Here is a 63,749-nt window from a genome sequence, read left to right as displayed (position 1 = left end):
ATAAGATCATATCATCTGCAAACAATGACAGTTTTACTTCTTTTCCAATTTGGATGCCTTTTATTTCTTTGTCTTGCCGGATTGCCCTGGCTAGCACTTCCAGCACAATGTTGAATAACAGTGGTGACAGCAGGCATCCTTGTCTTGTTCCTGATCTTAGAGGGAAGGTTTTCAGTCTCTCACCATTGAGTACTATGCTGGCTGTGGGTTTTTCATATATGCTCTTTATGATGTTGAGGAAGTTTCCTTCAATTCCTACCTTTTGAAATGTTTCTATCAAAAAGGGATGTTGGATTTTGTCAAATGCTTTTTCAGCATCTATTGAGATGATCAATTGATTTTTCCCTTTTGACTTGTTAATGTGTTGTAATACATTGATTGATTTTCTTATGTTGAACCATCTTTGCATGCCCGGAATGAACCCCACTTGGTCATGGTGTATGATTTTTTTAATGTGTCTTTGGATTCGATTTGCAAGTATTTTGTTGAGGATTTTTGCATCTATATTCATTAGGGAGATTGGCCGGTAGTTTTCCTTTTTTGTAACATCTTTGCCTGGTTTTGGTATTAGATTGATGTTAGCTTCATAAAATGAGTTAGGTAGTGTTCCATTTTCTTCAATGTTTTGAAAGAGTTTGAGTAAGGTTGGTGTCAGTTCTTTCTGGAAAGTTTGGTAGAATTCCCCGTGAAGCCATCTGGTCCTGGGCATTTATTTGTGGGAAGATTTTTGATGACTGATTGGATCTCTTTGCTTGTGATGGGTTGGTTGAGGTCTTCTATTTCTTCTCTGGTCAGTCTAGGTTGTTCATATGTTTCCAGGAAATTGTCCATTTCCTCTACATTATCCAGTTTGTTGCCATACAGTTGTTCATAGTATCCTCTTATAATTTTTTTAATTTCTTCAGGATCTGCAGTTATGTCACCTTTTTCATTCATTATTTTGTTTATATGGGTCTTCTCTCTTTTTGATTTTGTCAGTCTAGCTAGGGGCTTGTCAATCTTGTTGATCTTCTCAAGGAACCAACTTTTGGTGATATTTATCCTGTCTATTGTTTTTTTGTTCTCTATGTCATTTATTTCTGCTTTAATCCTTGTTATTTCTTTTCTTGTACTTGGTTTAGGATTGGTTTGCTGTTCATTTTCTAGCTTCTTCAGTTGATCCATTAGTTCTTTGATTTTGTCTCTTTCTTCCTTTTTAATATATGTGTTTAGTGCTATAAATTTCCCCCTTAACACTGCTTTTGCTGCATCCCATAGGTTTTGGTATGTTGTGTTCTCATTTTCATTCGTCTCTATATATTTAGCAATTTCTCTTGCTATTTCTTCTTTAACCCACTGATTGTTTAGGAGTGTGTTGTTTAACCTCCAGGTATTTGTGAATTTTCTAAGTCTCTGATGGTTATTGACTTCTAATTGTATTCCATTGTGGTCAGAGAATGTGCTTTGAATAATTTCAATCTTTTTAAATTTATTGAGGCTTGTTTTATGTCCCAGCATATGATCTATTCTGGAGAAAGTTCCATGAGCACTAGAAAAATATGTGTATCCTGGTGATTTGGGATGTAATGTCCTGTAGATGTCTGTTAAATCTAATTCATTTATCAGATTGTTTAGGTTTTCAATTTCCTTATTGGTCTTCCGTCTGGTTGATCTATCTATAGGAGAGAGTGATGTGTTGAAGTCTCCCACAATTATTGTGGAAACATGAATTGCTTCCTTTAGTTTTGCCAGTGTTTCTCTCATGTATTTTGTGGCACCTTGGTTGGGTGCATAGATATTTATGATTGTTATTTCTTCTTGCTGAATTGCCCCTTTTATTAGTATGTAGTGGCCTTCTTTGTCTCTCAAAACATCCCTGCATTTGAAGTCTATTTTATCTGAGATTAATATTGCTACACCTGCTTTCTTTTGGCTGTAGCTTGCATGAAATATTTTTTTCCATCCTTTCACTTTCAGTTTCTTTGTGTCCCTGTGTCTAAGATGAGTCTCTTGTATGCAACATATTGATGGTTCATTTTTTTTGATCCATTCTGCGAATCTATATCTTTTAATTGGGGAGTTTAATCCATTTACATTCAACGTTATAACCGTGAAGGCATTTCTTGAATCAGCCATCTTATCCTTTGGTTTATGTTTGTCATATTTTTCCCCTCTTTCTATTAATATCCTTTATTGTACCCAAACCGAATCTCTTTAGTACTGAACCTTTCTCCAAGTCTCTCTGTCCTTTCTTTGTTTCTCTGTCTGTAGGGCTCCCTTTAGTATCTCCAGTAGGGCAGGTCTCTTGTTAGCAAATTCTCTCAGCATTTCTTTGTCTGTGAAAAATTTAAGCTCTCCCTCAAATTTGAAGGAGAGCTTTGCTGGATAAAGTATTCTTGGCTGGAAATTTTTCTCACTCAGAATTTTAAATATGTCGTGCCACTGCCTTCTTGCCTCCATGGTGGCTGCTGAGTAGTCACTACTTAGTCTTATGCTGTTTCCTTTGTATGTGGTGAATTGCTTTTCTCTTGCTGCTTTCAGAACTTGCTCCTTCTCTTCTGTGTTTGATAGTGTGATCAGTATATGTCTCAGAGTGGGTTTTTTTGGATTTATTCTATTTGGAGTTCGCTGAGCATTTATGATTTGTGTATTTATGTTGTTTAGAAGATTTGGGAAGTTTTCCCCAACAATTTCTTTGAATACTCTTCCTAGACCTTTACCCTTTTCTTCCCCTTCTGGGACACCAATGAGTCTTATATTTGGACATTTCATATTATCTATCATATCCCTGAGTTCCATTTCGATTTTTTTCAATTTTTTTCCCCATTCTTTCTTTTATGTTTTCATTTTCCTTTCTGTCATCTTCGAGGTCACTGATTCGTTGTTCAACTTCCTCTGGTCTTGTACTATGAGTGTCCAGAATCTTTTTAATTTGGTCAACAGTTTCTTTAATTTCCATAAGATCATCCATTTTTTTATTTAGTCTTGCAATGTCTTCTTTATGCTCTTCTAGGGTCTTCTTGATTTCCTTTATCTCCCGTACTATGGTCTCATTGTTCATCTTTAGTTCTTTGTGTAGCTGCTCTAGGTGCTGTGTCTCTTCTGTCTTTTGATTTGGGTGCTTGGGCTTGGGTTATCCATATCGTCTGGTTTTTTAATATGCTTTATAATTTTCTGTTGTTTTTGGCCTCGTGGCATTTGCTGAACTTGATAGGGTTCTTTTAGGATTTGTAGACCAGTTGAAGTCCTTATCTCTAATTTCTCAGATCTACAGCTTCGTGGAGTACACTTTCTCTAACTAACCAGCAGGTGGCGTCCACGAGCCACCTGTTCTCCACAAGCCATTTCTCCCCTGCTTAGCCTTTTTGGTGAGTGGGGGAGTGAGTCTTGTGGGGTCCAGTTGGTGTACCAAGCTTGCGTGTGTAGTTGGTGTTGCCTGCCCTGTATATGGGGCGTGTTTCTGGGCAGTCAGGGAGGGGAGGTGGCCCTAACAATCAAATCTCCCTGGTGATCCTAGAGTTTTAAAGCTGCTGCAATAGTCTAATCCTTCAGTTCAGTCCTGCCACAGTTTGTCTCTGCCACTGACCCACAAGTCCTTGGTATTGGCATATGGCTCCTGAGACTTGCAAGTGGGCCCCTCTTCCAGGCCGTGCACCCCGGGTCCTCTGTTGAGGGATGACTGTGCTATGTCACAGGTGAGTGCCGTCCCCCCTGGGCAGTTCTGGGCTGCTGGGCTGTGTAGGGAGGCTCCCAGTCTGCTGAAATGATGGCTGAATGGGGCTTTGTTAATTCACACTGCTCTACCTTCCCAACTCTGGGACAATCAGCTGAGGTTGCAGGGAAGGCTAATGTCCCTGCCCAGTTTTGTGGTGTGTGCCTGTTATTTGAAGCACTTCCGTCACACTGGGTTGTCTGGGGCAGTTCTGGGCTATGGGGCTGGCGATGGGCAGGAGTGTTTCCTGTCCACCAGGATGATGGCTGTGAGCGGATGCCCCCGTTTTCTAGGGAAGTTGTGGTGTTTAGTGTATTTTCTCAGCCACTGGATTATTGAGTTTTGTCTCAGAGCTCTCCTAGTTCTGCTCTTGACTTGACCTGCCCAAATAGTAAGTCTTTGAAGCTTTCTGTATTGGGCTTCTTAGAGTAATTGTTTTAGAAAAAGAAAAAAGGATTAAAAAAAAAAAAAAAAAGGGGGCCCTCCTCAGAGATCTAATGGGTTATTGAAATGCTAAGAGACAAAGCAACAAGGGCCATTAAGGAAAGGTCCACAGGGCAGAGAGATCAGCTTTTCTTCGGGATTTGCATATGCGCCTCAGGGCCCTTCCCCTTTCTATGTTCACCAGAACTCCAAAAATCCTCCGCTTTTATTTTGGAGTTTTTTGTGTTTTTTTTTTTTCTATGCCTGTCTCCTCTCTGCTGGGCTGGCTGCTCTCAGATTCTCTGGTGTCTGGTCTCAGTCTATCTATGGTTGGAGTTTGAATCAGTAGAATGAGTTTCTGATAAGGGCTGCCACTGCAGTTCTCCCTTCTCCTTCCCGGAGCTGACAGCCCCTGCTCCCCCGGGACTGAGCCTGGGAGGGAGGGGCGCGGCTCCCCTGGCCGCAAAAACTTACAGATTTCGCTGATCTCAGCAGTTCCACGTGTTCATGAGTGTTGTATGAAGTATGCCCAAAGTCAGATTGCTCTGTGGTGTCCAGTCCACGCAGTTCCTGGCTTTCTACCTACTTTCCTGGAGGAGTAACTAAAACATACAGCTCACCAGTCTGCCATCTTGCCCCGCCTCCTCTAGTCTTATTAAAAACAAGTTTTCAAAGATAAATTACAGACAAATTATGCATGCTTATGGTTTCAGGTTTCTATTGACACATTTTAGAGACCGATACTAATGTAAGATTAATTTCTTATGTATCAAACTTAGTCTCAAACCAGGAGGGGAAAATTTTCTCATAGTGTATTTTGAAATCTGAAAACACATTTTCCCCAAATGTACACTGGCAATGAGAGAGTGATTATCCAGCCTCAAAGGAGCTGGATGTTCTAAGCATAGTCCAAGGAATTCTGAGTGACTTTTTGAAACTCATATATTCCCATTACATAACTCTCTCTACACTTGGAAGTTTGGAGATGAAATTGTCTTGGAGATAACCTAGTTCTATCTTCTAGAATTGATTATACAGCTAGTAGGCAGAAAAATGTTATCCATTTCCACTAGTTCTTTCCTACCTTAATTATTAAGAAGAAAATGAAACATGATGGTTAGCCTGGTCTATTCCACTTGCATTATGAAATCCTGAGAAGTTAGTTTGTGGAGATTTTTTGGGTATTTCCTATATTTTGAAAAATGAAGACTGTCAAATCCTATCATTCATTAGGTATTGGAAAGAGAGAATTAAGAGGGAATTTGGGTATTTTCAGAAAATACTCCTTTTTCAAAGACAAGACTGATGCAGTAACTTTATCTAGCCTGATATTAAACCTCATGCTTTCTTCTCTCTCCCTCCCTTTCTCTCTCCTTCCCTCTCTCTTTCTCTCACTCTCTCGACAACACCCCTCTCTTCCCTGCCAACCTGTTCTGTCTCAGCCACTGTACATACATCATCACTTGTAATCTTTCCAGTGTCCATGAAATGTAGTAAGTAATATCATCATTTCATATTTTAGGAAATAAGTTGAAAGAAGTTAAGAAACTTCTTAAATAATTCCATTACAAAATGGGGAAGTTGAGATGTGAACCTAATATTTCCAGTTTCAGAGCCTCAGTGCTCTGTTCTGATCTAACTTTCATTGTTTGTCTAAAGTGTCTCCCAGTCCACTGTAGGAGTAATTACTATAAGTAAACAACTTATTAGTTGTATAAACTTGGGCAGTTCTCTGTCTTGCAATCACTCTTATCATTTCTGTGTCTCAGTTTTCACATCTGTAAAATGGCTATGTGAGTAGTTAGTGCTACCTTGATGGGTAATTGTGAGAATTAGGTGAGTTAATGCATGGGATGCATTTAGGAGAGTGCCTGGTATATAAAAAACAGCATAAAATTATTATTACTGCTATTATTATTATATAAAGCATATTTTCTAACATTTTGCTATGATAGAAGTATGCACCAGATGTGTGATTCATTTAAGTGGCAAATGCCATTACAAAATAAAAGTGAACTTCTGCTCTAGATTCTTTCTTACTGTGACTCTACTGGTTTCTATTGGTGCTGTTATCATCCACTGATGTATTTGCATGCTCTGCTACAAGAATAATGCTTTGTTCACTAGCCTCAGAGGTCTCCAAGTTTCCTCCCCTACAATATTTCCCCATTAAATTACCATAACATTTAGCAGATTTTATACAGTGGATTGGTTCTAGGGAGAAGTCCCTGACAGTGTCAGATTTTATCTTTTTAAATTAAAAATTATAGCTCTTCAGGTCCTGTTTTTTTGATCTTCAAAGTGAACACATCCTTCTTCTCCATTGTTTGCTTGCCTCCTCCTTCCCCTTGCTCATGTGAACACATGACAGCCTTGACTCAGATCTTCACAATAAGGTGAGTATCCCATGTTTGAAGCTACTTGAGTAAATTATGTTTCTGAATTCATCTTACACTAGAAATCATAACTCAAACACAAAGATGGTAACCTCTGAAAGGGTAAGATTTAGCACTTCAACAACCAGATTAAAATTACATAACAAAAGCTTCAAAACAGTTTGATCTCTTTTATCTTGCTAATATTTATTGCATTATTATATTAATGTATCACTCATTTTATAGTTGCCTATTTCTGATTTTATATTATTGCTTTTTAATATGTGTATCTTATCTTTATAATTATAATCAGAGCCATAGCCAATCCTCTTTGTTTCATACTTCTTCCACTTCACATTTCAGTTTTAGGTGCTAAATATTAGTCAACTGCTTATTTATCTAAATTTCATTAAATTGACTCAGTTGAAAGTTTATCATATGTCTTTTGTAACCTAGATATATTATACTGCCAGTAATTTTGATATTTCCCTATTTTACTTTTATTTAGGTGACTGTAGATTGCCTACATGGCTCGTACAAATGAATCAGTGGTACGTGAGTTTGTGTTGCTGGGCCTCACTAGTTCTTATGAACTGCAGCTTTTCTTCTTTGTGATCTTCTCTATCATGTATGTGGCATCTGTGCTGGGCAACATCATGATTATTGCTATCATTTCCTCTGACTCCCATTTGAACTCTCCCATGAACTTCCTGCTCAGAAACCTTTCCTTCATCGACATCTGCCAGTCCAACTTTGCCACCCCCAAGATGCTTGTGGACTTCTTTGTTGAGCACAAAACAATCTCCTTTGAGGGGTGCATAACCCAGATATTCCTTCTTCACAGTTTTGTTGGGAGTGAGATGATGTTGCTTGTAGCTATGGCATATGACAGATTTATAGCCATACGTAAGCCCCTGCACTATAGCACCATTATGAATCAGAGACTCTGTATGATTTTTGTGTTTATTTCCTGGGCTGTGGGTATTCTTCATTCTGTGAGTCACTTGGCTTTTATTGTGGCTCTGCCATTCTGTGGCCCCAATGAGGTAGACAGCTTCTTTTGTGACCTTCCGCTGGTCATAGAGCTGACTTGCATAGATAGGTATGAAATGGAAATCATGACACTAATTAACAGTGGCCTGATTTCACTGAGCTGTTTTCTGGCTTTAATTATATCTTATACCATCATTTTGATCACTGTTCGGCACCGGTCCTCCAGTGGCTCATCCAAGGCACTTCTCACATTAACTGCCCACATCACAGTGGTGATTCTTTTCTTTGGGCCTTGCATTTACTTCTATATATGGCCTTTTAGTAGATTTTCTGTGGATAAGTTCCTTTCTGTGTTCTACATTGTGTGTACACCCTTGTTGAACCCCATCATCTATTCCCTGAGGAATGAAGATGTTAAGTCAGCTATGAGAAAATTAAGAAAACATTATGTGAACTCCTGGAAAAACTAGGGAACTGCCATGAGGGAGCATGATCCTACATGGAAATGAAAACTTTCAGTGAATCACAGCATTATGCTAATGATTTCTACTATCGACAGGGGTTATTTAGTTATAAAGTTATTATTTTGCTCTAAATGCAAGGGACTTGCTCCTGGTTTATTATTTAAAAGAATTTTAACTAACAGTTCATTCTTTATACTTCTAAATTACAAAATCTTGAAATTATTTAGTCATACTTTTAAATACTTTATACAGAACATAGATTCTAGAGTGCATAAAATGTTATTAGTATTACTAAAATTGTGGTTCCCTTCAATTTAGCACATAGAATCTTTACATGTTGCAATCAACATGTACAGGCAAATTAAGATTCTGATGCCTTTGTTCCACTTATTCATAGCAGTATTCCATATATTGACATAGTAGAAAAATCATATTTTACCACATCAATTTCACCTCATTGATGTACACTTATTAGCTTATCTTTTCATTGTGTATTGAATATTTTGGTTGTTTATAATTTTCCTTACATACCATGAATAACACACAAATATTCCTGTAAAATTTCTGTGTTTTTTTTTGGATTATTTGGTATCCATTTCTACTCATTACAAGACTTTTTCTAGATAAATGGTGCCATCAGTAATACATTATAAAAATAGGATAATTTGGTTACAATGAATTCCATAACATTCCCAGAAAATTACAAATGTCTTCAAAATTATTTGCAAACCTGGTGGGTGTTGAATATTTTAATACAAATCAAAATAATTCCACATGTATCTAAAAATGAGAACTTCACAGTGGCAAAAATTATTGGTGATTGAGGACCAAATTTGTAATATATTCTTTCATAATTTTTGAAAACAGAAGAAAGAAGGTAAAATTCATGTACATCTAATATAAAAATTGAGTCCATTAAATATTGTTTCATTTCCTATCCATAATTTTCATGTGTACTTTCCAGCTCTCATTGATTTATGAAAAAGTTCTTGTAACTGAAAGATTAAATGTATTCAAAAAATTGAAAGAAATATTGCTTGACACAAAATAGAATGTCTGCAATTGTCATCAGTCTGGATTCAGTATTTTAATTGTACAATAAGACAAATCAGTGGCTTTGTGCATATATTTTAACTCTGTAGCTGCATCCTAGTTTAAGCTAAATTTTAGATATAAACACACAGTATTATTGAACCATCATATTTTTTAGCTAATATTTCTAAGAACTTCAGATTTTTACACAGTGTCATTTGTACAATGTCAAACATGAATAATAATCTTTTAACTTGGAATATCTTTTATATATTTTTATACAGTGCCAAAAAACATTGCCGATGTACAATAAACAGATCACTCATGACATTGTTGGTGGTGTTGTTTTTCCTTTTGACTCTGCCCTGATTGTGAAAATGGAAAGGCTTGAATCATACCCTTGAAAAAGCAGGTCATTTGACTGCTCTGATCCTCAGTATTCTAATACATAAAATGGGATTGTTAATAATAGCCATTTCACAGGAAAGATGTGAGTCAAGAGAATATAATGGAAATAAAAACATTTTATGAATACTTAAACATTAAAGAAATAGCATTATTGTTATTACTTTTGAACAGATACTTTTGTAGGCACCAAGGTAGGGGAATGAAGTTCAGGGAATAAGTAATAGTAGACTGGATTTCAAAAACTGAGTGCATATAAATTAGTAGTGGGACATTGGACTCAAAATGACAAGAGACATAAGATTACAGGGAGTTTTAAAGAGATAAACACAAACTAAAATCTGTTTGGCATGATAGCTATTGTAGTGCTAACTTTTGCAAATAAAATAATCACCCAACATGGATTTTATCTTCATTAATGAAGAAGAAGAAGAAGAGGAATTGAAAGAAGAGGAAGAAGGAGAAGAAGAAGAAATAGCAGCAGTCAGTGGAAGATGAGCAGAAGGAGGAGAAGAGCCTTGCCAAAGCCACTGTCAAACAGGTTGACTGTGGCCATACCAAAGACTTGTCCACCCCAGGAAGAGCAACATCAGAGACTTAGCAATGCTGGTGGGGAAAGAAGAGAGCCTGAGCATAATAGACTCCAGTAAAATAATCTAACCACTCACTAAACCAATAAGCAAATAATAGTAACAAGCCCTGAAGGAGACAAGAGATGGGGGTGGGGGAACCAGTACACAGTGTTGTTACAATATATTATCTAAAATATTCAATTTCCAACAAAAAGTTATAAGACATGAAAAGAAACAGAAAAGTATGACTCATACACTAGGGAAAAAAGCAGACAACAAAAACTGCCTCTGTTGTTACCAGATGTCAGATTTAATAAAGCCTTCAAAGTAGAAAGTGTAAATTTGTTCAAAGAACAGAACAAATCATGATTAAAGAAGTAACAAAAAGTATGATAACATCAGATCAAATAGAGAATATCATAAAGAGAGAAAAATTATTTATAAGTACCAAAATAAAATTATGGAGTTGAAAATTACAATTGATGAAATGAAAAATTCACCAGACAGACTCATCAGTAGGTTTGAGCTGGTAGAAGAAAGAATTAGTGAACTTGAAGACAGATTGATAGAGATGAGGCAGTCCTAAGAACAGAGAACAAAGAATGGGTAAAATGAACAAAGCATTAGAGATATCAAAGATACAAAGGGCACTAATAAGCCCACTAACATGTATGTGACAATGTGATAGGAGTGCCAGAAGGAGAAGAGAAAGAGAGAAAGGAGCAGAAGAGCTATTCAAAGAAGTAAAGGATGAAAACTTGAATTTTCTTACATTAGACTTTAGTTTACATACAGCTTTTCAGGAGCACATGCATAAAAATAAAATGATTGGAAATGGAGCAAAGAGAAAAAATAGAGCAAAAGATGTGGAGGGGGTGAGGAGGTGAGGACAGTGATGCAATTATCTCTTTTAAGAAGTTTGGGTATAAATGAGGAGGAATTTAGTTTATAGTTGGAGAAGAAAAGTTAAGAACTCAGTGTTCTTAAAATGAAGAAAGTGTATGAACCCAGTTTGGGTAGTGTGATTGATACCATTTCTATGACATTCTCAAAAGACAAATTATTTTGACAAATGAAAAAGTAATCACCTCACAGCCACTTATTCATGCATTCACTGAACCAATATATTATTGGAGCACCTACCATTTAGTAGTTTCTTTACCAAGAAACATGGATTCAATAGTGATCCAGAAAGACTGTTTTTTCCCATGTGAAGTTCACAGTCTTGAGGTGAAAAGGGGGGAGGAAGGAACAAACACAAGTAAACAAACAAATATAAAAACAAATGAAAATTGTGATGATCGTTGTGAAGGAAAAAATGTCTTGATATAAAAAAAAATAGGAGCAAATGGAGAGGGAAATGTGCTCAGGAAAACTTCTCTGTCCAATGACCCTTCAGCTAATCCTGAAAGATAAGGACATATCCATGTGAAGAACCAGAAGAAGAAATATTCAGGTAGAGGAAAAAGAAAGTGAAAATCCTTGATGGGAAAAAGTGTGGTCTATTCCAGGAACTGAAAGCAGGAGCTTAGTGAGTGAGCCAAAGGATGACAAGAGATGAATTTGCAGGGTAAAATGTGAAATTGGAAATTATAAGGACTTGGTAGGGCAATTAAATTTTATTCCAAGGGCAGTGTGAAGATACTTGCCATATAAAAGGTGAGTGACATGTTCTTAATTCTCTAAGGTCTATCTGATCACTCTTGGAGGAATTGATTGGAGAAAGTCAATGGGAGAGGTAGGAGACCATTAGAAGGATTTGACATATTTAAGGAAAAAGATAAGGAATGTTTGGACAGGGTGGATGCATTTTGGAGATAGGTACAGCTGGACTTGCTGATGGATTGGATATGAGGTGAAGGGTAAGAGAAAGAAAATAACAAAGTTTCTGGCTGAAACCAGTGGGTCAAGGAAAATGCCATTACCTGGGATGAGGCAGACTAAAGGAGGAATAGATTTGGAAACAGAAGAATCAAAATGTCAGTGAAACATTAAAGAGAAGATGTTGAGATGGAATTTGGTCTATCAGTTAGCAGCTCAGAGAAGCCTTGGCTCCTCTATTAGGCTCATTAAATTTCCTGGGTACTCTTTCTGTGTGTCAACATAACCATTTTTTCTGTCATCCTCTCTTCTTTATAGACCTTCTCAGCCCTGCTGTAGTCTCATGGGATATCTTTCCACAATAGCCAAAAGCAAGATATGTGAAGTCTAAGCAACTTCACCTACTTATGCTCAACCAAGCTTTCTTTCTGATTCTGTTGTATGGTCAAGTATTAAGCAGTGAAAATTAAAATGTGATATGATTTTTTTTTAGAATATTATCTAGGGTGGAATTTTACACACTTCTTTATCATAAATATCACTATGAAAAGGAAGAAGTAAAGAAGAGTTCCAATTTTGTTAGGTCTACTGCTAGGTTTATATTTCTTCTAATCTGATTTCCTTCAGGCTAATGCTTACTGGCATGGTTTAGACAAATGGAAAAAGGAACATGGAGAGAGACAGATTACTAAATGAGAGTAAATATAGATGTTGCAAGACTCCGAGTCACTACTTTTCCTCTTGTGACATTTGTCATCACTTGCAGTTGCAGACCAACAATTTAAAAGTCCTCAACATCATGATTTTGGGAAAGGTGACCAAAATTGCATTAACAACTCCCACAGCAAGATGACTGCACTTCATAAAGGAAATTCTTTATTTGGTTCTTGCAATTCATAGGATTGGTTTTCTGGGATTTTGAGGGGTGTGATTTATTTAAATATTTGTTTTGTGAGTAGTTGGACTCAATTTTTTTTGTTTTCTTGTTTGTTTTTGTTTTTGAATTGGGTTTTGGAGGATTCTCTTTTCCAAGCTGTTCTCTCCTGGGATTTTTCATAAATGCCATGTGGATTTTACTCACATCAAGCAAAATATTTAAAATGGATGTTATCTTCAGTGTTAAAGGAATTCTGGACTAAAATTATTACCAGAGTTAACATGACCTTGGTGCTTAAACTTGGAAATTGTGTGTGAGTTTCTAAAAACTGCAACAAAATGTCAAGCTGTCTCTAGTTATTGTCCCCGCCAGCACGAGGGATTGATTGAGCCACCAAGAAAAAGGTGAGCCTGTTGATATTTTAGTCCAGAAATAGGTACGATGATGTTAGAAAATACATGGGACACAAAATTGTCAATTTAATGAGTAGGTGGATTTTCTCAGTTAAGAGATACGTTCTCAGTTATTAAGTCTTTCTTAATTAAAAGACTATAGTGAAGTATGTGTTTACACATACAAACTTCCACACTAGCAGTGTGGCCTTGTGAAGGTGACTTTACAACTAAGACTTAGATTCTTTTACTGTAAAGTTAAGATAATAATACTTCCTTTGTAACATTTTAAAGATAAATGAGATAATACATGAAGTGTTTAGCACAGGCTTTGCTTAATATTGACTAAGAAAATACTGGCCATTATAATTACAAGTAACAGAACCTTTTCCTTCCAGCATTTTGCAAATATTGAATGATGTAATTTCACCTTTTTTACCCTTGAGGACTTTCATAGCTTTTATTCTTTTACATTCTTTTGCATCAGAGTGATATATATATATGTATATATGTATATATATATATATATATATATATATATATATATGCAATGATTAATCACACATGAATGTAAGGCAACTAAAGTCCTTCATATCCAAAAGCCTTTACCCGGATTGATTAATTATGCAGAGAAAAAGAGTGAATTTCCTCATATAAATATAGTTACCTTCATTGCCAAATCTTCCTTCTTTTCCATATCTTTTATTGATTCTTTTCTTGTCTCACATCTCCGTCACCAGCAGGAAGAACTTTGCATTATTGTTTGTTGATCTATTTTGAACAACCTAGAGTTTGACCCAAAGAAAATCTGCTACAACTTACCCTCCCGATTTGTTAATTTCACTTCTCTCTTTTGCTTGCCTGGAATGCATTCTACAGTGCTCCTAGTTGAAACTCCTAACTGAGTCAAATGAATTTCCAAGTCTGGAAACTACTACATACGAATACCACTTTATTCTTTAACTGAAAGACTGGTTCGTGTTCAGTGTTATCTTTGGCTTAGGTAGAGACATGAAGTTATTTTCCAAATGTGTCCAACTCAGGTCACTAACTATCCATTTACCTCTGTATTTGAAATCTGACGTGGATTTCATTATGAAACATCAAAGAACGCTCTCCTCTCTCACACATTGAAAACTTCTAGGGCCAAAATTCTGGCTCTGGTTTAATCTCACTTTCCTTCTTTTACAGATAAGAGTGAAAGAACTCTCAAGACTGAAGTAATTACAGGTGAGCACAGAGTGAATTGTAAGCAATCCTATTACTCAGCTTCTCTTTAGACTCTTACTTCATTTTTGTCTGATTTCTACCTCATTATTCCAACAAATTATAAGTTTATTATAGAAAAAAATGATTTCATTTAGTATTATTTCTTTTTAATATTATTTTTGGTCTTTTAAGATCTCCCAGATTATGAATCTAAATTAGAAGCATATATTTTTCCAATTTGATTGACTTTAGCTGGGTGGTGGTCAAACTTTATTACGTTATTTTCATTTTAAATAGTATGCTAACACAACAAAAATTTATATAGCCCTTTATTGTTTTCAAAGCTTGTTCAACTATATGCTAACACAGATAAGGAGTCAAAAGATCAGAAAGTCATGATGAATTTCACAAGGACATAAATACCATCAAGTTTGGTCACTGTTATATCCCCAGGCCTGCAAAGTGCTTGGCAGAAAGTCATAATAGGTGCTCAGAAAGTTGAATGAATGAATGAATGATTGAATGAATGAAAAACAGTATCATAAAAAGTAGTGAAGCCAAGAATTAAACGCAGCTCTTCTGATCTCAAATTACATACTGTACATCATAGCATGCTGTGAAAATTTTCAATTATTGTCTTTTTGTGAGACTGGCAAATCACACAACTTTGAATAAGGATGATGATTTGTCCTTAATAAGGAAAATATACCTTTGAATTGTTTTAGAGAAATTCTGCCTGTAGTTGTCCAGCTGAACAAAGTCAATTCAATGGAGAATAATTAGAGACAAAGTAGAATAGCTTAGAATAGAAAACTTGGGGTTTAACTACAAAGTTATAACTACAGTATAGAAAAGCATAAGATTCTATGAGGACTTACCATAAAAAGTAATGAACAATTTTTTTGTTTTTTAGTATCTTCAATATTTAAAAATTATGACATGAATAAATAATACATCTCAACTAATTGTCATGAAATGTCATTACAAACACATAGAGGGATCCTCTCAGCTTGGGAGAGCTGGCCGTAGAACTTCATTTTAAAGGGCTCTTCATGGAAATTGTAGATCATTAAACTTTATTTTAAATTATCAAAGTAAAACCATGCATTTTTATGGAAATACAGAATGTTCACAGCAATTGTATATGCATATTTCATTCCAGAAAATAAAATGGTTAGTTCTCTCTGAGTCCTTATTTAAAGACTAAGTTTATAGTTTCCTAACATTATAAACACATTTAAGCCCACGACGCAGAATAATGTTCAGAATAGCCAATTATGCATCTATCAAGGCTGTAATAAAAATTAAAGCTAGATTTCTATTCATTTAATCTCTGATAACCTCCAAATTTTCCAGATATTTTCCAAGAGAACATTTATTTCACATAAATAAGCTACAGGGCTACTGCACTTGCTTGATATTCCCTTTGTCTGCAACAGATTTCCTCATGCTTGCTCTTCATTTTCCTCAGTTTTTGTTAAAATATACCTGCTTAGTGAAGCTTTTAATGACCACCCAGGTATAGTCTGTACCCTTTTGCTCTGCGTTATTTTTTCCATCTTACTACTAACAAAATATGTATATTTACTTATTTATATGTTAATTCCCTCCAACAGCCCACTTGTCTTCCTTAGGCTGTAAGCTACATGAGAGTGGGGAAGTTTTCCACTTTTGTTTATTGATTTGTCTCTAGAGTCTATAATAGTGCTGGGTACAGCATAGGTGTTCCATTATCTGTAGGATGAATTAGTTACATCAGAGATCATTTTCAATAGGCTTTGGAAAACACTTTTGCTATTATGACTCTATTAACAAAGAGGTTATAAAAACCTCAGCAAAGATAAATAGTTCAAATATAAATTCAATTAGAAAATATATGACGTTAATTAAAATTGCATACAGTTTCATCTTTGAAGACTAGGTAGCTGGACAGATCGAACAGTATTATATACAACTGCTGTTAAAGGGAAATCATATTGAGAAAGGTAGAAAGTGCAACTGTGAAACTATAAGAACCATTTTTTTTTAATTAAAAAGAATGTATATTTCCAAGGTTCTAGGAAGCTATTTCTTTCACTGATATCCTTCCTAACTCTTTAATGTAAAATCTATATTGTTTTAATAAAGAAAAAATGAGAGCAATCTCTTGCTCATGCTAGCTTAACTTGTTTCAAATTAATTTCTTTCTATTATTATCACTGCAGGTATATTAAATATATTGTGTGATGGTTAGGTTCATGTGTCAACTTGGCCAGGTGATAGTACCCAGCTGTCTGGTCAAGCAAGCACTGGCCTAACAATTGCTGTGAGGACATTTGTGGCTGGTTAAGAAACCAACAGGCTGGTTTATTAAATCATCAGTCAATTGACTGCAGCTGTGACTGATGACTCACCAAAAGGCATGTCATCCACAATGAGACAATGCAATTGGATGAATTTAATCCAGTTAATCAGTTGAAGACTTATAAGCGAGACAGACAGAGGACCTTCACTTCTTCTTCGGCTGCCCAGCAAAGCATTTCCTGAGGAGTTCATCGAATTTGCCAGTTCATTTCCTGAGGAGTTCATCGGACACCTTCCTTGGAGTTGACAGTTTGCTGACTGCTCTACAGAATTTGGACTTGTGCATACCCACAGTTGCATGAGTCACTTTTATAAATTTTATAGTCATAGATACCTCTCATTGATTCTGTTTCCCTAGAGAACCCTAACTAGTACATATGGCCACATCCCCACTCCTTCATCATATCTTTTACTAAAGTAACTATGCTGATTTCCATGGCTTTTCACTTGGCCTACATTTCCTCTCCCTCCAAGATTTTGTAGAAGTCTCTAGAATCATTTTCTACTATTCACAATATGAATGTATAAGTACAGAATGTGTGACTTTCAAAATACTATGGAGAATTTGCACAATTCTGCAAAAAATTTTTAGAATATGATGGCAAATATTACTTTCTCTCAAGTTCTTTCCTCTTTCTAGGTTGTCTTATTTTTTAAATAGATAAACGTATTCTCTCTCATATATTTTTTCTATTATCTATCTATCTATCTATCTATCTATCTATCTATCATCTATCCATCTATCTATCATCTATCCAGTTTGAGAAGACATAAACCCCAAAGTAAAGAATAATTCATCCTGGGAAAGGGGAATATTTGTTAAAAAAAAAAAAAATCAGGGGACACAGCAGGGCAGGGGGACTTGCTTTTAACCTATTGCATCAATCCATGTTGATGGTGGCAGCAAGGGAGGAAATAAAGGAAGAGACCAACAGTGAGAGATAAATGAGACGGAATCCACAAGGCTTGGTGACTGTGTGGCTGTGAAAGAAAAGAATCTAGAATGAACTCTCAGCTTTCTGGTTTGTGTAACAGAATGCATGTAATATTCTTCAAACAGGTAATAGAGGAAAGGATGCCGTGTTAAAGAAAAAAAGAATAACTCATAATTATTCAAATAATCACAGAGAAATATCTATTTCTTAACAATAATGTGAATAAACACCACCTTACAACCTCACAATAATATTTTTATAGTTTTTGTAATTGTAGCATCTGTTTCATTTGCATGAAAGATGAAGGGCTTATCCTTATCCATTTCAATTATTTTTCTTCCCTCTAGATAACTTCAGCAGTCCAGATTCAGTTAATGGATGGAGAAATAAGTCAGTAGTTACTGAATTCATTTTGTTGGGATTGTCTAGCTCTCAGGAGCTCCAGCTGTTCCTTCTCTTTATCTTGCCTTTGTTTTGTGGAGCTGCTGTGCCGAGAAACATCCTTATCATCCTCACAGTAATTACTGACTCTCACTTGCTTTCCCCAGTGTACTTTCTCCTTAGTAATCTCTCCTTCATTGATGTGTGCCAGGCTACATTTGAGACTCCCCAGATCATTTCAGACTTCCTCAATGAACACAAGACCATCACCTTCCAGGGATGCATGTCACAAATCTTCTTCTTGCATGTCTTTGGTGATACTGAGATGGTGCTTCTTGTTGTCAACGCCTATGACAGATACATTGCTATTTGCAAACCTCTGCACTATACGACCATCATGAGTCTAAGGGTGTGCACCATTCTGGTGGGGGTGTCCTGGGCCATTGGCCTTGTACACTCAGGCAGCCACCTGGCATTCACAGTTGATCTGCCTTTTTGTGGACCCAACAAAGCAGACAATTTTTTTGTGACCTCCCTCAAGTGATCAAGCTTGCCTGCTTAGACACCTATGTTTTGGAGATCCTGGTGCTCACCAACAGTGGCCTGCTCTCACTTATCTGTTTCCTTCTTCTGCTCATTTCTTACACTATCATCCTTGCTACTGTCCATCGCCAAGCCTCTGGTGGGATGTCCAAGGCACTCTCCACCCTGTGTGCTCACAGCACTGTTGTGGTTCTGTTCTTTGGCCCATTGATTTTCATATATATTTGGCCCTTTGAGAGCTTCCCAATTGATAAATTTATCTCTGTGTTTTTACTGTCTTCACTCCTCTCCTTAACCCCATCATTTACACACTGAGGAATAAAGATGTGAAGGAAGATATGAAGAAGCTAAGGAACCAACATATGGAATCCAAGCAGTTCTTTTAAACAACTGTGAAGAAGTAACACAAATCTTTACTTCTCAGTCTTTTGTGGAGATGATGTATGATTGTTACCAATGTGTTTCTATCACAATTAGTCTTTTGCTATGAGAAGACTTGAAACTGGTTATCTAAATTTCATAACTACCATGCAGAATCTCATGTTATGAATACCAATTCTTATGTTCTCTGACTTGCCTTATCTTCCCTGAAAATAGCAAATACATATATTAAAACTCCTATGTAGTCTTATATAGGCATTATTTTAAAAATATCTCTTGTAGCATTTTTAAATGAGCTCCACATTAAAGCAGAGTTACTAACTCATATGACCCAACTGGAGAAACAGAGAAACATTTAGCATTATTTGAATTAAAAACAGAATCTGTGTTACCATGTTAGACTGTATGAAGCCTTTAAGAATTAATACTCCTCTGCTTTTATCACTTACAGCTCATAAGCTCATAATTATTCTAGCTAATAACTTGGGTCTCATAAATAACTGAAAAAATTCTACATTCAGAAATAAGACATTATGTTGTATAAAACTGCACATTTATTACATTTATCATTTGTGCTGAATTTTAAAGACAGAGTACACTTGCAGCAATTAAGGGGCTGAGTTTTGCTGTTCTGGCTTTGAAACAAAGAACAATACATCTGAAAATATAACTAAATCCTTAGTAAAATTACAACAGAACTCTTAAGTCCTCTAGGAGAAATGTCATAGCACTTATATGCAAATTCTTTTTATACTTTATAATAAATCTCCCATTAGTTGAACATCACTAAAATACATCTGAATACTTTTTGTCTGCTTAATTTTGCTTGCGAGGGCAAATTTTAAAATAGTTACAAAAGCACATATGTTAGTAATCAGAACATACATTCCATTTTACTTGTTTCTCAAATGTTAAGTGAAACTTCAGAAGCATCTCTCACCAAATCATGGGAAGAATAAGAGAAGGAGGGCAAGCACATGATTGATTGATTCCCTTTTCAGCCACAGAATCTATCATTGTCATCACTGGATGACTCAGTTAATGCAGAGTGGAATTGATTCTGTTTGTGCCACTTTCAATTCAAATATATAGTTTTTGAAATGAAGATGTGATTGTGTGTTTTGTTTTTACTGCTTAGAATATAAGTTCCTAAGGCAAATATTGATCTATTTTTTTATTACACTTGTCAATGTTCCAAAAGTTTAACATGCAAGTACATCCAGTAAGTGCCATAAGGGTGATATAATACATAAAACATTGATTTTCAGGTAGGTTAAATTGTCTTTTCATGCAAATGCAGCATTTGGAGTTATGGGTTAGAAATCCAATGGAAAATTAGATTGCCCTTCTCTGATTCTCAGAATTTCATGTGGTTCATTGAGTCCAATAGGACTTGGATTTTGTTTTCACATTTAGGTATCCATATGTAAGATTACTTACTTGGATGATACTTTAATATACTGTCATTGATTAAAAATGGGCTGTACAAATATCACTGTACTATGCAATGATGGGTTTTAAAAAAAGAGGAAAAAGTCATGGTCCCTTATTACAAAAGCTTTCAGATTAATCAGCTGAGAAATAAACGAGTTCATAAATAATTAGGTAATAGAGGCAAGTGAAGGGTATCATATTTATTATTAAACATATATGTTGAGTTAATCTTATTGTGGTAAAATTCAGTCTGTTCAACTCAATGCAACTCAATGCATTTCAGCATTTTTTTTCCTTTCTTAATTTATGCCAGACACTATGAATTCATAAAAAAGAATAAGGAAGATTCCTGGCTTTGTGGAAGTTACTTCATATCACGGAGGCAGGGAATCACGTTGATTTTGAATGAAGAGGGGTTTCCTCTGTATAAGGGTTCCAGAAAGGTATTGCCAGGAGAGAACACTTCTATAGCAACCACCAGGAAACCTCATAACTTGACATTTACTGAATGAATTTGCCACAGTTCAAATGTTAGCCCACAAAATCACAGACTCAGAAACCCCAAGTTGTTGATAATCACAAGAAACCTGAAAAGGAAACATGTCAAATTACATTGAAAATTATAATTGTCAAGCAAAACAAACAATCATAATGTTGTGATGGGAACATAAGCCATATTATTAATACATGGTTTTGGTAAATCTATGTGAAATTAAAAGTTTTGGCTACATAATTGGTGTTACGGTGCTCGTGAGTTAAAGTACGAGACAGCCAAACACAATTTAAAGAGCCTTTATTAGCTGGCCAGCGACTGCTCAGCTTGACCCCCTCCGCACAGGGAATTTAGTGAGCAGCAGGGACCTGTGGGCGCTGGTGCCTCATATAGACAGAAGCCGTATCCTAGAAATGCAAGCAAGCTATTCTAACAGAAGCAGAGTTGGCAGTTAGCTCTTGATCACAAAAAACAATTTCACAAAGAGTTTTACTTGGACCTGGAGCAGTTACAAAGAGTTTCACTTGGACCTGGAGTAGTTATTGGTTATTAAAAGGGTTACAAAGAGTTTTACTTGGACCTGGAGCAGTTATTGTTAAAAGGGTTATGCTTGGCTGATGCGTGCAACTGCAGCTTCACCTCCTCTAAACGGTAAAGTTTTGCTTCCTTTAACTGGTACAGGTACAGTCTTACTCCCCCCTCCTCATGGCCTAATGCTGTTTACACAACACTGTTGCTTTGCAGAAGTTTTAGGATTAAGGGAAAGGGGTCCCACTTCATTCCCCACTGGTTTTTAGGGAGAATTAAATCATTGTTTCTTCTGAGGGGAGGTGTTGATATTGAGACTGCAAAACCATGAGTTTACTAAGGATTTTAAAGTTTTGGTTTTCTGTGACAAGTGCTGCGGTTTTTACTGCGGCTGCTCCAGCTACTTTAAGCCCAAGGGGTACTGGCATTAATACTGGTCCTCCTTGCTTGACTCATTGGAGGCTAGTTAGCCCGAGGTGCTTTTTACCTCTCTTGCCAGAGTAGCACAGAGGCACAAGAATTAGCGTAAGGAGAAGTAGATAGGGGGAATTGAGGGGAATGGAAACATGTTTTTTGTTCTTGAAAGTTACCTAAAGTTCTGATACATATAGGCACAATTTTCACGTTTTTTTTCCCCAATCACTGGGAATTCTTTTAAAACTGCTGTGGTTTAAAAGTAACAGGGTTACAGCTTTTAATTGCACAATTTTTAGTAGGAGCTTTTGGCCTTTTATTCCCTGTGACTCTTAACAGAAGGTTTACATTTTTTTATGGGGCTATAGTTTTACAGCCCTAACTGTAACAGAAACAATTATTTTTTCCCCCACATGCTGCTGAGGTACTTTCTTGTGGACAGATATAGTGCTGACTATCCCACAGTCCCTGTTCCAAGTTTAGGTTCCTACAGCCAAAGCCTTGCAATTCTGCACGTTCCCCACCTAGGTACGTATTGACCACTTTTTGGTAAGTTCCAGTTTATTTTAAAGAGTCAGCCGTAGGGGTCCCTGTTCTTGCGGCATCACATTTTAGGTGGTGGGTGCGGATGGTGCAGTGGTTGTTTCTGGAGTTGTAGTGCAAGGCCTGTAAGGACTTGAGAAGTTTAGAGTTAGACAGGGAAGTGAGCTGCTCTTCTCCTAACTTGGGGAGGAGTGGGGGTGGACTGCCAAACATGGCTTTATATTGAGTAATACCTTTTACATAAGGGGTGCAACTAGCTTTGAGTAAGGTAAATGGAAGGAGACTTACCCTGTTTTTGCCAGTCTCTAGTCCAAGTTTGGTGAGGGTTTCTTTAAGTGTCCAATTTATTTTTTTTACCTGCCCTGAGCTTTGCGGTCTGTAAATGCAGTGTAGCTTTCATTCAATTTTTAATGCTCTCGCCAAATTTTGAGTAATTTGGGCTATAAAAGCCGGACCATTGTCAGACCCCATTGCTATCAGTAGGCCAAACCGAGGGATAATTTTGGCTAATACTGTCTTAGCTACTACCTGAGCTGACTTTGACCGAGTTGGGTAGGTTTTAACCCATTCTGAGAAGGTGTTCACCAGCACAAGTAAGTACTTATATTTCCCTGGTCCAGGAGGCAGTTCCATGAAGTTTATTTCCCATTGCTCTCCTGGGATTTGACCTCTTAGGTGGTGACCAGGGGCAGCAGGGGTACTTACATGACTTGAGTTTTCTTGAGCGCAGATGTGACATTTTTTGCTTACCTTCTTTGCTACGTGAAAAAGCTTAGGTATGTAAAAGTCAGTTCTTAGCAGTTTAGCTAATTTTGTCCTTTCCAAGTGTGTACTTTGATGTGTTTGGAAAATTAAGTCTTTTCCCAGTACTTTTGGTAGGAGGATTCTGGAGTAGCCGAATATTAGACTTTGAATAAGTTGGGGTAGCTTTTAGTACTCGGGGCAGTAGGAGGGGCAAAACTTGAAGAGGCTTCACTGGTTTTAGGGCTGCTTTTTTGGCCGTCTGGTTGGTGAAAGCATTTTCCTTTGCTTTGGGCATATTTTTTTTTTTCTAGAGGTTAGGAGACCACGTTCCTGGTAGATGGCTCCATGCACGTGTGCTGCGGCAAACGCATACCGGCTGTCTGTGTAGACAGTTAGGCCAGCCTGCCGCAACCAGATTGAGGCACTTTAAAAGATAGGCTACGACCCATCTTCATGGCCCCAAGTGCTGTGTTAACACTCCTTTTGCTGCCCTTTGTGCCTCGGCTACATGCAGCTGGAATGGCTTTTTGAGATTTGGGAGTGCTAAGGCTGGGGCCTGAGTGAGTGCCTTTTTTAGAGTCTGAAAGTCTCCCTCCTCCTTACAGAACACGCATTGGTTTTGGCCTAGAGGGGGCCCTCTTCGTCCTCCTTTCCCACTGGACAGTCTATTACCTCCTCCCGACTCTTCTTTGAATTTTTGGTTTCTTCCTTGGTTTTTATTTCGCGTCTGGTCTTTACTTATGGCAAGTAGGACCTTTGCCATTTTTGTTTAAGTTTTTGGAACTTTCCTTATTATTGAAGACTCGTTGAGCAACCCCCACCAACTCGCTTAGTACTTTTCCCTTAAAGCCTTTTAACTTTTGTAACTTTTTCCTTATATCTGGGGCTGACTGGGTGACAAAAGCAATATTAATTGCTCGCCTGTTTTCTGGCGCCTCTAGATCTATAGGGGTGTATAATTGGTAAACCTCCTGGAGGCATTTTAGAAAAGCGGCAGGGGACTCTGGTCCTCTGAATTACCTTAGTTACTTTGGACATATTTGTAGGCCTCCATGCTGCTGCACGGGGAGCCCCCATTAGAGTCTGGCAGTACTGTTTGAGAGCCTCCTTACCTTGATTAGTGCTAGAGTCCCACCGGGGTCAGGTGAAGGGAAAAACAGCCTTGAGGTGGTCTACCTTCATGGTTGGCAGACCGTCTGGCCCCACGACTAGTTTCCGTTCTTGGGCACAGGTTTTCTCTCTCTTCTGATGTGAAAAGGGTTTGCAGAAGTTGCTGACAGTTGTCCCATGTGAGCTGATGGGTAAAGAAAATGGACTCTAACAAAGAGATTCGTTTTGGGGGGTTTGACCCTCAGCTGGAGCAGGGTTGGATGGAGAGACCAGAAACTAAATTCTGGGTCCCTCCTTGAGGAGGGGGTTAGCAGCAGGGACCGCTGCCCAGCCCGGTGAGGTAGAGCAGCTGGGCCCCAGCATTAGGGGCCTGAACAAATAAAGGACTGAGTCTCTTCCCGAGGGGCATGGCACCTCAGGCCTGGCTTCAGGTGGGCCGCGGTGCCGGGAGTTCGAAGGGGGGCACATGTAAAATACAGTAAGAACACTGGCTTAGAGTCTCATTTAATGAACTTTTGTGATAATTCTTCACTGGAAGGAGAGTACTTTTTTTATAAAGTAGATGGCAACTTAACATTTTAGTGTATTTTACATTCACTTTGTTAAACAAAAGCCTTTAAACAGGTCACAAAACACTGCAACAACACATTTACTTCCTAATAAAACAAACCTTTTTAATAACGTTGAAGTAAAATGGTTTTATTTTTGCATTAAATGACATGCCATAAACTTTTGCAATATAAAACTACTTTAAAAATGAATATTAAAAGATATCTACAAACTTCAGAGTGGGAACAAGGGGTCCTCCTGAACTTAGGGTAGGGGGGGAACCTGAACTATTTCCAGAAAGGGCCTCGCGCTAGGGGCAGAGGGTCCTATGGAATAAGGTGGGGGCCGTGATAAGGGGGTCTATCCTGTGGGGGATCGAGGACTGGGGGCCTTTTGGGTGGCCCTTTAGAATGAGCACATCTTGCTTTTTGGATGGTTTAGGTGTTGAACAATTTTAGTCCCAGGGAGCAGAGTGGCAGCCTGTGCCTCCCTGCCCTCAGGTGGCCTGCCTTGCCCCCTGCCCAGGGAAGTGGCCTCTGGCCCCCAGCAGGGTTCCCATGAGGACATGCAGCACTCATACCACCATGGTGCCTCAGACATAGACAGGTGGGCTCCAGCGGGACAGCTGCCACCTGGTGGGTCAGCTTCAGCACAGCTCAGTCACAGGGAAGAACATGAGGCTTACCATGTCCCATGGGGAGCCTTTGCTCCCACCCCCACCTCTTGGCTGAACGCAGAGAAGCCACTTGTTTTTACTAACCTCCCCTCGCCCTGACCTTGGCTTTTCCATGTGGCTGTTTCTGACGCCCAAATACGCTGTTTAGTGGGGCTCTGGCTGACACTCCCCAACAGTGTTCTGCCATTTCTAGAAAGTACAAAAGGATTCTCTGAAGTCAGAGGCTGCAAGATGAAAAGCAAGTGGTGTTACTAAGAAAACATGAGCCACTTTTTAAGCACCAGGCCAGCAGTTAACACCACCTCCCAGGGGGATGGCATGTCTCCAGGATCTGGGAACACACTGGCTCCTGGACACCCCTGGATGTACAAGCAGACAGATGTCCTGTGACCCATGACAGAACAGAAATACCAAAAACAAAGGATGCTGGGGACCACTCCCTGGCTTGCATACTTGGGGACCCGTCTCTGCTCTCTTCAGTCAGTGTCCAGCTGGTGACTGCTGATCATTGACAAATAATTCACTGGCGGCCCGTTTTACAGGGGAAAGCCTTTGCCCTGGCCAGAGGCAGGTCCTGGCACCTGCTCACCACTTTAGCGCTTGTTTACCAGTGCTCAAACCATGGGGATAGGCTTGCCCACCTGGTCCCACAGCAGGAAGGCAACACCCGAGTCTGTAGCCACACGCCGCTGCCTCCAAAGGGCCTGTTCACCCCCACCCCAGCCCTCCTGGAGCCTGTGGACAGCAATATGCAGAAAAATGATTAAGCCATTTGGGGCGGTCAGTGAAGATGCCGATTCAAGTTTCAATATAGGGAATCTGATCCAAGTGTCCTGCACTCCCGTAAATGACTCTTTGAACCTGAAAGGTAATTAGCAAATTTAGAGTGCCCTTGGGGGTGGGGGCAATTAGAATCTGGAAAGGTTGGCCATTTGAATTTGTAAAGGGTCCGGAGAGTTCCTGGGTTAACAGTGGCTCCCAACCCTGCAGCTTGTTGCCAGATGTCCTGGAAATTTTTCAAGAAACACTGCAATGGAGAGCAAGCGGAAACAGATGGAAACTGACCCATTGCAGGACTGACAGCTGACAAAACAGAAACAGAACAGAACAAAGACACTAACAATAAAACACAAAACAGAGACTAACCAGAACCTGAACCTGAGGCCACCGGCCACCATCGTGGTCCAAGACCAGGTCTCGGACTTATGGCTGCGTCCAGCCTTCCTAAAGACCCTAAAGGGGTACCCCACCAGACCAGATTAGAGATCTCTTACCATTGTGGGCCCATGTCCAGATGGCTCCAGAGGCGGATTTTTGAATTTCGAGGCTTGACCACCTGATTCTCCGCCGGGGCTGAGGGACGTCTCTCAGCGTGTGGCCCCTGGGGGAGGGCTGGTAGTCAGACCTTTGTCTCAACTGATGAGCCTCAGCAAACATTGAGGACATCTCGCTGGGGCCTCCAAATGTTACGGTGCCTGCGAGTTAAAGTACGAGAAAGCCAAACAGAATTTAAAGAGCCTTTATTAGCTGGCCAGCGACTGCTCAGCTTGACCCCCTCTGCACAGGGAATTTAGTGAGCAGCAGGGACCTGTGTGTGCTGGTGCCTTATATAGACAGAAGTCGTATCCTAGAAATGCAAGCAAGCTATTCTAACAGAAGCAGAGTTGGCAGTTAGCTCTTGATCACAAAAAACAATTTCACAGAGTTTTACTTGGACCTGGAGCAGTTACAAAGAGTTTCACTTGGACCTGGAGTAGTTATTGGTTATTAAAAGGGTTACAAAGAGTTTTACTTGGACCTGGAGCAGTTATTGTTAAAAGGGTTATGCTTGGCTGATGCGTGCAACTGCAGCTTCACCTCCTCTAAACGGTAAAGTTTTGCTTCCTTTAACTGGTACAGGTACAGTCTTACTCCCCTCCTCCTCATGGCCTAATGCCGTTTACACAACACTGTTGCTTTGCAGAAGTTTTAGGATTAAGAGAAAGGGGTCCCAATTCATTGGCAAGTGTAAGATCATCAGACTGATAGCCTGACAGGAAATCCCCACCTGAACAATGTTGGGATGAGCTCTGTTATTGGTATTAGTGACATTTTCTCTTATTTTTCCATATGTGCAGGACAGGGTCTAATCTTTCTATCCCTCATCAGGATAAATCAATTCTCACTGACCTTGAAATCAATCTCATTCAGAGCTGAAATTTGTTCTCCTATATGCTTATAGAATTTAAGCTCCAAATGACAACCTTATTCATCATTTCTAATGTCTAAGGTCAAATACTATGAGAAGTAAAATCAAAGGAAAAATATACAAATAGTAATCAAAGTAAAAATATATTCAAGCTAACAGAGACAGCATCAAGTATAACAACATATGCATTATGGGACTCCCAGAATATAAGGAAAGAGAAATAAAGAGGCACAAATAATATTCAAAGAAATAATGGCCACAAATTTCCCAACTTTGATGAAAAGCATTAATCTGCATATCAAAGGAGCTCAATAACTTCAAGTAGGAAAAATAACCTCAAAGAGATCCATATCAAGAAACGTCATACTGGAGAGGGCGGGGCAAGATGGTGGAGTGGTGAGGAGCAGAATTTTGTCTTGCCCCTGGAGCACCTGGCAATTATCCAAGAACTATATGAAACAGTGTTTTCGGGGTCTCCAGTAACCAGTCACACATTGGACACAAGTTTGGAATTGGAGGAAAAGCTGAGATTGCAGTGAACATTGTAAGTTCCCCAGACCAGGGGTCTGGCACCCCTCCACACCCGGACCTCACAGACTGTCTTGCTGCTGGCTCCCTGAAAGGGGGGGAAAAAAACCCCAAAACAGCAATCTTCTGAGAGCAAGAAGAGAGGCTCAACCCAGCCTCAACTGTAGAATTAATTAACAAATTAATTAACTAATTTTGGGAGCTGGGGTGCTAAAGAAGGGCTGGGATCCTAGAAGTGGGGGCATGTAAAAGCAGGCACCCATTCCCAGACTCCAAAAAAGCCATTTTTCCCCTACATTTTGTCCCTTCTGGCTTCTCACTGATCCCTTAACTTTTTGCATTTCAATAGCCCCCAGCAGGGGTGGAACTGAAGCTGTTGGAGAGTAATTATCAGACAATAGCCCAAAGCATATCTTTAAATGCTCTATTCTGACACTGACAAAACTTCCAGGCTGGGGAAAGACTTTTAAAACAGACTTTTTTTTCTTTTTTTTTCTTGTTTTATTTTTCTATTTTCTTTTTTAATCTAAAAGTAATATATGTGGTTATTTTCAATTGGAAAGCCCAGGTTGAGGGACTATGCTGGGCTTGGGGAGAGACAGAGTACCCAGAGTGTCTTTGAGTTCTGTATTCACTACCGAAGGTCTCCACCCCTGTCTTTAATTGACAACTCAGGCTGACCAAGGAATCTACCTGGAGAGGCCCCAAAGTGGAGAGGGGAGACAGGAATAGTGCTCCTGAGAGACAACTGGAGTTCTGAGGATTGGGAGAGTGGAGGGATGTCCAGCTCAACTGGCAGTCCTCCTTCTGGGAACTCAGACCCCAGGGGCTGGAATTCAGATTCTGGCATCAGTCAGCCACACCCCCAATAGGATCAGACTCACCAGGAGAACTAAAGTCTACATACCTCCTTACACTGGTGGGAGAGCTGCAGGCTGGCAATCGCTACTGCTGGACAGGAGAGGAAAAGCACCAATTCTAAAGGCCTCATAGGAGGATCTCATTCTCAGGAAAACTCCATACCCTCCCAATGAGACCTGGGCCTCTCTAGACTGGGAAATCTGACTAGGTCTACCATATCTGAGGAGACCCACTCACAAAAAGGTTACATAGAGGCAGAGCAAGAAACAGAAAAAACAAGAGGGGAAAATTTCTGATCAACTAAATAGAACCTAAGTAAGAGGTCTAGAATAAGTTGAACTGAATAACAGAAGCCAGGGAACAAAGCCAACTAACAAGAAAACCACTGGGTAAAAGAAAACAAGCTCCAAAATGAACTAATCAAGAAAATCAGATGCCTAGACAACTTAAAATAACAAGCCATACCAGGAAACATGAAAACATGAACCAGCCAATGGAACAAACTGATAGCTCAGCTGAGACACAGGAGTGGAGGCAACTAATGCTAAATAAATTCGATGAAATGAAGGAAGATATAGCAAAAGAGCTGAAGGATATAAAGAAGACACTGGATGACCATAAAGAAGAATTCATAAACTTTAAAAACAAATGGCAGAACTCATGGGAATGAAGGCCACAATGGAGATGAAAAACACAATGGAGGGACACAGCAGTAGATTTGAACAGACAGAAGAAAGGATCAGTGTACTGAAAGACAGGTCATTCTAATTCCTACACACAAAAGAACAGACGGTGAAAAAGATGGAAAAATATGAGTAGGGTCTTAAGGAGCTGAGTGACAACATGAAACTCACAAATATACATGTTATGGGTATCACAGAAGGAGAAGAGAGGGGAAAAGGGGCAGAAAGAGTAATAGAAGACATATTCATTGAAAATTTCCCAACTCTTATAAAAGACAGAAAATTAGAGATTCAAGAAGTACAACGTACCCCAACTAGAATAGATCCCAATAGACCTACTCCAAGACACTTACTGGTCAGATTGCCCAATGTCAAAGACAAAGGATTCTGAAAGCAGCAAGAGAAAAGCAATCCATCACATACAAGGGAAAGTCGATAAGACTAAGTACAGATTTCTCTGCAGAAACCATGGAGGCAAGAAGAGAGTGGCATGATATATTTAAGATACTGAAAGAGAAAAACTGCCAACCAAGAATTCTATATCCAGCAAAACTTTCCTTCAAAAATGAGGGAGAGATTAAAACATTTTCAGACAAACAGACAGTGAGAGAGTTTGTGAATAAGAGACCGGCACTACAAGAAATACTAAAGGGAGTGCTACAGGCTGATAGGAAAAGACAGGAGAGAGAGAGAGTTGGAGAAGAGTGCAGAAATGAAGATTATCGGGAAAGGTAAAAGGAGAGGAAAAAATAAGGTATGACATAAATTCCAAAAAACAAAATGGTAGTAGAAACTACTGCCCTTACAGTAATAACACTAAATGCAAATGGATTAAACGCCCCAATAAAAAGACACAGACTGGCAGAATGGATTAAAAAACAGGACCCATCTATATGCTGTCTACAAGAAACTCACTTTAGACACAAGGACAAACATAGACTGAAAGTGAAAGGTTGGAAAAAGATATTTCATGCAAACAACAACCAGAAAAAAGTGGGAGTAGCTATATTAATATCAGACAAGTTAGACTTCAAAAGTGAAACAATTAAAAGAGACAAAGAAGGACACTATATATTAATAAAAGGGTCAATTCATCAAGAAAACATAACAATCATAAATATTTATGCACCAAGCCGGAATGTCCCCAAATTCATGAGGCAAACAGTGCTATCACTGAAAGGAGAGATAGATACCTCTACAATAATAGTTGGAGATTTCAATACACCACTCTCATCAATGGATAGAACATCTAGACAGAGGATCACTAAAGAGACAGAGATGTTGAATTGTATGATAAATGAACTAGACTTGACAGGCATTTATAGAACACTACATCCAACAACAGCACGATACACTTTTTTCTCAAGTGCTCATGGAACATTCTCTAGGATAGACCACATGTTGGGTCACAAAGCAAGTCTCAACAAATTTAAAAATATTGGTATTATACAAAGCACTTTCTCAGACCACAATAGAATGAAGTTGGAAATAAATAAAAGGCAGAAGGTCATAAAATTCACAAACATATGGAGGCTAAACAACACCCTCTTAGAAAACCAGTGGGTAAAGGAAGAAATTACAAGAGAAATTAGTAAATACCTCAAGGCAAATGACAATGAAAACACAACTTATCAAAACTTATGGGATGCAGCAAAGGCGGTGATGAGAGGGAAATTTATTGCCCTAAATGCCTATATTAAAAGAGAAAAGAGAGCAAAAACTGAAGAGTTAACTGCTCATCTGGAGGAATAAGAGAAAGAACAGCAAACTAACCCCAAAGCAAGCAGAAGGGAAGAAATAACAAAGATTAGAGCAGAAATAAATGCAATTGAGAACAGGAAAACAATAGAGAGATTCAACAAAACCAGAAGTTGGTTCTTTGAGAAAATCAATAAAATCGATGGACCACTGGCTAGGCTAACAAAAAAAAAAAAGAGAGAGAGAGCAGATGCAAATAAATGCAATCAGAAATGGGAAAGGAAATATAACTACTGACCCTGCAGAAATTAAGGAGATAATGAGAAGATACTATGAGCAACTATATGCTAATAAACTAGACAACTTAGATGAAATGGACAACTTCCTAGAAAAGCATAAACAACCAACATTAACTCAAGAAGAAATAGATGACCTCAACAAACCAATCGCAAGTAAAGAGATTGAGTTAGTCATCAAAATGCTCCCAAAAAGGAAAAGCCCAGGACCAGATGGTTTCACATGTGAATTCTACCAAGCATTCAAGAACGAATTAGTACCAATCCTGCTCAAACTCTTCAAAAAAATTGAAGAAGAGGGAAAGCTACCTAATTCTTTCTATGAAGCCAAAATCACCCTAATACCAAAACCAGACAAAGATGCTACAAAAAAAGAAAATTATAAACCAATTTCTTTAATGCATATAGATGTAAAAATCCTCAACAAAATACTTGCAAATCGAATCCAGCAGCACATTAAAAGAATTATACACCATGACCAGGTGGGATTTATTCCAGGTATGCAAGACTGGTTCAACACCAGAAAATCAATTAATGTAATACACCACATCAATAAATCAAAGCAGAAGAACCATATGATCATCTCTATTGATGCAGAAAAGGCATTTGACAAAATTCAACATCCTTTCCTGATGAAAACACTTCAAAGGATAGGAATAGAAGGGAACTTTTTCAATATGATAAAGGCAATATATGAAAAACCCACAGCTAAGATCACACTCAATGGGGAGAGACTGAAAGCTTTTCCTCTAAGATCAGGAACAAGACAGGGATGCCCACTATCACCATTGTTATTCAACATTGTGCTGGAAGATCCAGCTAGAGCAATTAGGGAAGAAATAGATATAAAAGGCATCCACATTGGAGAGGAAGAAGTAAAACTTTCACTATTTGCAGATGACATGATTCTATATGTAGGAAATCCAGAAAAATCCACAGCAAACCTACTAGAACTATTCAATGAATACAGCAAAGTAGCAGGCTACAAGATCAACATGCAAAAATCTATAGTGTTCCTATACACAAGTAATGTGCAACAAGAGGAGGAAATCAAGAAAAAAATCCCATTTACAATAGCAACCAAAAGAATCAAGTATTTAGGAATAAACTTAACCAAGGACACAAAAGACCTTTACATAGAAAACTATAAGAAACTGCTAAAAGAAATTGAACAAGACCTGAAAAAATGGAAGAACATACCACATTCATGGATTGGAAGACTAAATATAGTTAAGATGGCAATTTTACCTAAACTGATTTACAGATTCAATGCAATATCAATTCAAATCCCAACAATTTACTTTACAGAACTAGAAAAACAAATAACTAAATTTACTTGGAAGGATAAGGTGCCCTGAATAGCCAAAAATATATTGAGAAAGAGGAATGAAGTGGGAGGTCTCACACTACCTGACTTTGAAGCATATTACAAAGCTACAGTGCTCAAAACAGCATGGTACTGGCATAAGGACAGATATACTGATCAATGGAATTGAATTGAGTGTTCAGAAGTAGACCCTTGCATCTACGGACAACTGATCTTTGATAAGGCAGTGAAGCCGAAGCAACTGGGAAAGAGCAGCCTGTTCAATAAATGGTGTTTGGAGAACTGGATATCCATTTCCAAAAGAATGAAAGAGGATGTCCATCTCACACCTTATACGAAAATTAACTCAAAGTGGATCAAAGACCTAAACATTAGCACCAAGACCATAAAAACCTTAGAAGAAAATGTAGGGCAATATCTTAAAGACCTTGTGATAGGAGGTGGTTTCTTAGACCTCACACCCAAGGCATGAGCAACCAAAGAACAAGTAGACAAATGGGATCTCCTCAAAATTAAACACTTTTGTACAACAAAGGATATTGTCAGAAAAGTAAAAAGGCAACTTACACAATGGGAGATGATATTTGGAAACCACATATCAGATAAGGGTTTAATATCCCAAATATATAAAGGAATCCTGCATCTCAATAACAGAAAGGCAAACAATCCAATTAAAAAATGGGCAAAAGAAATGAACAGACATTTTTCTGAAGAGGAAATACAAATGGCTCAAAAGCATATGAAAAAATGCTCAACTTCACTGGCTATTAAGGAAATGCAAATCAAATCCACAATGAGATATCATCTCACACCTACCAGAATGGCCATTATTCAAAAAACAGAAAATGGCATGTGCTGGAGAGGATGTGGAGAAAGAGGCACACTTATTCATTGTTGGTGGGAATGTAGAATGGTGCAACCACTCTGGAAGACAGTATGGAGGTTCTTCAGGAAGCTAAATATAGATTTGCCATATGACCCAGCTACTCCATTGCTAGGTATATACTCAGAGGAACTGAAAGTTAAGACACAAACAGACATTTGTAAACCGATGTTTATTGCAGCATTATTCACAATTGCCAAGAGATGGAAACAGCCCAAATGTCCATCAAAGGACGAGTGGATAAACAAACTGTGGTATATACACATGATGGAATATTATGCAGCTCTAAGACAGAAGAAAGACATGGATCATGTAATAATCTGGATGAAGCTTGAGGACATTATGTTGAGTGAAGTTAGCCAGAAGCAAAAGGACAGATTCTTTATGGTCTCACTAATATGAACAGACATTAATGAACAAAGCTGACAACACAGGTGACCAGGAGATAGAAAGAGGGCAGAGACCAGCCATTTGATGCTGAAGGACTACAGAATGTTTAGGATTGATTGCATAGATCCAGGAATAGATAGCATAATACTGTGTGATAGTAGCACTGTATTGTAAGTACACTGAACAAAGATGTCTGTGAGTAAAGCTGAAAGACGTGGGATAGGAGAATGTATGACACCAGAGGTAAAGATAGATGATAAAGAATGGGACTGTATAACTTGGCAAAAACTGGAGTGGCCAGTGACTGTTACTAAATGTACAAATATAAAAATGTTTTTGCATGTGGGAAAGCAAATGAATGTCAACCATGTAGAAATTTGAAAAGGGGATGGTATTCAGGAAAAAACATAATCAAAGCAAACTGGAGTCTATGGTCAACAGTAACATTGCAATATACCTCCATTAAATGTAAAAAAGGCAATATGCCAATGCTAAATTTATATGAGACGGGGATATAGGGAAGGAATATGGGATTCTTGGTAGTGGTGTTATTTGCTGTCCTTACTAGTATATTGTATTGTATGACATGTTATTTTTCTTTTTATCATTTTTTTCTTATTGCTAAAAAAACAAACAAACAATTTTTCTTGTAGTAATCAGTATGTTCAAGTGCTGATTGTGGTGATAAATGTACAACTTTATGATGATACCATGAACAACTGATTGTACACTGTGGATAAATGTATGGTATTTGAATATAACTCTATAAAATTGTATGAAAATATATATATAGGAGTAAAAGTGTTGGAGAAAACATGGTGAGAGGGATGATGCCTCACCAATATGGACTAACTACAATGTGTAAACTCAGAATTGAATCTTAGAGCATAGCCTAACGTGGACATAATAATTGTAATTGTCCCTAGATTGTAAGCTCTTATAGCAGTTAACTCTATCCCTGAATTGTAATGCCTATCTCTAAACTTTGAGATGCTGATCCCCTAGTGTATAACCTGATTGGTCTCTGGAACAATGCATATCTTTGAGACACCTGAAACTCAGAGCTAGAGCTCGGCAGATATGAATGTCAGTATTAGTGCATACAGCCACTGTCAAAAAAAAAAAAAAGAGCTGAAAAAGAGCCCAGACTTCAATTAGTGATATGAATGAAGCAGGTCTGGTTAAGACCAGGGCAAGCCAGGCCAAAGGGTAAAGGTTGAAACTGATTGTGTTTTAAAACTTCAACTTCCATATGAGACCAAGTGAAAAGATATCTATTTGGTACAGGATCTAAGTTTTCTAAATGGTACAACTCTGCAGTCGATTTGTTCAAACACCACAATTGCATGGAACTTTGAATAGGAAGTGAGATATGGTAGGTTAGCATAGGCTGGAGTGAAATAGTGACACATCCCAGAGTAATTTGGGCAGATAATAAAAAATATATTTACAGCCTCCCCCTCCCTAGCTCCGAGGGTCTGGGGGAAGGTGTGGATGTGTTGGACATCCTCACCTGGACTGGTGTGGATGTCACAAACATTGGGACTGGTGGTTTGATGTGCTGAGCCCTCGAGCATGGGACTTGCCCTTATGAAGCTCATTACCACAAAGGAGAGTCTAAACTTGCATGTAATGGTGCCTAAGTGTCTCCCCCTGAGTACCTCTGTGTTGCTCAGATGTGGCCCTCTCTCTCTCTATCTGAGCCATCTCAACAGGTGAACTCGCTGCCCTCCCCGCTACATGGGACCCGACTCCCAGGGGTGTAAATCTCCCTGGCAACGCAGAGTATGACTCCCAGGGATGAATGTGGACCCGGCATCGTGGGACTGAGAGTATCTTCTTGACCAAAAGGGGGATGCAAAATGAGATGAAATAGTTTCAGTGGCTGAGAGATTTCAAATGGAGTTGAGAGGTCACTCTGGTGGACATTCTTATGCACTATATAGATAACACCTCTTAGGCTTTAATGTATTGGAATAGCTAGAAGTAAATACCTGAAACTACCAAACTTCAACCCAGGAGTCTGGACTCCTGAAGACAATTATATAATAATGTAGATTACAAGGGGTGGCAGTGTGATTGTGACGACCTTGTGTATGGATGAGTAGAAAAATGGGGATGAAAACTAAAGGACAAATGGGGTGGGATGGGGGGATGATTTTGGTGTTCTTTTTTCACTTTTATTTTTTATTCTTGTTCTGGTTCTTTCTGATGTAAGGAAAATGTTCAGAGATAGATTGTGGTGATGAACACATAACTATGTCATCATACTGTGGACAGTGGATTGTATACCATGGATGGTTGTATGGTGTGTGAATGTATTTCAATAAAACTGAATTTAATAAAAAAAATAAAATAAAATGAAACTAAAAAAAAAAGAAACATCATATTCAAACCATTGAATGCAAAAGACAAGTAATGACTCTTGAAACCAGCAAGAAAAAAAATGACATTATTTACAAGACACATTCAATAAGATTAACACTTGTCATATCATAAAAAAAATTATTTAAAAAGACAGTGAGTTGACATGTTCAAAGTGCTGGGGGAAAAACGTTTGTCAACAAAGTATTGAAATTAATGTGTTTAGTCCAAACTAAGTTGTGATAATTGAAAGCCCTAATACAACAACTAAGAAAATAGCTCAAAATAAACAGTAAAATTAACATGGGAATTAAAATGGTACACTAGAACATATGTATTTAACACAAAAGCAGGAAGTAACAGAGAAATAGAAAAACATGAAAACATAAAACATATAGAAAACAAATAACAAATGACAGGCATACATCCTCCCTTTCCAGTATTAAATTTATTAAATATAAATCAATTAAACACCCCAAGTAAAAGACAGAGATTTGCAAAATGGAGTGAAGGAAACATGATTCATCTATCTTCTGTCTATAAGAGAACTACTTTACATTCAAAGAAACACATAGTTTGATGAGAAATAGATGGAGAAAAGACATGCCATGCCACCAGTAACCAAAAGCGTTGCTATCCTAATATAAGAAAAATATTGGAAAAAATTGTCACTGGAAAAGAATATACATTTCATAATGATATAAGAACCAACCCATCAAGATGATGCAACAAATATTTACATATATGTGTGTGTGTGTGTACATCTATCAAGAGAACTGTGAAATACATGAAGTAAAAACTTACATGATTCTATAAGATTTGGAGATTTCAATGCTGCATATTCAATAATAGAATGAGACAGAGGATCATGAAGAAAATAGAAGCCTTGAACAACTCTGTTAACCAACTAGACTTAACATACATTTATTGAACACTCCACTCAAAAACAGCAGTATGAACATTCTTCTCAAGTGCACATGGAGCCTTCTCCAGGGTAGACCATATGATAAGCCAAACAAATCTCGGTAAACTTGAAAGGACTGAAATCATATAAAGATGTTTAACAATGGAATGAAATTAGAAATAAAGAATGGATAAAACTTGAGAATCACAAATATAAAGAAATGAAACAAAACATCCCTCATGATTTGTCAAATAATTCTTCACAAGGGAAATTAGAAAATACTTTGGGATAAATAAAAATAAAAACACAACACACCCAAACCTAGGTGTAAATCTTTGTGACCTTGTATTAGGCAGTGGTTTCTTAGATATCTAAAACAAAAGCAACCAAAGAAAAGTAGCTAAAATAATTTCATCAAAATCACACACACACACACACACACACACACACACACACAAATTTATGGTTCAAATGACACTGTCTAGAAGTGTAAAATACAACCCACAGATTAGGAGAAAACACTTGTAAAAAATATTTGATAAGCATCTAGTAAACAGAATATGTTTAAAAAACTCTTACAAATCTAAAATCAAAAGACAATCCAAGGTGGGGCAAGATGGCAGAGTAATGAGATGTGGAATTTAGTCAGGAACTCTATGAAACAGCATTCTCGGGGTCTCCAGTGACCAGTCACTCATTGTGCACTAGGCTGGAGTGAGTGAAACAGTGAGATCACAACAAAATTTGTAAGTTGCCCCAAGCAGGGGTCTGGCATCCCTCCCTGTCCAGACCCCACAGACTGTCTCATAGCTGACTCTCTGAAGGAAAAAATACCAATCCACTGGATACAAGAAGGAGGGCTCAACCCAGCCTCAACTGCAGAATTAATTAACAAAATACTTAATTAACTTTTGGATTTGGGGGTGTCTGCGGTGTTAGAAAAGAGCTAGACTCTGGGAAGGGGGGACACATAGAAGTGGGCACCAATTCTGTGGCTCCAAAAAGCCTTGGGATTTATTCCTTTTCTTTTTCTTTTTTTCTACATTTTGTCCCCTTTCATGTATTTCTATCTGACTCCTTGTCTTTTTTACACTTCAATAGCCTCTGGCAAGGGAATAATTAAAGCTGTTGGAGTAAACTACAGCTGGCTCTTTTAGGGGAAGAAAAAATCTGCAGGGAGCTAGAAGGAGGTCTTAACCCAGCCTCAACTGCAGAACCAATTAATAAATTAAATAACTTTTGGAGTTAGGGGTGTCTGGGGTGTTAGAGAAGGGCTAGGCTCTAGGAAGGGGGGGCACAAAGAATGGAAGCAGACACCCATTCTGCGGTTCCAAAAAAAGCTTTTTTTTTTTTTTTTTTTTTTTTTACATTTTGTGACTTTTATTGCTCTGTGACTACTTATGTTTTTAGACTTCAATAGCCCCCGGCAAGGGAAGAATTAAAGCTGTTGCAGAGTAACAATCAAGGTGAAAGAGAAAGAGATAATACCCTAAAGTGCACATTTAAAAATAATCCATACTGACACTGGGGAAAGACCTCAAAAAAGGATTTTTTTATTTTTCTTTTTTTCCTTCTTTCTTTTTAAAATAAGTATTCTAAGTAGCTCTCTACAGAAAGCCTCAGATATTTGAAACTAGACCCTGAACACAGGCAATAGAGAGCTGAAATAGATCTGGCAACAAAAGCTATCAACCTAGTGGGGGAGACAATTCCCCAAAGAGCATAATTCCCCCAAGTAAATGGGGGCATGGCCCAGCTCAATTGGTAGTCCTCCTTCAAAGAATTCATATCCCAGGTTCTGGAATTCAGAAACCAGCTCCAGTCAGCCACACCCCTAACAGTCTTAGAGTCTGCAGAGAACTAAAGACACTGCACCTCCTTACACTGGTGAGGGAGCTACAGAAAAAAAGCAGCTGGAAAGTGCCACCTGCTGTATAGGATAGGAAAAGCATAGAATCTAAAGGCCTCAAAGGAGGGTCTCATTCTCAGGGAAACACCATACCCTCCTCCTGAGACCTGAGCCTCTCTGGATAGGGAAAAGCTGAATGGGGTTGACCATATCTGAGGAGACTCTCTCATTAAAAAGGCCACACAGAGACAGGGCAAGAAACAGAAAAAAAGGGTGTAAAACTTATCAACTAAATAGAACCTAAGTTAGAGGTCTAGAATAGTGGAACTGAACATCAAAAGTTAGAGGACAAAGCCAATTGACAAGAAAACCCTAGGTAAAAGAGTGAAAATGAGCTCCAGAATAAACCAATCAAGAAAATCAGATGCCAAGAGAGCTTAAGATAATGAGTCATACTAGGAAACATGAAAATATAGACAAGCCAAAGGAACAAACTTATAGTTCAACTGAGATACAGGAGTTGAGACAACTAATGCTAAAGCAATTCAATGAACTGAGGAAAGAACTAATTAAAGATGTTCAAACAAATCTCCTAAATCAATGCAAAAATCAACTCAATGAACTGAGGGAAGATATGGCAAAAGAGATGAAGGAAATAAGGAAGACAGGATGACCATAAAGAAGAATTCATAAACTCAATAAAACAAATGGCAGAACCTATGGGAATGAAGAGCATAATGGAGGAGATGAAAAACACAATGGAGGGATACAACACTACGTTTGAACAGGCAGAAGAAAGGATCAGTGAATTGGAAGACAAGACATTTGAATTCATACACACAAAAGAACAGATGGAGAAAAGAATGGAAAAATATGAGCAGGGTCTTAGGGAGATGAGTGACAACATGAAGAACATAAATATACACATTATGGGTGTCCAAAAAGAAGAGCTGGGAAAAGGGTCAGAAAGAACAATAGAAGAAATATTCATTGATAATTTCCCAACTCTTATGAAAGACAAAAAACTAGAGATTCAGGAAATACATATACTCCAAAGAGAATGGATACTACTAGACCTATTCCAAGACAGTTACAGATCAGATTGTCCAATTTCAAAGACAAAGAGACAATTCTGGAAAGACCAAGAGAAAAGCAATCCATCACATACATGGGTAACTCAATAAGGCTATGTATAGATTTCTCTGCAGAAACCATGGAGAAGAGAAGGCAGTGGTGTGATATATTTAAGATACTGAAAGAGAAAAACTGCCAACCAAGAATTCTATATATGGCAAAACTGTTCTTCAGAAATTAGGGAGAGAACAAAATATACTGAGAGAGTTTGTGAATAAGAAACCAGTGATACAAGAAATATTAAAGGGAGTGTTACAGGCTGATAGGAAAAGACAGGAGAGTGAGGTTTGGAAAGGATTGTAAAAAGGAATATTATCAGGAAGAGTAAAAGGAATGAGAGAAAAAAATAAGATGACATATAAAATCCAAAAGACAAAATGGTAAAAGTATTGCTTTATAGTAATAACACTAAATGTTAATAGATTAAGCTCACCAATAAAAAAAAAACAAAAAACACTGGCAGAATGGATTAAAAAACAGGACCCATCTATATGCTGTCTACAAGAAACTCACTTTAGACACAAAGACAAAAATAGGCTGTAAGTGAAAGGTTGGAAAAAGATATTTCAGGCAAACAGCAACCAGAAAAAAGTGGGAGTAGCTATATTAATATCAGACAAATTAGGCTTCAAAAGTAAAATAATTACAAGAGACAAAAAGGACACCATATACTAATAAAAGGGTCAATTCAGCAAAAAAAAAAAACAACCATAAATATGTATGCACTAAGCCAGAGCACCAAAATTCATGAGGCAAACAATGAGAACACTGAAAATAGAGATAGATAACTCTACAATAATATTTGAAGATGTCAATACACCTCTGTCATCAATAGACAGAAAATCAAGACAGAGGATCAATAAGGAAACAGAGATGTTGAATTTTATGATAAATGAACTAGGCTTGACAGACATTTATAGAACACTACACCCCACAACAGCAGGATACACAATTTTCTCAAGTGTTCATGGAACATTCTCTAGGATAGACCACAGGTTGGGTGACAAAGCAAGTCTCAACAAATTTAAAAATATTGATATTATACAAAACACTTTCTATGATCATAATGGAATGAAGTTGGAAATAAATAACAGGAAGAAGATTGTAAAATTCAAAACATTTGGAAGCTAAACAACACACTCTTAGAAAACCAGTGGGTAAATAAGAAATTAAAAGAGAAATTAGTAAATACCATGAGGCAAATGACAATGAAAATACAACATATCAAAACTTATGGGATGCAGCAAAGGTGGTTCTGAGAGGGAAATTTATTGCCCTAAATGCCTATATTAAAAGACAAGAGAGAGCAAAAATTGAGGAATTAACTGTTCACCTGGAGGAACTAAAGAAAGCACAGCAAACTAACCCCAAAGCAAAGAGAAGAAAGGAAATAACAAAGATTAGAGCAGAAATAAATGAAATTAAGAACAGGGAAACAATAGAGAGACTCAACAAAACCAGAAGTGGTTCTTTGAGAAAATTAATAAAACTGATGGACCCCTAGCTAGGCTAACAGAGAGAGAGAGAGAGAGAGAGAGAGAGAGAGAGAGAGAGAGAGAGAGAGAGAGAGAGAGCTGATGCAAATGAATGCAATCAGAAACGGGAAAGGAAACAAAACTACTGACCCTGCAGCAATAAAGGAGATAATGAGATGATATTATAAGCACCTATATGCTAATAAACTAGACAACTTAGATACAATGGACAACCTCTTAGAAAAACAGAAACAGCCAACATTGACTTGAGAAGAAATAGACAACCTCAAAACCAATCAGAAGTAAAGAGGTTGAGTCAGTCATCAAAAAGCTCCCAAAAAAGAAAAGCCCAGTACCAGATGGCTTCACATGTGAATTCTGCCAAGTATTCAAGAAAGAGTTAGTACAAATCCTGCTCAAACTCTTCAAAAAAAGTGAAGAGGAGGGAAAACTACCCAACTCATTCTATGAAGCCAACATCCCCCAATACTAAAATCAGAAAAGTATACTACAAAAAAAAAAAAAAAAATTACAGACCAATCCCTTTAATGAATACAGATGCAAAAATCCTAAACAAAATACTCGCAAATTGAATCCAGCAGCACATTAAAAGAGTTATACACCATGACCAGTTGGGGTTTATTCCATGTATGCAAGGCTGTGATGTACTACACCACATCAATAAATCAAAGCAGAGGAACCATATGATCATCTTGATCGAAGGAAAAAAGGCATTTGACAAAATTCAACATCCTTTCTTGTTGAAAACAGTTCAAAGGATAGGGATAGAAGGGAACTTTCTCAATATGATAAAGGCAATATATGAAAAACCCACAGCTAACATCATACTCAATGGGAAAAGACTGAAAGCTTTCCCTCCAAGATCAGGAACAATACAAGATTTCACACTGTCACTGTTGTTTTCAACATTGTACTGGAAGTTCTAGCTAGAGCAATTAGGCAAGAAAAAGAATTAAAGGCATCCAAATTGGAAAGGAAGAGCTAAAACTTTCTCTCTTTGCAGATGACATGATTCTATATGTAGAAAACCCAAAAAACCTACAGCAAAGCTACTAGAGCTAGTCAATTAATACAATGAAGTGCCAGGCTACAAGATCAACATGCAAAAGTCTGTAGTGTTCTGATACACAAGTAAAGTGCAACAAGAGGAAGAAATCAAGAAAAAATTTCCATTTACAACAGCAACCAAAAGAATCATGTATTTAGGAATAAACTTAACGAAGACCACAAAAGACCTATAAAGAGACAACTACAAGTAACAGCTAAAAGAAATCAAACAGGACCTAAAAAAAATGGAAGAACATCAGTGTTCATTGATTAGAAGACTAAATAAAATTAAGACGTCAATACTACCTAAACTGATTTATAGATTCAATGCAATACCAATTAAAATCTCGACAACTTACTCTGCAGAAATAGAAAAACCAATATCCAAATTTATGTGAAGGGCAAGGTGCCCCATATAGTCAAAAATACCTTGAGAGAGAGGAATGCAGTGGGATGTCTCACACTAACTGGCTTTGCAGCATATTACAAAGCTAACATGCTAAAAACAGCATGGTACTGGCATAAGGACAGATATACTGACCAGTGGAATTGAATTGAGTGTTCAGAAATAGACTCACATCTATGGACAATTGATCTTTGATAAGGCAGTCAGGACAAAGCAACTGGGACAGAGCAGCCTCTTCAATAAATAAATAATGTTTGAAGAACTGGATATCCATTTCAAAAAGAATGAAAGAGGATTCCTAAGTCACACCTTATACAAAAATTAAGTTGAAATGGTTCAAAGACTTAAACATTAGTGCTAAGACCATAAGACTCTTAGAAGAAAATGCAGGGCAGTATCTTAAAGATCTTGTGATAGGAGGTGGTTTCCTAGACCATACACCCAAAGCACAAGCAACCAAATAACAAACAGACAAATAGGATCTCCTCAAAATCAAACACTTTTGTACATCAAAGGAGTTTGTCAGAAAGGTAAAAAGGCAGCCTATGCCATGGGAGACAATATTAGGAAACCTCATATCAGATAAGGGTTTAATATCCTGAATATATATAGTGATCCTATGATTCAACAACAGAAAGACAAACAACCCAATTTAAAAATGGCAAAAGACATGGACAGACACTTTTCTGAAGAGGAAATACAAATGACTCAAAAACATATGAAAAAATGCTCAACTACACTGGCTATTAGGGAAATGCAAATGACAACCACAATAAGATATCATCTTACACCTACCAGAATGTCCATTATCCAAAAAACAGAAAATTACAAGTGCTGGAGAGGATGTGGAGAAAGAGGCACACTTATTTACTGTTGGTGGGAATGTAGAACGGTGCAACCACTCTGGAAGACAGTTTGGTGGTTCCTCAGGAATCTAAGTATAGATTTTCCTTATGACCCAACTATTCCATTACTAGGTATATACTCAGAGGAACTGAAAGTTAGGACATGAATGGACATTAGTAAACCGATGTTTACTGAGGCATTTTTCATGATAGCCAAGAGATGAAACAGCCCAAATATCCATCCATGGATGTCCCGGCCGGCGGGACGTTCAACGGAAGCTCCAAATCCTGTGAGGGAGGAATGGTATGGGACAAGAGACGCGAGGAATGACAGCAAGACAGGTTTCTGATCAAGCTGCAAAACTTTATTGAAGAGGCAGGGTATATATACTCTAAGGTAGAGGGAGTGGCTAGTACGAACGGGTGGCGGCCTAGGATTGGCTGCTGCTGTTGCTAGGGCGGATGGCAGATGTAAGGCTAGCACAGGATTGGTAGATGCTGTTGCCGGGTAGAAGGCAGGTAGTAAAGCTAGCACCCTAGATGTGAATCTTAGGCGCAAACGGCTATCACTTCCATAGAAGGCTGAGGGCAACTTAAACTGTTGTTACATCAGCCCCAGCTGTCATGTTGCATATCTCCGGCATCGCTGAGGGTGGATTTTATACATGCTACCTTAATCGTCCCCAACACATGGATGAGTGGATAAACAAACTGTGGTACATAAACATGATGGAAAATTATGCAGCTGTAAGGCAGAACAAAGACATAGAGCACAATCATGTGGATGAAACTTTAGGACATTATGTTGAGTGAAGTTAGCCAGAAACAAAGGACAAATACTGTGTGGTCTCACTAATATGAACTAACATTAATGAGCAAACTTGGAGAGTTAAAAGCTGATAATACAGTCTATCAGGACATAGAAAAAGGACACCCTTCTGAGGGATGGTGTATGAAAAAATGTAGAGATTGGGCATTTGATGCTGAAGGACTACAGAGTGCTCAGTAGAATTGACTGTATAGATCCAGAAATAGATAGCATAATACTGTGTGATGGCAACACAATATTGTAAGCACACTGAACAAAGATGTCCATGTGTAAAGCTGAAAGAGGTGGGCTAGGGGAATGTATGACACCTGAAGTAAAGATAGAAGATAAAGACTAGGACTGTTTAATTTAGGAAAAACTGGAGTGGTCAATGATTGTGACTAAATGTACACATATAAAAATTTTCTTGCATGTGGGAGAACAAATGAATGCCAACCATGCAGAGTGTTGAAAAGGGAAAGGCATGGGAAAAAAATATAAGTAAAGCCATCTGGAGTCTATGGTCAACAGCAACACTGTAATATGCTTCCAGTAAATATAGCACAGGCAATATACCAAAGCTAAATGTGTATGACAGTGGGATATAAGGAAGGGATATGGGATTTTTGGTAGCGGTGGTGTTGTCTGACTCTACTATAATATTGTATGTCATTTCATTTTTATTTTTATTATATTTTTTATTATTCATTTAAAAACTTTTTCATGATAATAAATATGTTCAAGTGCTGAAGGTGGTGATCAATGCACAATTATATGATGATACCATGAACAATTTTTCATACACTGTTGATAATTGTATGCTATGTCAATATAGTGCTATAAAATTGTAAGAAAAATATAAATAGGGATAAAATGCTGCAGAAAACATGGAGACAGGGATGTACGTATTTACTGTTGGTTAGAAGGTGAAGTGGTATAACCCTTCTGGGGGACAGTGTGGTATTTCCACGGGAAGCAAAGTATGTGGGTGCCATGAGGTCCTGCAACTTCATTAGGGGGCATATATTTGGTAGATCTGAGAGCAGCGACATGAATGGACAATTGCATGATGGTGTTTACGGAGGCAGTATGCATGATTTAGGGTGGGTGGTGGTGGCCTAAGGGAACATCAGCTGAGGAACAGAATGGTAAACTGTGGTGTGTACATACAATGGAATACTGAGCAACTACCAGGGGGAGTGAAGCTGTGAGAATGCAACACAATGAGGTGAATGGTTTCTGTAGACAGCATTTTGAGTGAACTACGCCAGAAACAAAGGCAAACACTACAATGCATCACCAATATGGACTAACTACAATGTGTAAACTCATAATTGAATCTTAGAGTTTATCAGGGGAATGCTTGCTGTGGTGGTCCCTTGATTGTGGGCTCTTGCAGCAGTCATATTTAATCCTGAATTGTAATGGCTATCTCTGGATTCTGGGATCCCAATCCCTTTGTGTATAACCTGATAGATCCCTGGAAATTTCGTGTCTGTGTGACACCTAAGACTGAGAGCTAGAGCTTGGCATATATGAATGTCAGTGTTAGTGCATGCAGCAAATGTTGGAAAAGCTGAAAGAGAATCCAGACTTTAACTACAGATATAAATGAAGCAGATCTAGTTAGGGCTAGTGCAAATCAGGCCAAAGGGTGAAGGATGATACTATGTTTTGAAACTTCAACTTCTATGTGGGACCAAGGGTAGATATGTTTATTTGGTGCAGGATCTATATTACCTAATCAATTTAACTCATACAGTATGTTCAAATAACATAATTGCATGGAACTTTGTATAAGAAGTGAGACCTGGTAGGTTTGTACAGGTTAGTGTGAAATCATGACAAATCCTAAAGTAAATGGGGCAGAGAATAAAAATATATGTGCAGAGCCCCCTGAGGAGCTCGGGGAAAATGCAGAAGTGTTGGACTTCCTCACCTGGATTGTGGCTGATGTTCCCACAGTGAGGACTGGCGGTTTGGTATGCCGAGCCCTCTATCTTGGCGCTTCCCCTTGTGGAATGCATTACTTTAAAGGAGAGGCTAAAACTGCTCATAGTTGTCTCTAAGAGTCTCCCCCTAAGTACCACTTTGTTGCTCAGATGTGGCCCTCTCTCTCTACCTAACCCTACTCTCAGGTGAACTCACTGCCTTCCCCCTTACATGGGACCTGACTTCAAGGGGTGTAAATCTACATGGCAATACAGGATATGACTCTTGAGGATGAATCTGGACCTGACATTGTGGGATTGAGAACAGCTTCTCGACCAAAAGGGGGATGCAAAATGAAACAAAATAAAGTTTCAGTGGCTGAGAGATTCCAAATGGAGTTGAGAGGTCACTCTGGTGGGCAGTCTTATGCACTGTATAGGTAACCCTTTTTAGGTTTTAAGGTACTGGAATAGCTAGAAGTAAATACCTGAAACTATCAAACTGCAACCCAGTAGCCTTGACTCTTGAAGACAACCATATAACAATGTAGCTTACAAGTGGTGACAGTATGATTATGAAAGCTTTGTGGATTACACACCCTTTATCCAGTGTATGGATATGGATGAGTAGAAACATGGGGACAAAAACTAAATGAAAAATAGGGTTGGGGGGAATAATCTGGATGTCCTTTTTTCACTTTTATTTTTTATTCTTATTTTTACTATTTCTGGTGTAAGGGAAATATTCAAAAAATAGATTGGGATGAACAATTGTGAACAGTTGATTGTACACCACAGATGATTGCATGATATGTGAATATATCTCAATAAATCTTAATTAAAAATAAAAGACAATCCAAGTTTTTTTTTTTTAATGAGCAAAATGCTTGAACAAGCAGCTCTTTTCCTGTCTCTCTCTCCCTCTCTCTGTCTCTCTCTCTTCCTTGGAGAATTAAATTTACACACACACACACACACACACACACACACACACAAATATACTTAAGAACATGAAAAGATGCTCCACAGAATTAGCCAATAGGGAAATGCAAATGAAAACCATAATGACATACCACTGTGTACTCACTAATATGGCTATAATAAAAGAGTGGAAAATAACATGTTGGTGAGGATATAGAGAAAATGAAACTTCCTACATTCGTGGTAGGAATGCAAAATGATGTAGCATCTGTAGAAAAGTTTTATTTTCAATTCCTCAAAAAGTTAAACACAGAATTACCATATGACCCACGAATTCCATTCTTAGGTATATACCCAAGAGAAATGACAACATTTGTTCACTCATGAAAACACTTCTACATAGCATAGCAGCATTATTCACAATAGCCAAAAAATAGACACAACTCAAATAACTATCAAACTTATAAGTTGATAAAATGTGGTATGTCTATACAATGGGGTATTCAGCCTTAAGAAGAAATAAAGTACTGATACATATTATAGTGTGAATGAACCTTGAAAACATTATCTTAAGTGAAAGAAGCCAGACACAGAAGGCCACATATTGTATGATTTCATTTATATCAAATGTCCAGGATAGGCAAATTCATAGAGAAAAAAGTTTATTAATAGTAACCGGGGTTTGTGAGGCAGGAGGAATGGTTAGTGACTACTAATGGGTATAGGGTTTCTTTTTGAGGTGGAAAAATATTCTGGAATTAGATAATGGTGGTGATTGCATAACACTGTAAATATACTACAACCCATTGAATTGTATGCTTTAAAAGAGGGAATTTCATCCATGTGTAGTATATAATTTTTTCAAAGTAAGCAATATTCATGATAAAATAAAAAATAAAGTAAGATCTCCCATTTCTATCCATGATGCAATAATTAGTACTGGACTTAATCTCCCCTTGAAATAAACTAGAAAATCGATAAAATATATGAAATTACTGTATATAAACACTGGACTATAAGTAACACAGGACTATGAACCTGAAAGGAGGGAAAGTAAGGTGAACAACATTAACACCATTCATTTTCTTCTTAGAGGTACTTCCTTCACCTCAATGCAGGGAAGATAAACCAAATCAAGTCACAGTTGGCTTGATATATTAAGAATAAAGAAAACAGAGTCCAGGTAGTGAGAAGCAGGTGAAATCTGCATCTACAACCCCCAAAAAATGGAAGCTTTACAGAGAAAATCTCCAAAAATATGTGTTGGGTATATTGAGTTTTATTGAATAGTCAAATGGATAAACAAAGGCTAAAGCTCCAAAACCCTGGGCAAAAGAAAATCTTTAAAGTTGAAAGCAGAACTGCAAGAGCTCACTCTGGGATGTGACACATATGATTTCTGACCAGCCAGAGAGAACAGTCCTTCTTGAATAACCAGGAAATAATCTTTAAAAAGATAATTCCTTAGGACTTGGAATAAAGTAGCCTAAAAAGCCTCCTGAACCCACCCTATAATATCTGAAAACAAACCTTAAATAATTCAGTAGATCCACAAGTAAGTTAATTGATGGACTGAACAAAGACTAACAACATTTGAAGAATGAAAAAACAACTGGCACTCAGAAATGTAAAATTTATAATGTCCACCATTCAGTCAAAGATTATTAGACATGTGAAGCATGAAAATACGAATCATAATCAAGAGAAATTGAAATCAATAGAAATGGGCTCAGAAATGACAAAGAAGATAGAATTAGAAGAAAATAACTTTAAAAGAGCTATTATAAGTATGATCAAGGAAGTAAAGAAAAATATGAACACAATGAGAAGAGAAACAGAAAATACTAAAAATAACAATAAAATTTATACAGATGAAAAAGATACAATTTAAAATGAAAAATTCACTAGATTTAATTAGCAGCAGATTCAGTACTATGAAAGAAATGATCAGCAAATTTGAATACAGAAAAATAGAAAATATCTAAACAGACACACAGAGTCAAAAATAGAAAAGGAAAACCTGAACAGAGTCAGAGGGATACGCAGAACATTACCAACTGGTCTATATGTGTAATCAGAGTCCCAGAAGGAGAGGAGAGAAGGGAGGTATGGAAAAATTATTTTAAGAAAGAATGACCACTTTTTTTCCAAATTTGATGAAAATGTTTAACACAGTGATTCAAGAATCCTTATGAAACCCTTGAAGGATAAACCAAAAGAAAATCACACCAAGACATATCACAACCCATTGCTGGAAAATTGAGAAAAAGACAAATGCTTGCAGCTATCACAGAAAAAAGAAAGGCCATGTACAGAGGAACCAAGATAAGAATAATTGAAAAGTTCTTACCAGAAGACAGAGGAATAACATTGATAAAAAGCTGGAAGGAAACAAAGTTGCCAACAAAGATTAGATTGATTTAGAGAAACATCTCTCAAAATTGAAGGTGATATGAGTTAAGTCAAACAAAAGCTGAGAAAAATCATGGTTGGCAAACTTCACTACAAAAAACAGCAAATTAAAGGAAGTTCTTAAGACTTAAGGAAGAAATACCAGATGGAAATGGACTAAAAGTGAGTAATGTCTACTGGAAATGGTAAACTATGCAAGAGGATAAAAATGACTATTTTCTCATTTTAATTTTTTAAAAAGAAATATGGACTTCAACTTCTAGACAAGTACCAGATCTACTATCATTCCTGAAACAACTAAACAAAACACAACATATATGAAAGAAGAATTTCTATGTATTTCCAGGCAATGCAGGAAAGTAATTCCTGAGCAAGGGGTAAGCTGCTATGATTGCCTTTGTTTTAATTTTATGTGGAAGTTCTTTGGGTGATGCACAAACACACAGATAGCCAGCCAACTGAGAATGCATGAAAGGACAGCTTTGTCAGATCTGTCCTGGAGGGGGAAAGGGGAGAATGAAGGTGACAGAGGGCCTGGGGTTTACATTACCTAGGCTCACTTGAGGGTCCATAATGTGGAAGGGAAGAGGACCACATGAGGGTGTTAGGTTCTTGCCTTTATTGTGACCCAGAGGGGATGGGTAAGGCTGCCCTGCAGATAGTTGGGTTGGCAATTTCAAACTATAGACACAAAAATCAGGAGTAGAAAAGACACACACAAAAAAGAGACGCTGAAGGCAGCTTCTTAATATCCAAGCCACATTGGGATACAGATCTTGCTAGTAAGTTATGCATCATGAAAAAACAGAAGCAGCAAGGGGCTTTTCATAGAAGTGGCAATGTCCATTCAGAGAAGTGGCAGGGAATATTTGGAGAAGTTAAGGGCAGCTCTTATCCAAACCATATGGAGACACATGCTGTACTAGTTGCTGTTTCACCCAGGGCAGGGAAAGCTGGGGTGATCACTCAAAAATGGAATTTATGATGAGGCAAATTCTGAGGCACCAAATCTAGTTTATTTTATGCCACTTCAATCCACCTCATGGTGTCTTGGCATCATTTTCTAAAATGGATACAGCTTGACTAGTCACAATATTTAAGGACATATTTAAGTTGGTCATTATGGTTCAAATGTTCAGCTTAATAAGGTCACCATATTCATAATTAGAACTAGTCCTATGACTAGTAATTGGAAGGCTGGAAGAACCAGTTTCTCAGATAGTAATGTTTAGCCATGATAAAAAGTCCCAGGCAGACTTGAAGAAAGTAAGTGTTTGGGAGGAATTAAACATTTTAATAAAGGTGTTAGAGATATTATTAATAACGTGCATCTTGCATTGCAATTTTCCTAAATTATATTGAACTTGGCCTGAATTGTTGATGCACATGGCAGTCATAGCAAAGACTCCCCACTCCTTAGCCAACAGATAAACCCTTGCTAGTCTATTGTTAAAGACCTTTTGAGGTAGGGAGCTATGTTTATTTGCTTGAGGCCCAGAGTCCGGGGAAACAGCGGCACCTGCTGGGCTACTGTGGCTGAGGACTATTGATTGGCCTGCAGGATATTTGTCTCTTGTTGTAGGGATGTGGCTTACAGGTTTGTCATCTTAAAGTACCACATGGGCTCACTGGGAAGGAAGTGGGCAGTCTCTGTAAAGTATGATTCTAAATCTGAGTCCCACGGCTGCACGCAGTGATGTATATGGTTTACGCCAACCCCTGAGGTGGATTCAACCAGAGGTGAAGTTCTCTTCAGCAAAGATATAATGGGTTAGGGTGATGTCGAAGTGATGATCACCAGGGGCCAACCAGGGATAGGTATTCCTCCCAAGTAGCAATCCATAAAAGATGGGGAATTTTGTCATGTTTTTAAATGATTAGTTCATACCAGTGAGATCATACAATATTTGTTCTTTTGTGTCTGGCTGATTTCATTCAACATGATGTCTTCAAGGTTTATCCATATTGTTGCATGCACCAGGACTTCATTCTTTTTTTACAGCTGAATAATATTCCATAATATGTGTGTACCACATATTATTTACTCAGTCATTGGTGACACTTGGATTGTTTCCAACTTTTGGCAATTGTGAATAATGCCACTATGAAAATTGGTGAGCAAATATCTGTTCAAATCCCTGATTTCAATTCTTTTGGGAATAGACCTTGTAGTGGGATGGCCAGGTCATATGGCAGTTCTGTACTTTAGCTTTCTGAGGAACCAACAAACTTTCTTCCACAGTGGCTGCACCATTTTACATTGCCACCACAGTAACTGAGTGCACCTATTTCTCCACATCCTCTCCATATGACTTGTTGTTTTCTGTGTGTATGTTTCTTTAATAGCAGCCATTCTAAAGGGTGTGAAATGGTATCTTATTGTAGTTTTGATTTGCATTTCCTTCGTGGCTAATGAAGTTGAGCATCTTTTCATGTGGTTTCTGGCCACTTGTTTATCTTTGGCGAGATGCCTATTCAAGTCTTTTGCTTATTTCTTATTTTCTTTTCATTGTTGATTTGTAGGATTTGTTTATAAATTATAGATATTCAGATATGTGGTTTCTAAATATGTTCTCCCATTATTTAGGATTGTTTTTTTACTTTTGTGATAAAGTCCTTCAAGGTGCAAAAGTTTTTAATTTTGTTGAGGTCACCATTATCTATTTTTTCTTTTGTTGCTTGTGCTTTGGGTATAAAGTCTAAGAAAGCCCTAATAAAAAGTCCTGATCATGCTTCCTTATGCTTTCTTCTAGGAGTTTGATAGCTCTGACTCTAATATTTAGGCTGTTGATCCATTTTGAGTTGATTTTTTTTAATAAGGTAAAAAGTAGTTTTTTTTTTGTTTTTTTTGTTTTTTTTCAAATGGTGATCGAGTTTTCCCGGCACTATTTGTGGATAGTGTCTCCTTTCCCAGTTGACTGGTCTCTTTTTCCCCTTGTCAAAAATCAGTTGGCCATAAATGTGAGGGTTGGTTTCTCAGCTCTCAATTTGATTCTATTGGTCTATAGTCTGTCCTTGTGCCAGTACCATGCCATTTTGATTAGTGTGTTTTTGAAATGAATTTTTAGCTTGGGAAATGTGAGTTCTCTGACTTCATTCTATTCAGTATGGCTATAGCTACTCAGGGCCTTTTATCCATCCATATAAATTTGATGATTGGCCTTTCTCTCTCTGTGAAGACAGTTTTTGGAATTTTGAATGAGATTGTGTTGTATTTATAAATTGCTTTGGGTTGGACTGACATCTTAATGATACTTAGTTTTTCCATTCATGAATATGGAATGCTCTTCCATTTATGTAGGTCTTCCTAGATTTCTTTTAGCAATGTTTTGTAGTTTTCTTGTGTGTACAAGTCCTTTGTACCTTTGGCTAGATTTATTTCTGTATATTTGACTTTTTATTTGCCATTGTGAATGGAATTTTTTCCTTGATTTCTCCTTTTGATTGTTCATTGCTATGTATATATAAATACTACTGATTTTGGGGTATTAATCTTGTACACTATCACTTTGATGAGTTCATTAATTTAGGAGCTTTGTTGGGGATTTCCCAGGGTTTTCTGTATACAGGATCATATCATCTGCAAATAGTGAAAGTTTTACTTCTTCCCCTCCAATTTGGATGCCTTTTATTTCTTTTTCTTGTCTAAGTGCTCTGGCAAGAACTTCTAGTACAATGTTGAATAAACTGGGGACAGTGGGCATCTTGGTCTTGTTCCTGATCTTTTTTCTTTTTAAATCAACTTTTCATGAAATCCCTAAGGCCTTTTACCAGAGTCTTCCCTGTAGGATGCCTTGTCTCTATAGTAAAATAAGTCTGGTTGCCCTAACCTAGAATCCTGGCATGGGAAATCAAGCATGTGACTCTTCTTAAGCTGTTTAAAATACCAGGGTGTTTGCCCTGATGCAAAGTCTGCAAGGACACATAATTGCTCCAAATCAATTGCATGTGTGTGTGTGGGTGTGTGTGCTAGAAATATAAATTAATTATCTTCAAAAATCCATCTTAATTTATGACTTCTATTCCCTTATCCCCACCTCCAGCCTCCATCCCCTGCCTATTCTGCCTGATACAGAAAATAGCACTTAGTCATTTCCAGGTGAACATAATCAACTTCAGTGTTTTCTCAAGCACTTCAGTCTTCAAATCTTGACACAGGCAGGATTGTTCCATCTCTGTTTCCCCCTTGCCCCACTGTAGTTGACAGCAAGCCCTGGGGAGCTTATGTAAATGCCCCCTTTGTCGCAGTGGGGCAGGGTCCCTTCTTCTTCTTGTCCATTTATCCTGCTTCAGATAAATCTCTGCCCATATATCAGTCCAAGGCCTGGTTTGGCTCCCATTGCCTTCTTAATGTACTTTATGAAGATGGTGAGTTATCCTCAATGTAACTCCTGTGCAAAGAATCCATGTCATATCTTTCTGTTGCAATTTCTTGTTTTCAATGAGGGATAATTGCGTAGCCATGAAGGTTCTTTTTATCTCTCATCTTACTTTTAAGCCCCATTTGGACTCCAGGGAGTTTTTTTTTTAAACAGTTTTATTCACACACCATACAATCCATCCAAAGTATACAATCAATGGCTCTTGGTATATTCACAGAATTATGAATTTATCACTTCAATCAATTGGAGAACATTCTCACTGCTCTGGAAAAAAAAATCCCATACCACTTACAACCCCCTATTATTGATGCTTAGCTTTGGTATAGTACCTTTGTTAGAACTGATGAAAGAATATTATAATGTTACTGTTAGCTATAATCCTTAGTTTGCATTATTTTTATTTTTCCCATATACCACCCTATTATTAATACTTGGTAATAGAGATGTACATGTGTCCTAGTTCATGTAAGAACTTTCTTATATTTGTACAGTCAACCCACATCAATTTTTGGCAGTCCCAATTATGCTGTTCTGAAGCTCTCCTGAAACAGAAAGTTCTAGCCAACAAAATTACTCATCATTATATCTTTATTTCCACCATGTTACATCTTCCCCAATAGGATAACACATTTCCATAGTCCTGCTGCTTTGTCCATTTGTGAAATCTTCAAGGTAATGCACTATGATTCTCGTGAGCAGCTCCAAACAAACTCACTCACATAATTATCCCTAATGAAGGAAATTTCCACTGTCTCCTTTGGGTCCTCTTGGTCACTACAATTTGGTGATGTCAAATCCCTAATTAGCTTTTAATCATTGTGATGGTTTTTCTTATATCTATGTGCTGAGGACAATGACACTTGAGAGTGCAAAGAGAGAAGACTGAAGTCTGGAAACACATGGGTGTTCTCCGTTTGCATCCACCCAATGGATTCTGAAGATTTTTGTTTCCCCAGGTAAGTGCAGATATTAAAATGGCAGGAAGAGGCAAGGGGCTGCTCTTCTCTGCCCTCCAGATTCAGTCAGACCAGAGGGCAACAAGCAATTATCCTCCATATTCATGTGCCTCATTTTGTCTATTTAACTGTTGTCCAAATAACTTGCTCTGAAAAGTGATTGATGGCTTCATTACTTTGCTATAACCAGATGTTTAATATTTGGTTGAATATTCAAACTCTTCGGTTCAGTGCAGCCCATTGTAATTATTTTTACTCCTGAGTTGATTTGCTTTTCTTGGATCTTGTTTCCAAAAGCCAGAGAAGAATAGAGTATTAAAATTTAAGAAAGAGAATTCTTACTCTTACCTTTTCTTTGGAAGAGAAACTAAGCACCTCAGAAATATGTGATTTGTCTAAAATTTGTAAAGTTATTTAATTAGACATGGAAGTAGAATTGGCATTTTCCATATCCCAGGCTAATACTCTATAATCCATGATATCTTTGGACATGATCATTTGATTTGGACTTATAATTTAGAATTTCCCTTGTTAATTAATGACAAGAAGAGTCATGCAAATTACTTGTGAAGGTCAAATTATCCTACCATTCACCTACTTGTGAACAAAAACACATGTATTCCACATATGGTTTCTATCTTTTAGCATCTTATTAATATTAAGATAAATTCATTATATTATTACTATTCAAAATGTTTGACTCAATTACATGAATTTTTTACACAGCACATCCCCAGGAATCAGGGAAAAATTATCCATATCTTATATTAAGAGATAGTGAGATGAAGGGAGAAAAAAGTGTAAATAATTCCTAAACATGGTTTTGATAAAATGTGCAATATTCTTGATCTGTTGCTGTCTTTACAGACCTCAAATCATATAACAATCAATCACTGTCATTGGTGATATTTCCTAAAAATTATTCTTGCTAATTTTTTTTTCTGATCAGAAAAAGAAGCTTATATGAAAATATTGGAGATGAAGTTGCTGAGGCTTCCCCTTGAAAACAATGTTTTAACTCCCTGATGAATCCCAGTCATATTTTTGTACCTATTGGATGAGGTTAAGTTGGAAGGTAGCAGTTTCCTAGGATATGTGGGTAAATACATTCTACTTGCCACTGGAATGAATGTCAGTAATCAGTCTTCTTCTCATGACCCTTAGTGATGTATGATTGGTTTTTATTTCTAGATGTCTCTGAAAGTTATTTGTCATCATCTAGTTTATAGCTATTGTAAACAGAGGCAATATAGCTACAGTTAGGCTAAATCCTATGCAAAATTTTGAAATAGGAGATTTTGTTTCCAGCATTTCTTCCATTTGATCTGCTTCCTTTCTGTCTTTCAGATTCCTGATGGCTTCCAGTGTTCTCCAGCCACTGGGACCTCCACTGGGACACTGCATCCAACTCTGCCTCACCTCCTTGAAGTCAGCCCATCTTGGCTACAGGATACCCTGTGCCTATTTCCTTCTTTAGAAACAAACCTCTTTATGACACATTTCCTCAGGGTCAGGTCAGTATTTTCTCAGAAGAGGTGGAAACAACAACTAAATGCTTTCTAAAATTTATGACTGTAAACTGCAGAATATCTCCACGTTTTCTATTATATCTTAGGTAAGTGAAAGCATTTTCTCAGTATCCTTCTGAAACCCATTAGCCAGAATTTGTCTCCACAGTGACTGGTATGTTTCTGACCTGGATTTGTTGGGAAGTGGATGGGGCAGTGACTGTGGAAAAGCTTGAGAAAGATGCACTTTCAAACTGATAGGGTTTAGTGGCTTCTGTAATTTATACTCATACTTACTGTATTTCACTTGCCATTCATAATATATATCCCAGATAGAAGTTTTTAGGAAAGATTCATTTTCTAGAATTTCAGAATGGATTGGACTTGAGGGTCACTGAGCACAATCCTATATGCATACATTAATTATAATATTTTAGAATGAAGTAATGTATGCATAATTCATCCTAAAATGTTATAATTATTGAGAAATTGGCCTTTACTTGAGCACTGACAGTCCACACCATTTCTGAGCAGGTATAATTTTCAGAAAAGAACTTACTTATTTGGATGTGAATGTTTACATGTGTGTGTCATAAATATCTATTAAACAGTTCTCACCTGCATAACTTTTAAAAATATTTTCAGAGTCTCTTTTAGGGTAATATTATTCCCAATATTTAATATTTGAGGACAATGAGCTCTGAAAAGCTACATGACCTGGTCAATATCATGCAGCTGCCCAGTGATAAAACTGTGCTTTTAACCTAGACTTATTCCAATGCTTTTATGTTTCCATGTTAGTGCAGTGATTTTATTGCGTTTATAAAGGCAGTCCTTTTATTAAGTGATAAAGCTACTCATGTTTAGTTTAGAAAGGAATGTGCAGGAGAGTGAGGACCGATCACCTTCTCTAAATGAACAGTGGATTGTGAATATTAGTAAATAATCTTTGACAGAGGGGCAGGCAAGTTATGAAGCTAACTGCTCTATCACCAGTTCCTAGCACAGTGTCCTGGGAAAGGACGTATTTAAATACTCATGGAATGAATGAACTAAAAAATAATGGATTTATATTACAAAAAACTTAGATCTTCCATTGCCCAATACTTTCATGTTATATACAAGGAAACCGAGTTTAAAAAAATTTAATTATTTTAATTAGAGAAGTTGTAGGTTTATAGAAAAATCATGTAAAAAATACAGTATTCCCATATGCCCCACCCCTTTATTATTAACATGTTGCATTAGTGTGGAATCTTTGAGAAACTGAGATTTTTATTACATCAATTTGCCTGACATTTTTCCTCCATGGAAAATAGGGTGCTTTCTTTTTCTTGGATCCAAGAAGTCAATACCATAACGAAGGAATACAATTTTGAAGACGACTCAGAAAAGCTATTAGGAGGCTAAGTGAATTAGCCACAGTTTAATTCTAAAGACACCAGAAAGTCTCCTCTGCTCACAAATGCCTCCTGCCTCCTCGTTCTCTAACACCCAAAGTTGTCGTCAAGGCTTTGCTCTTTCTGAGTAGGTACATATGAACCCCTATTGGTTGATTGTATTGGATATTTTTGCCTTTTCTGGCTCTAGGGATTCATCACAGCATTAATGTCTGGTGGTCGAAGAGTGAGTGTGTTTCCCAGGGAGAACAGGTCAGGGTGGGCACCTGGAGCTCAGCTGGTAACTATAGGCCCCTGAGGAATGAGGAGGAGGAGAGATGGGCACTCAAGACAGTGTCGTGGCTTCCCAAGGACATGCTTGCCCCATTGTATAACTTGTTCTGTAGTTTGCTCTGACAGCAAACCCCACTTAATACCCTCTTCTGAATATCCTGGAGTCATAGTTTTGATATAATCTGTGATAATATGTGAATTAGTTCTTTGGTGGATTTTTGGAGGATTAGAGAGTTGAAATTCAGGAGTGACTCCCCAAATTTGTTTTCTTGGATTTAAAATTATTCATCACATGCCCTTTTATTATGCATTAACTCTCCAGCAACACTCAAGAGGAGACTAGGCAATTTGCAGTTATGAGTGAAGAGGGCTTTAATATAAAAACTCGCAAGGGGATAGAAATCATTAAAATAAACGACACATCCTCCCCAAACCTGATCTAGATGTAAAGACAGATTCTTCAAAATCAGGTAATCTGATGCTCACTTACATTTCACTTTTTATTTTCATGTTTCACCACAGAACTTTTCTACTTTCTGCCCAGCTTCAAAAAGTAAAAATAACATAAAAAGTGAAAGTTCTGATAAAGTAGAACATAGAATAATGAGTAGAAAAGAAAGATTATTTTTCTTATGGTCTGAAATCCTCATGCTGAATATTTCTGTTATGTATAATATTATAATAACAAAAAACCTCACCAGAATAAAATATCAATCATAACACAATAAAATGTGTGTGTTTATTAATTTATACAAATTACCATGTGTAAAGAAGATTTGTATCCCAGGGGTTAATTCAAAGGAAATAACACCCTGTGTTTTTTCAAAAAGCGCTTCATGAAGAGATGAGTGACAGGCAGAAGATCCATGAATAGTTCCAGTAAGATCTGGTCCTTTCGGTTTGGACAGTGTTTTGGGTTTCATTTTATACAATCTGTTAACTGAATAGAGGAGAGGATAAGATCTAATCACTCAAGGCAGTGATTCCTCCTATGAGCTCTCTCACAAAGATACAGTGCTGTGTCTCTAACTCATTCTGTTTTACTTTTTATAAATATATAACATAAGTAAACAAGAGTGCAGAAACCAGAAGTGCACATGTCCATAGCTTTCATATGAAACAAACTCTCCTACTTAACAATCAACTATGTCCAGAAATAGAATATTACCAGTATTCCAGACCCACTATGTCCCATTCTTCCTTGTTTTCTCCCAACAAGGATAACTACCATTTTTAACACTACAGATTAGCTTTGCTTTTTTTTGAACTTTGTTTAAATAGATTCATATAATATGTACTCTTTTGTGTCTAATTTTTTGTTCAATATTAAGGTTATGAAATTCTATTCCTTTGTGGTAGCAGTTCACATTTTTTTCTCTTTTAAGACATACCATTTTAGACTATGTTTCTATAGATTCTTAGAATGGATTTCTGTGATTTCAAAACAATTTTTCAGATACTAAATTTTATCTGTAAATTAGTTGATTTCATACCTTAAATTTATATAATTTGATGAACCAATTTGTTGAACATCTCCCTATCAACCCTAACCCATCACAATTTTCCTTTTTTAGTAGAGCTTTATACTGTCTATGCAATTTTTAATGATGCTTGAAAAACCCAGACACATATGTTTTAGTAGGAATTAGAATCTCTAAAGACTGAGGTGGATTGGGAAATAAAACTCATGTTCAAATCATTGATTAATCCATATTTCTCTCCTGTTTAGGTAATTGAAGATAAGTTCCTTCCAAAGTCAATGAATGTGACAAATCATTCTCGGGTGATGGAATTTGTGCTGCTGGGACTCTCTAGTTCCAAGGAACTCCAACCTTTCTTGTTTGTTGTATTTTCACTACTCTACCTAGCTATATTGCTGGGTAACTTTCTCATCATCCTCACTGTGACCTCAGATGCCCACCTTCAAACCCCCATGTACTTTCTGCTTGCAAACCTCTCTTTTATAGATATATGTGTTGCCTCCTTTGCTACCCCCAAAATGATTGCTGACCTTCTTATAGAGCACAAGACTATTTCTTTTGACAACTGCCTGGCTCAGATTTTCTTTGTCCATCTCTTCACTGGCAGTGAAATGGTGATCCTTGTATCCATGGCCTATGATCGTTATGTTGCTATTTGCAAACCTCTCCACTACATGACAATCATGAGCCGCCGTGTGTGTGTTATTCTGGTCCTCATCTCCTGGTGTGTTGGCTTCATCCATACTACTAGCCAGTTGGCTTTTACCGTTAACCTGCCTTTTTGTGGTCCTAATCAGGTAGATAGCTTTTTCTGTGACCTCCCTCTAGTGACCAAGCTGGCCTGCACAGACACTTATGTCATCAGCCTACTAATAGTTGCAGACAGCGGCTTTCTTTCTTTGGGTTCCTTTCTCCTCCTTGTCATCTCCTACACTGTGATACTTATCACAGTTAGGAAACGCTCCTCCACCAGCATGGCAAAGGCCCGCTCCACGTTGACTGCCCACATCACTGTGGTCACATTATTCTTTGGTCCATGCATCTTCATCTATGTGTGGCCCTTCAGTAGTTATTCAATCGACAAGGTCCTTGCAGTGTTCTACACCATCTTTACTCCCATTTTAAACCCAGTTATCTACACTCTAAGAAACAAAGAGATGAAAGCAGCTATGTCAAAACTGAAGAGCAGGTATCTGAAACCTGGCCAGGTTTCTGCAGTCACAAGAAATGTTATTTTCCTGGACACAAAGTAAATTTATAAGACTGTTACTTTAGTCTTGCCTCTAGACTGTTAAAAATCGATCCCTATGATGCTAAATTAAATGGTAATGTTGATAACAAAATACATTTTAGCAATTTTAACCTTCTCTTCCTTCTTCCTTCCATTTTATTTTTTTTTCTTTGACTCCTTTTCCTCCTTTTAAAAAAAGTAAATAGTTTTAAGATCAAGAGTGATTGGCCTTGAAGCAGATGGCATTTATTTATCAAGTTTAAGTACTTTGGGCATTCTATGGGGAGAGAGTGTATTGTTCAGATCTCAACTAACAGAATGATTTTTTTATTCCAATATAAATAGGGAAATACTTATTTTTAGAAGAATTTGTTTTAATGGGAATACCAGTATGTGCATGCACTGTTTTGCTGTGTCTGGTTAACTCTCCTCCTTTCACAATAGAGCACTCTGTGCATACTGTTCTGACTCAGTTTTTGGGTGACTCAAAGCATTGCTAATTTTCAGGGTGTCCCTGTGCTAAGTCCCTTCTCCAACAAAAGTGAGACTTCCACTCAGTCCTTCCACTTATGAACAAGACACCCAAGTAAATTGAGGTAACTGATGAATAAGGGCATTGTTTTTATTCTCTAGCAAGGCCAAGTAGTTGAGTAACAATACTAACTCATATAATTCTGGTGAAAAGCCCTGTATTTTGAAGCAGAGAACTACCTGTTGGTTTAAAAGCAGTTTCCTACTTTGCTACTGGGCTTTAGTAGGGACTGCGTTCCAGGCTATAGGTTGCTAAGTCATTTTGTGACTAGGATTTCCCATCACTTAACAAGTCAGAATTTCAAACATTTAAAGTAACAAGCTATCATATGTTGCAAACTGGTACATCAGGGCTCAGGCTGAAGAAGGTCCAAAGGCACAAGAAATCTACATGGACAGGTGGGTAGACTCACAAGTCACTCACTCTTTTGTATTAACACCTTTCCTTCAGATCAAATTTATTGGCTCGTGGGAGGGTTGCCATAAACAGCTGACAGGGGAAGAAGTGCTCTGTCTTGATTTACAGATGAGTCCTTCCTCTTTCTTGGTGCCTGCCAAAAATATGGGCTACTGCTGCTTTGCAGCCTCACTTAGAGTGACCTGAAATAACATTAGTGAGGGAAAATACACTTCATAGGAAAAGCCTTGTGCCTTTTACTTGGTTGTCAACTTTGGATGGAGAACTGACCTTAAGTACAAATAAACACGAATTCCTAAACAGAGGAAAATGGCTTGGTCAGTTTATTAAGTACTTCAGAGGAACAACATGGGAAAATCAGAGCAAGGATGCCTGGAGAAGAAGAATGAGGGAAGGCCAAAGTGATTGAGCACAAAATTTGTAGATCTTAGTTCTGGAAACAATGCCCAATCTGTACTGTCCTTCACAGAGAAGGCAAGCAAGACATGGGAAACAAGACAATCTTTCAGCCAACCTTTGTTCTCTGTTACCTCAGTGCTTCCATAATGGGCCCATGAATGAAATAGCCATGGATTCTGGATGTAGGCTATCAGTGTGCCCTAAAGCCTGGACTCAATTTCCTTAACGTTCATCTTACTACTGCCCTTGGATGCTTGACCTGTGAGCAGAAGAGACTGATACTGAGAACTTTATATGGTGTCATTGCTCATACCACATACATTCGGCGGCAAGTCAATTACATCAGATCCCATCCTACATGGGGAAGAATAATTTGTCATTATTGGCATTGACTCCTATTCCAGATATATTTTCTTCCCCCCAGCCTTGCAGTCCCTCTTCCATGACTATTTTTCTAATGCTTACAGAGTGTCTGACATATAGATATGGGATTCCACAGTGAGGGCCCTTGTCATGGAATGAGTGTTTTATAATGAAGAGGTTGTGACAACAGACACATGATTTGGGGATGTGCTTTTACTAGAAACATCAAAGAAAAATGAGTAGACTATTAAAGGCTCAGATAAGAGGCTCGTGTTGCAATTACATCCTACCGATATATGATGAACTCCAAGACTTTTCAAGTGTGTTGAACTAATAGCTATATTTGATGCTATGTTATCAATAGCTAAAATACACATATCTGGGAAAAAAGGAATAGAATTAAAATTGCCACCTGTCCCCATGATTTAAGGGATCCATTTGTGCTTCCTCTCAAAGCAATTCTAGGTTTTATTGGATTGAGAGTCCTCATTTCCAGAGGGACAACATT

At 37.7% G+C, this 63,749-nt stretch overlaps 2 protein-coding genes and 1 pseudogene across 2 annotated transcripts in view; all 3 read left to right on the top strand.

Moving 5' to 3' along the window:
• The first annotated feature begins 7,016 nt into the window (after nt 1-7,016).
• LOC119533441 (olfactory receptor 4K1-like) lies at nt 7,017-7,952 on the top strand. The gene has a single exon (XM_037835480.1). The coding sequence runs from the start codon at nt 7,017-7,019 to the stop codon at nt 7,950-7,952; it is 936 nt and encodes a 311-aa protein (XP_037691408.1).
• A 4,494-nt stretch (nt 7,953-12,446) lies between these two features.
• On the top strand, nt 12,447-27,549 carry LOC119532874 (annotated as a pseudogene).
• Nucleotides 27,550-60,577: 33,028 nt separating this feature from the next.
• The window catches only part of LOC119533440 (olfactory receptor 4K15), a 7,585-nt gene continuing 4,413 nt past the window's right edge, over nt 60,578-63,749 (top strand). The window contains exon 1 of the mRNA XM_037835479.1: nt 60,578-61,507. Coding sequence (XP_037691407.1) covers nt 60,578-61,507 — 930 coding nt within the window. The remainder of the gene's footprint in view (nt 61,508-63,749) is intronic.

This window comes from Choloepus didactylus, chromosome 4 (genome assembly GCF_015220235.1).
Source record: "Choloepus didactylus isolate mChoDid1 chromosome 4, mChoDid1.pri, whole genome shotgun sequence".
NCBI lineage: Eukaryota > Metazoa > Chordata > Mammalia > Pilosa > Megalonychidae > Choloepus > Choloepus didactylus.
The sequence above is the reverse complement of the archived record's forward strand: the minus strand, read 5'-3'. Positions and strand labels throughout refer to the sequence as shown.

Excerpts from the sequence above, each read along its gene's own strand:
- LOC119533441 (XM_037835480.1), top strand. The coding sequence starts at position 7,017 with ATGGCTCGTACAAATGAATCAGTGGTACGTGAGTTTGTGTTGCTGGGC.